Below are 69,853 nucleotides of genomic sequence, written 5' to 3'. Positions count from 1 at the left end.
TCATTATAATTTATATTTTCTTTAATACTATTATTTATGTTATTAAATAATAACTTTGATCATAAAGATTATGAAATAATTTATTAAAAATGACAATTTGAAATTAGTATGTTAGTGTATAATAAGTTACAAAATGGGAAAAATTTTGAAAAACTCAAGTTTTTAAAATTGAAGATCTCACATCTACCTTAACAAAATAATCGACATGTTTGGTCTTTAACATTGTCAATGTTTGTATGGTATTATATAGTATTAATAACTGAGCTTAGGAATAAACTTCAATTAATTAATGTTGAGTTAGGAATAAAGGAATTTAATTATGGAATTTGCACACAAAAAATTATAGATCGATCAATATATAAATATGGCAGAATTAATATATATATATAGTTTCACCCAAAAGAAATTAACATATATATTTATATATATATATATGTTTGTATATGTATATGTAGCCGCATGCAAGTCAAAGAGATGCAAGTTTATTAAATGGTAATTTTGAAATATGAGATGTTAAGCCATGCTATGCTAAGATCAGATTAACATGGAATGAAAATAATTTTAAAAGAATTCCACCAAATATGAACCGTGATTCTCGTGCATAGGAGACGTACCTATGATTTTCTTGTACCTATGATTTTCTTGTAAGTTTTGCAGGTCAATGAAAATTGCAGTGACTTAAGCCGACCTGATCAAGTACTGCGATAATTGTCGCATATCTTCAGTGTATTTACCGCAAGGTCATCTTTTGATCATGTCAAGATTCTGTTGGGACGTTTTAGGACATAGATCTTTGATCTCATCTCCCCTTTCTCATCCTTCTGATTGAATGTTCTTCGTGTATACATGTGAATGCCGTGGCAGCGTAAACAGAATTTCACTTATTTACCATTCCCGTAAACAGGGTAGATCAAAAACCTGCGAAATGATGCATTATCAATGGACTTTCTGAGTAGCACTTCTCAACTACTTCTGGACCCGAAGATTGTGTCCGGACCAACTGATACATCCCTACGAACCAACTGATACATCCATACGAACCAACTGATACATCCCTACGAACCAACTGATACATCCATACGATTGAACTATGAATGCATCGAACAGCTCTGATCTCACGACACATATTTGTCAAAGAATTGGAAAAGTAAGAAAAGACCAGGTGACTGAGACAGAGCTCTTTCCATTCACTTTGTCGCATAAGTCGGCAATAAACGCTAAAAATGCTCATTACATTGAATTCCATCAGAAATTCTCTCCACTTCCTACTGAACTTTTATCCAGTAAGATTGAATTCTTATCCACGAATGAAACTTACACCGAGTTCACTAAAGGTGCTACCAAGAGCAGCAATGATCTTCACTTTGAAATCGGAATGACAATGTAAAGAACACGAATGTCCCTTCCTATTCATTCAAAAATGAAATATCAAAACAACCGAAGACTACAAATCTCATCTCACCCCTCCCAGCGCCCTCGAATTTTCCCAATTTCAAAAACTGTAGTGGGCATTAATCAGACTCCTCCACAATTTACCTTGTCCAGACATGTATAGGTTTGGCTATATATCTGGAGCCGGTTAAACATGGAAGATGATCCGCTGTCTTTTACGGATATCATTCACCATGGCCTTTCTTATCATTCAAGGGTACCAAAGAAGACAACCACTTCTTCCACGGAGCATCCTCTTGTTGCTCAATCCACGACAAGAAACAGCTATCTAACAAGCAGAAGGTGTTCACATACAAGAGTTGGTACCTGACAGGTATGTATCGGAAATTTGCAACTTGGACGATTGGCCATATGGCTCCTTCGAAAATGAAGGCAGGAATAAAGTCTCTCTTCACATCTTCTTTAATTTGCGGAACACTCTTTCCGGTGGAAAAGCCCATATAAGTGAAAAATACAAGTAAATCCAATGGCCCAAATATGAACCCATCAATTGCTACTTTGGAGGCAACAAACCGCGAGGAGTTTGGGTGCATTTGAAACCGCAACCGTATTAACCGGTCCAAACCTTCATACCTGTTTTCAGACAGAAATATATAAGTGAGCCTGTACAAAATATCAAGTAAATTTTTTAACTATTAGAGATTACATTTAAGGAGGCAATGCAGGGAAACGTAATGAGGGAAAGAACTTATTCACTAATGATGAGAAATTATTATAACAGATGCAGCAAATTCTTTTGTTGGCAAAAGATAGCAATTGAAGCAAAGAGAGGCAAATACCAATAATGGCCCACGGGTCCAACAAATCCAAACCCAAACAAGCTGGTAGTAGCCACTCTTCTCCAATTGATCTTTAATTCCTTATTTTCGTCCTAAAAGGAATGATCATCACTCTGTCAATAGGTTATATCCAGAAATTGACAAGGATGTAAACAGGCAGATAATGAGCATGATAAAACCAATAAGCTTAAAACAGTAGCACGCAAAGGTGAGGAGGAACCGCTGCTCAAAATCATGAATCTGACAAAAGAAATGGTCATCTCATGCAAAGGCAGCTCCAGCATGCAGATTTATCACAGCTTGAACTGGTAAAAAATTGGAAATGCAGCACATCATTCATCAACTACTACAAGTACACAAGAAAAGCATGTATACATATGAAGTATTTGAATTGACAAATTAGTAGAGTGTTTCTGTTGGAGTTTCTCATAGTCTCAGGTTCCATATCCAAAATGAAGATGGAACCGGTTCCCGAGCGATTTTGCAACAAGTCATAGATAAAGGCAATATCCCAAAGCACAAAAACAATCCACAACCAAACTCAGAAAGAACTTATTGGCAATATAGCAATCAGGTCACACCCTTCTCACCCATAAGACGATAATGCCTCCTACGAACTCCACATTTAGTCCCCCAGAAAAAGGGTTCTTTAAGGCTCAATCTACCAATTCCTATCAGTAAAGGAACTACGGGTTGTAATCTCATTCCAACAGCCGAAGACATGCCATGCCATGCCATACCATGAAGACTCCAACCCTCCATGAAACCTTCTTTTCTATCGCACTTCCGGCATCCGGCATTCGCAGTAGAGAGTCATACCATTAGAATAACTCAGATGATGCCCTCAGCAATGTGCCAAAATTGGCGCAGAAGTCAATGATTTCACAGAACTGCGCTAAGCTGCTCAAACGTAACCCGAAAGTCTATTCGCAATGTGCAAGAAATCTCATGCTTCGAGGATCAATTGCAATCAACAGGGTGCCAGAAAAACAGAGGGCAATCAGAAAATTAGGGCAGCTTTCTTTTCTATTCTCGAGGATCAGGACGACAATTACCTCGAGCTTGTGCCGCTTGGCAGTGGTGTGGGTAACGGTCTGGGCGGCCACGTCGCCGACAGCCCAAATCAGGCCGGAGCTGACAACCTGCGTCTTCACGGGGTGATCCCTCAGGCAGTTCTGGTACCATTTCCACAGCCTCGACATTTCCCTTCCGGAAAAAGAAGCTTCGGAGCGAGAGAACTGAGGGATTCGATTGGAAGACAGAGACAGCAAGGGGCAAGAAAGATTCTATCTACGGAGAGAACGGGATTGTTGATTGCCGCAGTTGAATCTTCCGATTCGCCATTGCTTCGAATCTGCGACGGTGATGATTGATGGAAATGGAGGAATGACGTAGTGAATTTGGTTTTGGCGAGGATGAAAGAATTTGAGGGGAGAGGGGGAGAGAGAGAGAGAGGGAGAGCTTTTTTTTTTTTGACCTTTTGGGGGTAAGAATTTTTGGATTTTATTTTATTTCCTATTTTTTCATCCGAAACATAAAGTATTATTTCCCTACAAATCGATCTCATTATCTCAATTAAATCGGGCTTTTTTTACCCATTTATCCACAGAAAAACATTTTATTTATTTTTTTTGAAGTGTTTAATTTGTGTTTTCTATTCTGTTGGCAGACATTCTTTTATATATATATATATATATAAACATAGCACCTGCCATAATTAGTTCAGCTAATTTAATAGTAAAAGATAAACATACTCATATTATCTTACAAGCAATATGAGATAAAAAATAATAAAATAATAAAAAAAAACAACAACAACAACAAGATTCGGTACAGTGACAAAATTTTACGCCTGGTTATAATCATTTGGTTTTTCACGTGAATGATAGTCCTTAGTCCCACCACCATCTCTATATTCCTTTTATATGTGAAAAAAAACAATAGCGAAAATATATTGTGTTTAAAACTAAGATAAAAAAAAAAGATTAACTATTCGAAGAAAGGAAAAATTCGATTCATTCCTTGCATTTACTCCTTTCCTTTTCCTCAATAACAAGGAAAATACTTTTTTCTAAATGGCAAAAACATATTTTTATTTTGTTTTCAGCAATTTTTGCAAAAGTGAAGACAACTGAATTTTCCATCTTATTATCAGTATTTATTTATAAGAACGTATAAATTTGTTTATTTTCAAAAGTGACCTTCTATCTATCTACAATAGGCATGATTTCAGGGATGAGGGGCGTTATGGTCTTTGCAAATTGGCCAGGGGATATTAGATGAGGTTCCATTTGACTTTTGACAACAACTTGACTTGACAATTGAGGAAGGGGGATCGCAGGCCAAAATTGAAGAATAAACTTCTTTTTATAATTAATTAGTTGGGTATAGAATAGACTTTTGGAAATGGATATATCTTATCCGGTGAAGTTAATCATCAAAATTGAAAATTCCCTTTTCAAATTAAGGATGCATATATTCATGGAGAATTTTTCATAAAATTAAAAAGAGCAGTGCTATTTCCTCCGAATTTCGAACGTCTCGTTGGGGGCAAGGCTGTAACTAGAGACGAGATGAGAGGCATTCCTTACATGTAAGACATTTGCAGGATTCGGAGTTCTTCACTTTCGGAGGAAACGTCATTTTTCAATTGAAAAACTTCGCTAAAAAGGACAAAATTTAAAAATAATATGGAATAAAAGTTACCAACAAGAATTTCTTCACCACTTGTCTTATACTAAAATTACATTCATGCTACAGAAGGATTTTAATAAATTAATAGAAGCATAATCATCTGCCTGAAACAAAACATATATATAGAAAAAAAGAAAAAACTCGTAAGTGGGGTTTACGAAGTCATTTTATGTATGTTAATTCTATGCACCCTTTTTATAATGAAAATTAATGAACTTTATATATTATGGTTAAAATTTTTTATAATAAGTTCTTTTAGAAAAGTCCTTCGAACAATATTATTGATTTACGGTGGTAGAGGAGAAGAGAAAGAAAGAGAAGTAGAGAAGAGAGGAAAAGGGGAGAGAAAAATGAGGAGGGTGTAGTTAGTTTCTTAAATTACGAACACACTCTCGATCTAACGGTGTTAACGGATTAAATTTATGACGAAATTGAAATGGATACATAATTAAAGCTAGAAGAGGAAGAAAGTGACAAAAGATTGTTTCTATCTTTATAATTATTTGGGTATTTCACCCGCGACATGCCGCGGATTTGAAAATTTTTTCTTCAATTTTTTAGTTTATCATATTAGTTTGTGTGATAATCATTATATAATATAATTGAAACTAATGATAAAACTATTTAAATAATAAATTACGAACTCTTGATAGTCTAAATTTTTCAAAATATTGTACTCCTTAATATTTCAAATGATATAAAAACTAACATTTATTTCCACAAATGTGAATTTGAACTTTCAATATTTTTACTTAGAATTCCATGATAGGCCTTAAGTGGTCCAAGTCTACATATATGTTAGTCTAATATTGCATTTCATCGAAAAATGAGAACATTTCTAATGTCACAAATAAAAAGAAATTACTTAAATTAGTGATGAATTGAAATAGATTTTTTTTTTTCAATGTGAGTCGGTCTTAGATGGGTCGATGATTGTTATCCTTATGTAAGGCCTTGGGTGCAAGTATTGTGATTGAAAAAAATTCACGATTTGAAGAGTTTTGTCCCTTAGTAATTTGACTTCGCTCGAATAGATTAATCAAACTCACTGCACTTCCGAATATCAAGTCTTACACATCGGATTTGAAAACACTAAAAAAAGGATAAAACTTTTAAAAATAAAAATGTAAAAAAGAAAATGAAGAGGAAACGAGTGAAGTTTTACATATTTTATGAAAGAATTTTATCTCTTAGTGATTTGACATTGTTGGTGGAATACTTACATAGATAGTCCAGTGAGCCTAATGCAAAATTTGAACTCCTACATGGAAAAGAAAAGGACACTCATGTAATACAAGATTGAACGAAGTCCGAGAACCGAGCTGCTGTCGTCCAGTAGCGACCCAATGCGACATCGTTTCTTCTACTCGCTTAGACCTTCTATTATCTTCCTCCATATATATATCAGTCAAGGAATACAAACAGATGGTTGTGAGTTCGTCTCAAAATTACCCTCATATCTTTTACTGGCAATGATGCCATGCAGTATGTTGTCGAGAACCGAAGAAATCACCAGAATTTTCACAGCTCTTTATTTGCTCTCCGTATTCCACTTCTAGTCCGTGCCTCACTCTTCCAAATCCTCGGCATTTGAATTATCTCTCGTTTGGTTTCTACTTTGCAGTGCTTCTGTTCGAACAGTTTTACTTTTACAAGTGAATCTACTAAGGACATAACTTTAGGGCAATCTCTAAAAGGTTTCACAGTTTTTGTTTTTCCCTTTTCCTTTGGCCAAAGAACACTGTTAAGGGTGAATTTTGGCATCTATACATGAGATATTCACGTGTGGAGTAATAATTTTTTTTAAAAAAAATTGACTTTTAATGATTTATTTATTTCTTATGGGCCCTCGAGTTTTGATACCCATAGCAAGAGAAGGAAGCCCAAATTGGCCCTATAGCTAGTAGGCCCAATGGTCTACTGGCCCACGCTCCCTCATATTTTTTTTTAATTGATTAATTTCTTAAAAATTAATAACCCAAGTCCAAGAAATTTCTTTTTCAAAGGAAAAAAAAACAAGAAATAATAAAAGGAATGAGTTTTGAGGAGATAGCAATATTTCCTGACATTTTTTGCCTCACTTTATTTTCTCCGTTATCCCCTTTTCTCTGTCTTTTTCAGCCCCTCCCCACAATTTGTGCGGATAATGTTTTTCCCCATAATTATTTTTTGAATTATTATTATTACTAGTTTTTTTTTCTTCATTTAAATTCATCACGGAACCGTATAACTTGACAACAAGAACCATTCCGACCATTCATGGATGGAGCTGCTCATGGAGCCTTGAGCTGTGCTCTTCTCCCCCAACACTTGCAGAAAGCTCAAGAAGGTAAAGCGCAAGCCCTTCCTTCTCCTTTGTTCAAGTTTCGTTCCTGGGGGTTGTATTGCTTGAAATGTCGCTGCTTTTGATCTCTCTGAAAGTACATTCGTTTTGCAGTTTCTATGTCTTTTTCCCCCCATTTACATGGGGACTCCATGATTCTCTTCTTGACGCGCAGATTCTTATAGAAGTGATTATTCATGGAAGTTTCTTGATCATCTTGTTGTATGGACGACAGACAGACCTGTTTGAGTTCTTGGGAAATGCTTTCCCTGTATTCCTTTCAGTTTTCCAGGAAGCAACAGAGATGAATGAAGCTGTTCTGTTGATGTTGAATTTCCTTTTTATACTGTGTGGAAGTGGTTTCTGATTTGTGTCTGAGATTGGAAAGTTTGGCGCTTTTTTTACCTCTCACAGACATTGTTGGGGGGCGAAATCTTATCCGAGTTCGTGTCCCCTGACTCGCCGCTGCTACATACTTTGATGAAGATGATATGACCCCGCACCCTTTTCGAACTTCACTTGATTTCTGGCTTGTATGTTAGAGTTTGGATTTAGAGAGTCCATTGTCGAGATCCTTTTTCCCCCTTTTACATATATTCAGATAAGTTGGGTGGAATGGATACACGGGATGAACAATTTCTAACTAACAGGACCCGCTTGCTATCTCAAGTGTCCAAAGTTCATGTTGGAAATAGTAAGAAACAATGCTCATTAAAAAATTTACCCCTTTGTCCCCTCTAATGTGGGATTACGGCCTATTACTAATGCATTGTCTAGACTTGGCTTATATTTGGGGTATGCTCCAATTAAATATCGAACTTTGCCTATCAACTTTCTGCTTAAATTGTCTCGAGTGCTTTTGCATCAGTATTGTGTCCTGGTTCGGTTTTCATCGAACAGTCATATTCGACCATTTTTGTGTACTTATCAGTATGGCAGTCGTCTAGCGGGGTAAATCATCAAAGCTAATGTGTGAGAATTGAGGAGCGTCATTTCTGGGCCTCAGTCTGTATTCCATGTATGTAAGATCAAGCCCCTTTAACATTTGCAATCGCAAGTCTGAAATTCCTCATGGAAGAATCTTCAAGCTTGAAGACGGGCCATGTTCCAGAACCATACTCTGAGGTACTATCTCGAAACACGTCGGGACAGAGTCTTCCTGCCTCCTTGATTTCTTCAAAGTTCCATTTTATCTTTTGTCTGTCTGAGGACGCATGAGAAAAGGTTGCTTTTCCTGTTTGTTGATTACACTTGATAGGACTAATGGTCCAAAGCAGTCTTACATGCACGAGGAAGTTCGTTTTTTACTTTAATGATATCACATCCCTGGAGCTCTTTGACAACTTTGAAGCTCTACTATTCTGTTTTAGTTATATTGAGTTTGATTCTGTATCTCAGTTCAGTTATTCTATGAATATTTTAAGAATCCTGATTAGCATTAGATTTTGCGAATTCACAGGGAAGGTACTGTGCTGATAACAATGAAGCTTCAGAGTCTAACTGCTCCCAAAACAGAATCACTTGCATTCACTGCGGCACTGAAACCAGCTGTAGAATTGTCAGATCGAAAACCAAAATGATGAACATCCTCATTGAGAGAGGGAAACCACAGGAAGCTCAATCGATATTTGAGAGCATAATTGAGGGGGGACACAGACCCTCCCTAATATCCTACACCACCCTACTCGCCTCATTGACCATGCAAAAGCGTCACGATTCCATCCACTCAATCATTGAAGAGGTCAAAAGGAATGGAATGAAGCCTGACTCAATATTCTTCAACGCAGTTATAAATGCGTTCTCTGAATCGGGTAATATTGAGGAAGCTATGCAGACCTTTTGGAAGATGAAGGAGAGTGGGATAAAGTCCACAACTAGCACTTATAACACATTGATTAAAGGGTATGGAATCGCAGGGAAGCCTGAGGAGTCAATGAAGCTTCTCGAGTTGATGTCCCGAGAGGGAAATGTGAGGCCCAACCTGAGGTCTTACAACGTTCTTGTGAGGGCATGGTGCAATAAGAGAAATGTTGCAGAGGCATGGAAGGTCGTGCACAATATGGTGGCTTCAGGCATAAATCCCGATGTTGTTACTTTCAACACGATTGCAACCAGCTATTGCCAGGGTGGACAGACAGAGAAGGCTGAGGGTTTGATCTCTGAGATGAGAAAGCACAATGTGCAGCCAAACGATCGGACATGCGGGATCATAGCAAGTGGGTATTGCAAAGAAAGGAAGATAAGGGATGCCCTGCGATTTGTGCATGGAATGAAGGGTCTTGGTGTGCGTCCGAGTTTAGTTATTATGAACTCCCTCATCAAAGGGTTTGTGGAGATCATGGACCGAGATGGGGTTGATGAGGTGAGTGTTTTACTCTTCTATCTCTTGCAATAAGGAAAATGTATGCGATGGCTAGTTGTTAGTTCATCTGAAAGCTTAGACTCCTCATTAATTGTTACCTTGAGATTGATTTCACTTTTTTCGGTAATTAAATGAGAGTTAAGATCCTGAAAAGTAATTATATATTTCAGGTGTTAACACTGATGGGCGAAATTGGGGTTAAGCCCGATGTCATAACTTTTAGCACCATAATGAATGCGTGGAGTTCTGCCGGCTTCATGGACAAGTGCCAAGAGATCTTCGACGACATGGTGAGGGCCGGCATCAAACCTGACCCCCACGCATACAGCATCCTTGCCAAGGGCTATGTTCGGGCTCAGGAGCCTGAGAAGGCCGAAGAGCTCTTAGATTCCATGATAGCCTCAGGTTTTCACCCGAATGTGGTGATCTTCACCACGGTCATCAGCGGGTGGTGCAGTTCAAGGAGGATGGAACCTGCAATCAAGGTTTTCAATCAGATGTGTGAGCTCGGGATTGAGCCTAACCTCAAGACCTTCGAGACCCTAATATGGGGGTTTCTAGAGGCGAAGCTGCCTTGGAAAGCTGAGGAAATACTCCAAATCATGGAGGAGTTCGAAGTTAAGCCCGAGAAGTCCACTTTCTCACTTGTTGCAGAGGCCTGGCGCTTATCAGGTTTGTCCAGGGAGGCGAACAGAATCATGGGTAATTTCCAGAATGCAACTAAATCGAGCCCCAAGAGAGACACGGAGGAAAAGGGGAGTGCAATGGAGAGCTTGGAGAGGATTTATGAGAGGCAACAAAGCAACTCTTTCTCAACTCTCTTGCAGATACCAGGTGAGGCTGCAGCATCTGCGAAGAGAAGCCGAATGGTGTCGTGGTTTGTGGCAAAAGCTGCATACGCTATTCCTCAGACTTGCAAGTTCGGGACGAGGCTGCCAACTATCTGGCAAAAGCAGCAGCCTCAGGGGTTCTCAGGTCTCGGCCAACCTTGTACAGCAGTCTTCTTGAACTGATCTGATAATGCTTTTTGTGCATTGCAGTGGAAGCGAAAAATCGGTAATTTGCCTCGTATAAATATATGGATGTGTAGATACAAGAGGTATCTTACCAATGGATCTTTGATTCTTTTCTTAACTTCTGTATCGTTTCATGATCTACTACTCTTCCAAATATCGGGTAAAGTTGAAATTATTACATGAAAAATTTGTTACATCAATATCTCTTTCAGGAAATGTAATGTGTAATTGACTATCGACATGTTATCTGCGCTTGAACCGTTTTAAAGCTATTTGCAGGGGCAAAATCTGGTGACTCGAATGGCTCAGATGTCGAGATTTGGCCGGAGCTCAATCGAGTCTCTTTTTCTTCAGGGGTCAAGCTCCTCTCAGAATCATATGCGATGTGCCACGGAATTTGGGATTTGAAAAGTTTGACAGTTAATGATAGTGAGGAAGTTTGGTTGTCCTTGTGAGTCCACCGATACTTAGCTCACGCTCACGGTCAGTGAAAAGTAAACTCGAACCCTTATAGCCATCTTCATAAAGCCCAAAGGGCTTGTGAGCAGTTCTATCCGGTCGGGTTTAGGCTTGCTGCCTTGCGAACATGCCTATATAGAATTTTCATGGGGTTTCTTGGGCTCAATCCACACCCTAATCAGTAATCAGGAACATCCATTCCCATTGTGCGATGAAGTTCAACCGAATGACGTGGTACATGAAATCTCTAGAGCGAGGATGAGCATCGAAAACTCGAAGTCCGTGTTCAGTACGATGGGATGCATGAAAATCATTATGCAATTGATCCAAATATATATGAAGGTTATGTGTTGCAGTATTCATATTTCTGTAAACTTTTTATTATGAAGTCTTATATGTAGTTTGCATAATCCTTTTTGATTCGACAATGACATTTTCTAATTACAGTACCTAGAAAATACTACTAAAATTAGTCGTCCAATTATATAAATTAAGAAATTATCAGTTCAAATGTATAAGAAGCAAATCGAATTAAGAAAAGCATGAACTGTTTACATAGAGGGGACAGGCTAAAGTGAGAGAGACGAAAAAATGGAGTTTTACTAGAGAAATGCGAAGGAGAGTCCGTCGTCATTAAAGGAATAAATTGAAATATCATGTCCAAAATCTCTCTAATCAGATGGATCTAAAGGAATAAAAAGTTATTCAGCGAAAAGGAATAAAAAGTATTTTAAAAACATTGAGAACGATTAATTTCGTGAAGAAAATGTTAAAAAAAGCTTTTCTTCTCTTTTTTTAATAGTATATAAGTACATACATATTACAATTAATATATATTGTAGTGGTCAAATATTTTATTGCTATAAGATAAAGATAAATTATCTACTCAAAAAGAAAAGATAAATTATAATAATGATTGCCCAAAAGGTTCGCGTCTTCCTGAAACATCTTCCACTATCTTCCACTATATATATATATATATATATATATATACACGTTTCCTCTTTTAAATTTCAGTGTATAGTTTAAACTCTAACTGGATTTTTCAAATTAGTCTAAGCCCGTGATCCTTAAGTTGTATTTATGTACACTTACAATTAAACATTTTAAATTTCATGTGCAGTTTAAACTCTAATTGGATTTTTCAAATTAGTCTAAGCCCGTGATCCTTAAGTTGTGTTTATTTACACTTACAATTAAACACTTAAAATTATATATATATTAATATTTCCTCTTTTAAATTTCGTGCGCAGTTTAAACTCCAGCTGGATTTCTCAAATAAGTCTAAGCCCGTGATCCTTAAGTTGTGTTTATTTGCACTTAAAATTAAACACTTAGAGTTAAGATGCTAGAAATTTAATCATTTAAGAGAATAAGCGCTTAATAGTTAATTCAAAATTATATGGTAAAGTTAAATGTTGAAAATTTGTAATTTTTTTGGGTTATATTTATATTCTTGCCCAATATTTACTTCTCTTACAGTTTGACCTCATATTTTTTTAATTTGATTGCTGAAAATAATAAATGAAAATAAAAAAAGGAGTAGACAGTGAGACCGGAGAAGGAAGGGCAGTGGTGGCCCCGATCGTTGCCACCACCGCCCGTTCCACTGAATCATTGTTCTTCCCCCGCCTGCCTTCTCTCTGTCTCTCTTTAGCTTTCCAAGCTAAAATCCGAAAATGGGATAAATTGCAATTATGACAAAAGTTGGGGGTACCACTGCAAAGTTTTAAAAATCACTCCTTAACTGAGCGAATCTATTGAAAATAGGGCAAATTACAAAAAAAAACCCAAATGTTGTAAAATATCTCAGTTTTGTCCTAAATTTTGTTTTGTAACAAAAAAACCATAAGTTTTCTAAAATGTCTCAAAAATGACCTCCGTTATAACTTCCGTCAATTTTTGCCTACGTGTAACCTACGTGGACTGTTAAAGGGACCCACTAGCCTACGTGTGACCTACGTGGACTGTTAAAGGGACCCACCATCAGCAGCAAAAATTGACGGAAGTTATAACGGAGGTCATTTTTGAGACAATTTAGAAAACTTATGGTTTTTTTTGTTACAAAACAAATTTAGGACAAAATTGAGACATTTTACAAAACTTGAGTTTTTTTTTGTAATTTACCCTTGAAAATAATGAGGAGGTTTTTTCAACTTAATTAATAATTAAGTACTTTTTTACTTAAATCTATTAAGTCAAGTCACTTTTTTTTTCTTATCAAACACATTGAATTCTAGTAAGTGCTAAAATTTTAATTTCAACACTTAGTTAGTGCTATTAAATAATTTAATTTCAACATTTAATTAGTGCTATTAAATAATTTACTTGAGCTTGTGCTTGATTTCTATACAACATAATCTGTTTGGGATTACTCCTTTTTTAGGCAATCAATATTCTGTTCTTAGTCGTACAATATTTTCTCGTAATTTGGTTGTTAGTTGAGAAAATCTCTCTCGTAATAGATTGGCCGGATATGATCTCGGGCCATCTTTTTCTTATATATGATGATTTGATGCGTACTGCCCATCGCGTTGAAAATGAGTAGAGAAAATTTTGTCCCTATTTTGAAACTCTTTTCCCCCTATAATCCATGTTGTTTCAATTGGAATGTTTCAAATCTACAATGGCAATATTTGAGGTTACAACGAATCCAAGGAGAATTCCAAATAAGACGTGCCTTTTTCTTTCTTTTTTTCCCCCTTTTATTTAAGCATGTTAATCTATATTTAGTTGAGATTAATTCCCTTTGATCGAGCATCGGTTTAGTAGTTCCAAAAGGATTTTCTTTTTCTAACAACATAACACTTAATTCCAAATATCTTTGAACTTGTTATTTTGTCATCAATTTTATCATATTTTTTAGAATAAGATTGTTGATTAGACCGTAACTCGTCTAGTTAAAGTAAATGATGGAAAAGATTAACAAGAATTAATTTAAATTGTGTGACATTTATTTCTCTTAAATAATCTGATATTCATGAACTATTTTTGAATACGAGAGTTTTATTTTTTAATGGATCGATCTGGCTCAAGCTAGATTAATCATGATTCATTAAACTTGTGGATATCGGGATCGATAAACACCGGAAAAATGACAGAGACAAGCATTATAGATGGCGAAGTGCTCGAAAAGCCATCTATCTATTTCAAGGAGAATCTAGAAGAATATATTAAGTCGATGGTCTTTCCTTCTTTAGGCTCCGCTGGATTCCAGCACTAAAGGGCGTCTGCCAAAAGGAAAACCCACCAAACATTTGGTCCCTTCTTTTTTTATTTATTATTTATTATTTTTATATAAAATGGCATACATAATATTTTAAAATTTTTCCCCGCAAAAAATTGGAACAAAATTTGAGACCAATAAAAATAATTTTTTTCCCCAGTTATTCTACAACTAATTTTTAACAAAGTAATATAGATAGAAGATTTATGAGCATATAATTAACATACCGTAGTTCCTCGTATAAAACCGAGAAATTGATTTAGAAATGAAGTATAATTTATAAAGAAAAAAAAAGTATATTCATTAATTTTTAGGACTTAATTTGATCATTGTGCTTTATCATAACATAGACTGATCTTATCAGCTTCTGTCATTATCCTCTTTATTTTTAGCCAGCAGATTCACGGGACCTGCCCCTCCTTTGATCTTTTATATTCCTTGGGCCCAAATTATAAGTATATTATTAATCATACGAAAAGCTTGGACTCTCAGAATTATTCAATCAATCACAAAGGCCTTTTTTTGAGTACATAGCACCCGGTAACCGAAACGAATAGGTCCCGCCTAATTTAAGCTTAAATTTTATCGGTTCATTAAGAAATAAAATTCTCAAAATGATGAATTTTCTTAATATACAAAATTCAAATAGGATTACTTATTTAAAGAAAATAAGTGTCAAAATACTTGAACCAATTCACATTGGTCAATCACGAAGTCGTTGTTGTTTAGGAAATTTTACAAATTTGACAAACTCGTAGCAATCAAAAGAATGACATTTTCCACACGTTGGACTGCATCCAATAATATGTTAATGTTCATCTAAGGAATTAGCTAGTTAGGGTCCATAATTGAGTCATTTATATTTAAATTTTATTTGTATTTATTATCAATTATCATGTTGCTTGTAATCGCTAATTATGCTGACATCTTTCTTTTTTTAGATAAATAATTATGCTGACATCCTTAGCCCACGCCTATCAATTAAAAAAGAAGAAGACATCTTTAGCCCACAAATCAAAATTTTTGGCGGAAGGGAAACAGAGAAAGTTGACATTAAAAAAAAATCATTTTGCTGAAAATAATGATAAAACTTTTTATTCACCGGGACAATTCATCGCCAACAAATTAAAAAGCTTAAGAAATTTGTGTCTTTGGTCTCTCTTTTCTTTCCTTTATATTTTTGCTTTCGGCTCGAAAGTTACGTTCAAGTAATGGCCAAAGCTTAATTAGGTAGATTTGACATGGATTTCAACAAGCTTATTTTCGATTGGAAAAAGACACTTTTTTATTATTATTCTCTTCGTAGTACATTAGGCGAATGATCATTCTGACGTCGATGACTAGCTGATGTCTAGACATCCATGCTTACATTGCCGTCACTTGACTTGCATGCGTGAAGAAAAACATATACATTTTCAACGCTACTATATGTATCTATTTTCATGATATAATTGTCCCAGAGGGAGAATTTAAAGAAAAGGAAGGAATTTTTTAATTATTATATAGGTGACACATGGTTTAATGATTAAATACAATTAAATAAAAATTCTAAAATTAATTAAATTGAAACTAGAAGCGAGTACGAGTTTCTTTGATATCATATAAAACTATGGATGATTCTAGAATATAACGTTAACTTGTGTTTTATGGTGGAACATAAACCTCAATCATTTGATCTCATCAACTTTTAACCTCATTTGTTCATTATTTACATATTTTATCCCAAGTATTTTTAGCCCAGTATACTTTCTTTTTACCCACAATACTATACTCATATTTTTTAATCTACCTTCCACTTATACCAATCACATTCCACCACCGTCACCCTTCATCACCACGTCACTAACTCGGCCATATCACATGAACATCTCATCCATGTAATCTCCACATCAGTAGCACCAATTGGAGAACCGATTCAAGCCGATTTACTAGTATTATTCGGTTTACAAATATAAATGGTATACAATTTTGATTGGTATAAACCGAAATTGATTTTTGACTAGTTACAAGCAGCCGACAATGGCTTCCGATAATGAGGCTTTGAACGATGATATCTAACTCCCGGAGCATGTCAATGTTTGATCGGTGATTGTTTCCGTGGGCTGTTTAAAAGCAGCCGACAATGGCTTCCGATGATGATGTTTTGAACGATGATATCCAACTCGAGCAACATATCAACATTTGATCGATTCTTGTTTCCGACGATTTTGAACAATCATGTCAATCTCGATAACTTTTTATTTTCTATTTTTATTCCATTGATGACTTTATCATCTGCTCCATTAATTTCCAAGGTAGCAGCCAACTACAGTCGACGATGGTTGGCCATGACCACTTATGGTCACCGGGGCAATTTTTTTTTTTAATTCCGATTACACTTTCATCGATATTTTTTTCCCATAACATGCTTTCCTAATTTTTCCCCCTAAAATGAAGAAAACCTAATATTTGCAAAGCATATTACATGGGTTCCATAATTATCATCAGTTAATAACTAAATAAATGCCTAATTTGCCTAATTTGTTTGGAAATTGGCGGGATTTCTAATTCCCTCCATCCAATAACAATATATATGATTTTTTGTAAATTCTCTGAGATTAATTTATCAGTATTGTTCCCCATAATCACAGCCATCTCGCGACAACTTTCCTTCCCACGTTTGAAACTGGGCAAGATTTGATTTATAATTCGCTCAGACGAATTATCATATTGAGATGAACCAATATATGTGTTTTTTGAGAAATGCTCCAAGATTTATTTACCAATATTTGTTTCCTAAAATCACAGCTATTTCACGATAACTTCCCCTCCCATGTGGGAGAATAGCTTCAGCACCAATGACCAATGAATTCAAATAATGGTAACTAGTGCGATATTTTTAGATGGAAGAACCGAATCTAATATTTCTTAAAATCCCAAATCTAGACCCATTTAGTTTTGCCCAACATGAATGTTGGGTCAAACCAATTAATAAAATGAGAGATTATTTCTATACATTAGATTGCTTTGAACCAATATATATTCTAAGTCAGACCAGCACAAATAAATGTCTACCACGTTACATACTTGTTTCAAATCTTGTAATGGTTTAAAATTTATAGGATGTTCATTTTAGAGATTACAAACTGATGTATTAGAGCTAATATGTCCCATTGCAGTATCTATCATTCACCTTTAACTTTATAATTGTAATGTAAAATAACACATAGCATTCCAGGACAATAATGTCGATTTACATGTGACAACTCACCTTTAAAACCATTTTCATTGGTTATAAGTTAATATTCTGTTTCATCGTTGGTTCGAGCCAACTCACTAACTGGGTCGAGCTAACATGGTTTGAACCCGTTCATTGTTAAGACCAAGCCAACATCATCATCTTAAATATTACTGTCAATTTTTCATAAATGGAAATCAGAATAACTGATTACATAATTATAGGGAGGTCAATTTCTAGTTTAATTATGGGAAGTTAAAATCACTTAATTTACTGAAATTTATTATGGGGAAGTTATCATCCGACCTAAAAAAATTTTGCAGTTTACTTAGGGGAAGTTAAAATCTCTTAATTTACAGAAATTTATTATGGAAATTAACATCCGACCAAAAAAAAAAATCGCAGGCACTGAGAAGGATGGAAGGACGACTGGGGTAGTAGGCGGAGTAAGGTTTTCGTCACCTTAGTGGTCGAACTTCAACGAAACCCATTGGCTTTGGATAGCCATAGGGGTGGTCTTACATTGAAAACGATTAAACTAGTTACATAAACGCATCGATTAATGCATAAATCAAAATGAAAACCGAATATTGCAAAAGTTTGTCAAACAATCTATGGTAAAAACAGAGTGACCGCCTCGCCGCTAGCCTTGGCGGCGGACTTACCTTGAAAACGATTAAACCGGTCATACGAACCAATCAATTAAATCGTAAATCGAGATTAATGTTGCAAAGGTAAACCAAATGATCTATAGGCGAAAACCAGTGGCCGTCGCCGCCGCTAGCCTTGCCGACGGTCCTTGAAAACGATTAAACCGGTTCTATGAACCATTCTATTAAATCATAAACCGGTTCTATTAAACCAAATGTTGCAAAAGTAAATCGACCCGTATAAACTGGTTTTTTCATCTAAACCCGTCCACTATAATACGGCCACATCATTGACACGCCATCCACATGTCCACGTCATCAACATTTCTTTTAACACCAAAGCGGCCCTTCAAATTTATTTTACTATATATGTGGCTCCGATGGATTTGAGACGAAATTGAAAGTTACACGGGTGAAACTATTACCTTACAAAATAGATTGAGTGAAAAAAAATAGTGTACCACCATGGAATATAAATTAGCGTTCCATCGTAGAATTTGCCATAAAACTAGTTAAAAGTCGAATATTTTTCAAATGAATTTACTTTTTCAGAAGTTGAAAAGCTATTTTGTATATATATATATATATTAGTTGTGTTCTCCTATAAATGTAAGGCTTAATTTGGGAGTGTTATTACTGAAACAAAAATGTTGAAATATAATTGCTGAAAAATAAGTGTTGATTTTGGAATAAACAAAAGCGTTTGGGATATCAAAAGATGACATAAAGCAGTAGCGCACGCTCTCGCCTAACAACCAAAAGGTTACAGGTTTGATATCCAATGAAACTATCTATGTCCCTTTATTAGCTATTAGTATTTTTCTTTTATTATACTAAACCAATGTCCCTCCCTTGTAAAAAAAAAGATATAACAATTTGAAACTGATAAAATTAAAATAAATGCTTAAAATAGAGAATAAGGAAAAACAGTTTTTATAAAGAGCCTATTAACCTACTAGATAAAATCAACGGCATAAATTAATCAAACCATAATTTTGAAAGAATTTTCCAAACATTCATTCCGTTTAAAATTCAATAATATAAGAACTTATTTAATCGCCACCACACTTCTAAACGAAATTTGAGTCTTTTTTACTTTCATAAGTTTTTTTTTTCCAAACTTCCATAAGCATTTGGCAGCATGATATAACATAATTTTTACATGTTTTTTCGTGATAGTTCAAAAGGTCACTCAACAATGAATTTTTTCCATTATAAAGGAGACTCAACGCCTAGTACAATTAATGAAAAATCCTAAATAACTAACGAAAATGCACGACTAATCCATTATATATCGAATCTGCGACCTTTAGATCAACATGTAAGGATGCACGCCATTGCGCTGTACCCTCTTTTGATCATTAATTCATGAATTTATATTATGTTAGGTGGGGCATTCTATATATATGTTTTGTTTCGGGGTTTATATGGTGTGTGTGTATATATATATATTGATTTATTTATTGGGTTAGGTAATCAAAGCGTTATGTCCCATCCAAAGAGTAAGCAGATAGTGAGACTATCCATTCACTGAAAAAATATATATTATGACATATGGATGCACATATGCGTTCAATTTATATATATATTGTCAATGAGAATCAAACCAATCTGATTTATTAAATAAGGTGACGGGCGTAGTTTATGCAAATTATTCTATTTGTCGTTTTAGTCATTAAACTTTAGTATTCTGACTTTTTAGTTTTCTAAGGTCTCTCTTCTAAGTCCAAATTCTCGGTCTGTCCTTAGGTAGCAAAGAGGACACCAAGGATATGTTATAATTACAATCATTATGCATAAATAATTAGTGTTAGTTAAAAGAAAACGTAATCCTTTTTCTTTACCTAAATATAATGAAAAATAAAACCAGTTAGAAATATAGCTCTACTTTCAAAATAATTTTATTGACAGCCAAATTAACGAAATTTGACTTCTACCTTAAGACCTTTTATTTTGAATTCCTAATAATGAATACTAATTTTAGAAAATAAAATTGATAAAATAAAAAAGAAGAACAATGAAGAAAGGAGGACAAAGGGGCAATAGGTGCCATCGCATCTGACCACCGCTGTCCTATTCGAGGTTGCTCATGATGTCAGAGGGAGCTGAATGCTAATCTCACCTTGGGAGCCATGCTCGTTAACCGTCTCAATTCCCTGTTACCTAAAAAAAATCGTTTATTATAAAAACTATTTTTATTTTCTGATATGAAAATATAGACAACTGTGGAAAACTTAAAGAAAAGTTGAAGTCGAGCATAAATAAAATTATTTGGAACGTCCATGCCTTGGATTTCTTTTTTATTTTTATTATATTTTTAAAAAGAATTAAAATTCTTATTTTAAGAAAATGTTGTTCCCAAAAACATTACAGTTGCGGCCATATTCATGCATTTATCTAGCACATTGTTTCAAAATTCCTAATTGCCCAAGGCGATTTTTTAAAAGCTTGAAGAAGAATAAGAGCGTCTAGTCTGGTTTATATTTTTTAAAATAGGACCACATGCAACAAATCTATATATATAAAGTTGTACCCCTCCTTATTAAATGGTAGAATCGTAAATGATTAATAAATTAATATGTGATATAGAAATTGAATAGTATTATTTAATCGTAATAAAAGAAAATATATTCAAAAAATTGAAGAAGAATTCTTTATTGTAATCACTTATTACTATTTTATAAGCATTTTTTATTTTATTAAATATACATAATCTTAAGAGAAAATTATATGACATAACACAACATTTTGCTTTTGTGTCAATTTTATCACAACCTCTTAAAATTATACTATATAGCACATTGTTTTGGGTATAGTGTCAATTATAACCTGTAGAGAAATTTGGAGCTACAGTGAGACAACTGAAGTTTAAAGAGGCTGGAATAGGATTCGAGTATTGATGGTGGGGGAGTCAGGTGGGTAAAAGGACACTGGGCGAGTTGGGATATGGGTTATTTTACATGTGACAAGAGCGTGAACTCACTATTCATCTACACATGAGCAACGTCAGCCTTTCATTTACTTTTAATGAAAATTTTGATGTCAGGCCATAATTGACACTACACCCTAAACATTGTGCTATATAATGTAATTTTGAAAGATTGTGATAACATTGACGCAAAAGCAAAAGATTGTGTTATGATATATATTTTTCCCTAATTTTAAAGACATTAAAAATTATTAAACTTTTCTTAATTAATTTTAATAATAGTTATTAACGTTATATAAATTAAGTAAGTTTATTTCAAATTATTCAAATTTACAAAACTTAATATATGAAATATGAGTGAGACAATTGTGAATACTTAATGTTAAAATTTTTTAAAGACTCTATAATTATTAATCTTTCGTTGATAATAAAACTAGCTAGGATTTTTTTTTTCTTTTGCATTTTATAATTATCTTCTCATAAATTGAATTGATAATTGAGGTCATTTCTATGAAATATTTATTTATGAGCTTTTTAATTAATATTATTTAGCGTTGGTGTGAAATTTATTGTATTGAAGTTTTTATAGTATAAGAATAATTTTTCTATTTTCTATATATTAATATAAATTATAAATCAATATCAATAATTGTCTTAATATCTAAACATAATAAATTTTCCTTATGAAATCTGTGCAACGCACGGGTTCAATAGCCTAATGTATAGTGAAGGGGTTTAAGCATATGATGGCCAAAAAAAAAAAGAAGAAGAATAAGAATAAAAGGGTTTAAGCATTTAGTATCAAGAGGTTATTTATTCAATTTGCACTATCTGATTTTCAGCAGTTTTATAAACCCAAACTGATACAAACTAGTTTTCAATCCATGTGTTTCACGGGTTTATTTACATATAATAACTATTCAAAATTTATAAAGATGAATTTTCTTGTTATGAATAATAAGAATTTTCAATCATTAATTTCTAATTCTGAACAATAATTGCTAATACTTTAGATTTTAGATTGATTTTAAACAGTTGTGTCAATTTTACAACTAATTATCTTATTTAATGTTCATTAAAAATTTATTTAATTGTATATTATGCAAAATCTAGTTTCTCAATTTTTAAAATTAATGTTTCCTAATTGTATTTTGATAATTTAAATTACTTAATGTAAATATTTTGATAACTTTTTATTAAAAATGACTATTATATACCTTATATTTTTATTTTTGTGATGCAAAAATGTGACTCCTCGGTTTATGATAAAAATTTATTATCTCCTCTTAATTTTTCATTGAATGGAAGTCTATATATATCTTCTTGTGATGGCAAAAGTTACTTCCATTTTCAAGATAATAATTGAACGTCATTAGTTTTTAAGATTAAAATAATAAAAAAATCAAAAAAATTTAGAGAACTGACGGTTAGTGTAGAAATCAAGAAAATTTAGAGAGCTGAGAGTTATCGAATAAAACTCTCACAACTTTGCATTTCAGCTTTTATATAGAGTAAATTACACAAAAAAATCTAAGTTTTATCATAAATTTTGTTTTGTAACAGAAAACCATGTGTTTGGATTGAGAGTTGAGTTGAGCTGAGTTTTAGTTTTAATTGATTTGTAATGATTGTATTGTTGAATTATGAGAAAAAGTGTGAAAAAGTAATAAATAATTGAGAGAAAATAATGATTAAGTAATGATTGTGTTGTTAAATTGTGAAAAAGTAATAAATAGTTGAGAAAATTTAATATTAAAAATTGAATTGAATGGTTAAAAAAAATTAAAAATAAAAAAAGTAATGATTGTGATGTTGAATTGAAGATAAGTGGAGTTGAGTTGAGTTGAGTTGAGTTGAACATTGTTGGGAAAACAAACACACCCATATGTTTTGAGAATCGTCTCAGATTTGACCTTCCATTACCATTTTGTTAAGTTTGCCGTCTATTTGCCTATGTGGACTTCATAAGACCCACAAAATTTACACATCATCTGATCATCTTCTCTTTTCTTTACAAAAATAACCTAAATTTTCAAAAAAGTCTCAGTTTTGTTTCAAATTTTGATTTGTAATTTAAAAAATACATATTTTAAAAATTTCTCAGAAATGGTCCATGAGAGAAGATGCTAGCCGGGGCTGACTTTATGAACAAAAACATATGATTTTTTTCATTACAAACCAAATTTATGATGAAATTGAGACTTTTTTGAAAATTTAAATTTTTTTATTTAACCTATCTTATTTTTTTATTAATTTATGTCTGAAATTAACAGTCCACGTATGCAAAATTGACGGAATTTTTAACGGAGGTCATTTATTAGACAATTTAGAAAACTTATGGTTTATTTTGTTACAAAACAAAATTTAGGACAAAACTGAAACGTTTTACAAAATTTAAGTTTTTTTGTGTAATTTGCCCTTTTATATATTGTATATTGATTCGAGCCGGTCTGCACAACCTGCTTAACATGTTATTTGATCCTTGCATTGCAGGGCTGAAGATTGGATCTGGTAAAACCGCACTACATGCATTATTTAACTTATATCAAGATAATAGTCAACAGGACTAGCTCTAGCATAGAACTCCCAACTTTTCAATTATCACAACTAAGGATTAACTTTTTTTATCTTCATTAATTAATCGAAATTTGATTGTAGAGCAATTTATACATGGAATTTATTATCTTCGGGATAACCTTTTAACCTCAAGTTGTTTAGCCTGGGGTAGTCTGTGGCACGTCATCTAACTTTTTTCCGGCAAGTCTATATATATATATCGCCAATGGCCAAAATATATACATAAAATTAATTATATGAGAGTTTATTATTTAAGAAAAAAATTATTTAGTGGTGTATATGTGTTTGACCAATCGGGGCAACAAAGAGTCATATTTATTTGCAAAGTCGGAGGCAAAAGCGCAGTAAGCTGAGCTCCATTGCATTGAGGAGCTAGTGACTGATGGCAGCGTGGTAATTTGACACAACTACAGGGGCATTTTAAGAAAGCCATTTTCTTTTTTAATTTCTTAGCTGAAAAAAATAAAGGTTTTGGTGGACTAGAAGCAGTCACATCCTTTTAGGACCCAGTAGTTTTGGTTAACGTTATTGTCCTCACAGAGAGCGACCCGCCGATAAGGTGCGAGGGGTCGATCAGCTCCCATGAACTCCCTCGAGTCAAGTAGATCCTCCTATTACTACTAGAGATATTATTTGGTTTATGTAAGACATAAAATATATTTCAAAATATGATCGTATTGATTAGTCACGCAATATTTACATTCTCAAAATTTCCTAGATCAATTTTAGTTATATATTATTATGCACCTATCGATATTTATTTGTAAATTTTCTGTATGTTATTTAACGAGTGAAACATAATGATATATCTTTTACTCGTGTTTTGATGTATGACCGCTCCACGTATTCATAATGGATTATGAATCCATTTTTCTTCTTATATTTAAATTTCTTCGCCTCCTATTATAGTGTTATATGTTTTTGCATGGAGAGCGACTCGAATATAGAACGTCAAGACAGTACTGTGATTTGACACGACAATTGGAGCATTTTAAGAATCCATGTGGTTGCATGTTTCCCGCAAGTCACGGATCAGTTGGACCCGTTGATATATAACTTGTTCTGCTGATCATGAGATCTTGTCCCGTACGTGGAGGATCTTGGTGGGGGACCAAAAATTGAATGGTCTTATCAATACACAAATATATAACTACCCTGAAAATTCAATTGCGCATATATTCATCACTGTAGGAACTGGGTTCAAGCTTTACCCAGCCCCTTCTCATTAATGGACCCCTAACGTATGCGCATTTTGCTTAGAAAAATTGGTATAATTGGGGGGAAAATTGATTAATATATGTATTTCGTAAGTAAGAAATCCACAAAGACACCACGTACAAACGAGAATTTTAAAAAATGATTTTACTCAAAAAAGGATCGATTATAATATATAGGGACACGAAAAAACTATAAAAATCATCTAATCTTAATCTTAATTATAAAAGTAAAACAATGTTTGAGTCTTCTTAAGCTATAAATATGATACATGTCAAATACTTTTATTAGAGAAAGATCTAATTTCAGTCCTCAACCTTCTTTTGCTATTTTTTTTCATTTGTTTGTTTAATTTTATTCTTAATATTAAATGTATTATTTATTTTCTTCATGGCTTAGTTTTTCGTAAAAATGCCCAGATGGAATTTAATAAAAATATTTAATCTTAAAAATAATACGAACTAACGTGAAAATAAGAAAATGAAACTCGTGAACTAAGAGAATGGCAAGGAAATCTTGGTGAGAAATGGCGGTCTACATTGGGAGTAGGGAGCAATATAGGCAATCTTGGTGAAAATGGTTGTCTACATTGAAGTTCCATCAACAAGACTGCGAACAAAGAAATGGAAAAAATCTAGAAAAAATGGAGGCAATTATGGCTTGATACTAGCCACTAATGAAGTTTGTGAGTTTGAGTATGACACATTAAGTAAGATCGTAATTACGCTAATCGTTATTTAATGTATTTTTATAATTTAAAAATAAATTTCATTTCAAAATATGTTGGTATTCTTTACGAAAATTGAACTTTAGAACAATGAGAAATGAGACAGTTAATGTTGAGGCAAAACTGAATGGAAAAAGAATTAGGATTAAAGAAATAACAACAAAAGATAAGACCACAAATTTCTCTAATTAAAATTTAATAAAAGTATGTAAACAGAAAATATTCAGAGAGACTGGACAAAAACAAATCAAGAATTAGAAGGACTATAATATGAAAGCACTAAAATGTTTTAGCTCTTCTGCAAGTTTTAGCTGCCCATGGATGGCCTTATGGAAGCTCGGTTGATATCAATCCCATACGAGATTATAGTCAAGGGCTCAAGAATCCCATCGTGGAGTCGTACTATAGACCAAACTCCATTTTTTGACGCTAGACTTGCTATCGTAGTTGGGATGATCCTCATGAAGCAATCAATAAATTGTTAGTACCGTTTGTTGACACTTGTTCTTTTTAGTGGTTCGACTTCACAATTTTAATTGTCAATCTTATATTGTTAAATTGATATTTAGATTTTTATAGGATGCTTTTGACATGACTTTTCGATTTTAAACTCGACAATATACTCCTTACTTTTACCAAGGAAAGGGAATTTTCATCATTCAATGATGTAACTGACATTTAAAGAGGAATCTTTATGGCCTAGGAAAATCTAGGAAATGGCTTGCCATCTTGAAAGTTTGCTCATATATAGGGCCCCAGAGCTTTTTTGGAAAGAATGAGAAGTCCTTCTTTCTAGCAGAAAGAGTTGTATTTTTCCAGCAAAAAAAAAGAGTAGTATTTTTTTTTTAAGCGTGTCACGACTGTCTAGTTCCAGTGCAAGTATAAACTTATCTATTACTATGAAATGCACATGAAGTATAATTTGTCAATTACATTATATTTCGTAATTGCTCTTCAAGAGATTGAGACATATTGAATTGGATTGAGACGAGATAACAGTTAAATAACACATGTTGATAAACCGGATGGGGACATCGCGATGGAAGGATGCAAACAACCGTGCCCGAACAAGATCTGCCCCTGCACGTCAGCCGACCTTTTCCTCTCCCTTGTTTATTAGCATTGAGAAAGACAGTAGCAATAAAATCTGATCAAAAGAAAAAAAGATATTTAATTTATTTTAAGTGATTTGACACTTAATTTGCTTAAATAAAATTTTTAATTATTCAAAAATTCATGTTTAAAATGTTTTATTCCTTAATGATTCACCCGGCTCGAATTGGATTGTTGCGGTCTTTAGACTTCTGATTGTACTCCATAAAAAATGAAAAAGGAAAGAAAGGAGAAACAAAAAAAAAAAGTAAAAGGAAAAAAGAAAACTGTTGTGTCCTATTCCTATAATTGTTGTGTCCTATTATTAGAACGACAAAACAATCGTTTTCCTCTTTATTAATGTGAAAACAAGAATTGACCAAACCAACCCCCTCTAATGCGGAAATAGTGGAGAGCGAGAGAGGAGCCTTTCTTCTTCTCCTTTGTATCCGCCTTTCAGAGTTCAGAGTTCAAACGACGTGACCCCTCCTCCTTTCCATCGTTCTCCTTACTCCCTTCTCCTTTTTGCTTTTCTGCCAAACCACTCACCCTCGTTCATTTTCTCACTCTTTTATCTGAAAAAAAATTTGGGATTTTACCTTCCCCATTCGCCCCCACAGCCACCCTCCTTCTTCCACCCGCATTCTCGAAGCTTGCAGCAGATATCCATCACCTGCCCTTCATTCCATACTCCCCCTGCAGCCGATTTCTTCGCTAAAGGCCTTAGCTTGGTGAGTTGGGTCACAGGATTCGAGCTGTTCTTAGGTTCTTGTTGTCGGGTTGAAGTGTGTATGGCCCTATTTGGAGCGAAATTGCGGTTCTTGAGATCGTTCTCGCCAGTTCTGTTGAACCTCCTGTTTGCTCTCTTTTTCGTCTCTGCTGAGAGGGGCTTGAAGCATGAGAGAGGGAGCTCGGGGTCTGATGGATCAGAGGGGCCCTTCTCCAATTATCTCCTCAAGGCTGCAAATTTCTTGTGGCAGTCTGATCAGACGGGTTATCAGCATGTTTGGCCGGTAATCACATGGTTCCACTGCTTTCACTTTTTTTTCAGGGTTTTTGTTGCTTGTTGATTTGATACATGGGCCGGTTGAGGTTATATGTTGGTAAAAAAATTTGAGCATGGTTTGTCATGAATTTGTGTACTTTCTGTCACCCATTAGGAAATTCTTGCACTCATTTCTTTTCTCTAGTAATTTAGGTAACCTCAGCTTAGAAGTTTTCATTTTTGTTTTCTTTTAGTATATGGTGGTTGATTGAATAGATATCTGGCGAGCGTGACATGCTAGTAAAAAACTTACCATTACTTTTTAATGGGCTTAATAACAAATAAAAGCACAAAACTTCCACATTTTAATAATTCTAGCACGAACTTTTATCCGGGGATGGTGGCATCGATTCCGCCCACCACCCCCGATTGGGGTCGCCGGTGCCCTCCTCCCGATTGGGGGCCTCGATTCTGTCCGAATTAACGAAAAATTTTACGCGGTGCTAGAATTGTTATCAAATTGAAAGTTTGTGCATTTTTAGGTTAAGGAAAAAAGTTCGTGCTAGAATTATTAAAATTAAAGAGTTTGTGCCTTTTTTTTTTTGTTATTAAGCCTTTCTGATAATACCGTTTAGGTGGTAATGGGGGGAGTAAGTTACTTGTTTCTGCATTTTGTTGTTTGGTAGCGTTATGTATGTGGGATCCAAAGTTTTGAACTCGTCCTCAATGTCTGAAGGATTAGCTGAAATTATTAATATGATAATGGGTCTGTTTCTTGTTTTTATTTTTTATTTTTTGATAACCGGCTCAGTTTTTTGTTTCTGGCATCTCATTGCTCTGTTCTGCTCTTTATTCGTTTTTTAAATAAATTCAGTCTGCTATACATTGAAAGAGATTAGAACTATTAAATATAGGATGTCATATTTATATTTTTTAATTCTTCTCCACAGGAAATGAAATTTGGATGGCAAATTGTTGTTGGCACCACAGTTGGGTTCTTCGGGGCTGCATTCGGGAGTGTAGGTGGTGTTGGTGGTGGGGGAATTTTTGTCCCAATGCTTAGCCTAATCATTGGATTCGACGCAAAGTCAGCGACAGCTATATCAAAATGTTTGTCACCGGCCCATAAAATTTTGAGACTTCTTCATTGAATATCTGAGAAACAGAATACCTTACTGCTTTTATCAAATGGAACATGAGAACCGATGCTTCATTACTTATTACCTGTAGTTTAGTCCTATGTGGAACCTTCTATAATAGGTAGTACATGAGTCAAGGGAGTAAAGAGGAAGTCTCAATCCTTACCTGTAAGGCTAAGTTTGTCGGTGCCTCTGAGTTACCGTTACCGTGAAGAATGTGTTTTTGAGAAGTAAACCTCGATTTTTTAAGCGATCAACACAGCACTGCTTAACCAAGATTTACCCCATAGGATAGGAGACTGGTTTGCTCCCTTATCAGGAGAGCCCATTTGGACAAGTTCAATCACCCGTTGGAAATAGCCTTTTTCAAATCACTGAATTCCAGTTTAGATAGAGTGGATTTACCTAAATGGCGTAGGTAAAACAAAATGACATAAGAAGGGAATGGAATGACACAAAAATTGTAATAACTCTAGTTTGTTTCCTCTCCCCTGCCCCTTCTGGGCCATGCAATTTTGTTTCCGCTCAACCTAAATCACTTACACTGGACGCCACTCTACTGTTAACGTCCTTAATTATGTTCTGCTTGTGTTCAGGCATGATCATGGGGGCTGCTGGGTCGACCGTTTACTATAACCTCAAGTTAAGGCATCCCACCTTGGAAATGCCCATCATTGACTATGACTTGGCACTTCTCATTCAACCGATGTTAATGCTCGGAATCAGCATTGGAGTTGCCTTTAATGTGATTTTTGCAGATTGGATGGTCACGGTTTTGCTAATTGTTCTCTTTATTGGTAATAAATGTTGAAATTGCGTCTATTGATGATATTCAATTATGTTAGTAAATAAATGATGATAGAGAATAATTTGGCTGTGATATTATTGCTTTTTTGCAGGAACATCGACTAAGGCATTCATCAAGGGGGTGGAAACGTGGAAGAAAGAGACCATAATGAAAAGGGTACATTTTCTTGGGTACAGAAGATGAATCTCCTTAGTTGAATTCTCAATTCATCATCAAGAGTAATTTAGAATATGTGCTATTTAACTGACCTTTTCTCGGATCCAAAATACCAAATATAATGTATCAATGGTTGCAAAGTCTTTTTGAACTTGTTATTATTGAAATGCTTTCATCTTTAGATGCCAAAATAAGTGTTCTCCTATATTTGAGACTGGGACATAGAAAGTAACTCTTCGTGCTGGGATGCTACATTCTTGAACTATTGCAATATAAGGTAACGTAGTTAAGATGAGGAGATCTTGTCAAGTTCATCGTCTCTCGTTCAGCAAATTAAAATTGTTCTTGCTTGACAAAGATTGTGATAGGAATTCACAGTGCTGCTTATTGCATGAGTTTATCAAGAAAATTTTGGTTGTCACTTACTGAGGGGATGTCATTTTCAGGAGGCTGTGAGGCTTTTAGAGGCTACCGGTTAGTTTGAATTCTGCTCATTTTTTTGTAAAACGAGGTTCATTTACTTAGAATCTCTTTCTCTCACATCAGGCATTCATCATTTGACAGGCAATGAGAGCACAAACGTTGAGTACAGGCCCCTCCCAAGCGGTCCAGGAAATCCCACAAAGAAAACTGAGGTGACTTTCTGTTTTCAACCAGTTTTCAGAAATTTCTCGTTTCCCTCCTCCAACCTGTTTTTATTATGTGCGTCCATTACGTGGCACACATATACTGTTCCTATCTTTTTTTGCTTCTGTGATTTTCTCCTGATTTAAATATAAAAATGAGGAAATCCAATTGTTCCTTAATGAAAATTTGTTTTTCATCGTTCTGTTAAGAGAAGTGGCTTCTATAAAATTTTCAATTCTCAAGCTTCAAGAGAGTGCAAAACTTGAATAAGGACTAGGCATCAAAAAATGGAAAAAGAAATCCCAAACCTCTCCACAGTTATAGAGTGAATATTGTACGATTGACACAGGTTCCTTGTTGCAGGTGTCCATTATCGAGAATGTTTACTGGATGGAGCTGGGACTCCTCGTGTTTGTCTGGGTTGCATTTCTTGGGCTTCAGATAGCAAAGGTTTTCCTACTGTTCCCAAACTTCTTGCTTTTCTGCAAATTTCCTAGGATATCATTAACACATTTGTTCATAGTAATCTAACCCAGAGGCTTTGCCAACAACTGAAATCTCCTCGTTTGGTGACAGAATCAGACAAGTACCTGCTCGGTGGGATATTGGGTGCTCAATTTGTTGCAGGTATTTATAAATTCTCAAAAGATCTTTTCATTTTGTTAAATTCATCTGTCGGAAGAAAGGCTCAGCTGTGTATCTTTCATTAATCATATCAATACTTATTGCAAGTTTGGTACTAATAAATTTCTCTGTCATTTGCCCTGAAGCATTTTCTTTTTCGCCCTCTTTTTTTTTTTTTGGGTGTATTCTTTTTCGCCCTTTAATTCTGTTGCAGATACCAGTTTCTGTTTCAGTTTCTCTTTACGAAGCAATCAGCCTGTACAAGGGCAGGAGAGTGATTTCATCGAAAGGTGAACAAACCACTGATTTTCGGGCCCACCAACTTGTGCTTTACTGTGCCTGTGGTGTTCTTGCTGGAATAGTTGGTGGACTTCTGGGGCTTGGTGGCGGTTTTATAATGGGGCCTCTGTTTCTTGAGCTCGGGGTTCCCCCTCAGGTTAGTTTTCTTCATCTCTTAGAAAAAGTTAGGTCGTGAATAACCCGCGAATTTTGTCAACTTCGAGTTGAAAGTCGTCATGCTGAGTCAGGCAAGGGTTACTCTCAGTGACTTCATGTCGAGTTCGGGTGTCGTTATCTTGTCTTGAGCTTACTTCATAAGAAGAAAGTACAGTACAGGAATGGGTAATCCAAAACTCAGGAAAATGGAAATAGAAGCTACAGCTGCCTGCCGTTGTTCTTAGCCCATAGTGCGAATGTTACGTGACATCTTTGTTTTATGTTTGCTTTGCTGCACAGGTCTCTAGTGCCACTGCAACCTTTGCAATGACCTTCTCTTCATCCATGTCTGTCGTGGAATACTATCTTCTGAAACGATTTCCCGTTCCATACGGTATACGATGTTTCTAGGAACTTCTCAGTCACTTCTTATGTCATGCTTGGTACCGAGGAATGGAAAAATCCAGGGCATTTTGCAACTTTTTCCCTTTTCCGTTCTTTTATACCAAACATTCCCCTGTTGTTTATGCATTTTACTGTTAAATCCAAATACATAGAACTCAGTAACCTATTAGTGTTTATGTTCATTTTGTTTTTGGCAGCTATGTACTTTGTCGTTGTGGCTACTATTGCTGCTTTGGTCGGGCAACACATTGTGAGGAGGCTTATTATTCTGTTCGGAAGGGCATCTCTCATCATCTTCATCTTAGCCTTCACGATCTTTGTCAGTGCAATCTCTCTAGGTGAGGCTAATTGGATCTCTTTTTTCTCTCCCTTTCCGTATTAATATACTTGCCCAACATTCTTCGTGGTGAAAATTCTGTGATCTGTGAAAAAATTGAGTCTTAAAGCCTTTGACAAAGGAAAATAGAAAATACAGCTTTGATAGCATTTCGTTTCACCTGCAACTGCGACTCATCTAAAAGATTCACGGCTTCGGAAAATTATTTGATCTTGAAATGATTGGAGATTATGCGTAGAGTAGATGACCCTCTGTCAAACTTTGGGATGACAGGTGGAGTTGGGATATCGAACATGATCGGGAAGATAGAGCAGCACGAGTACATGGGATTCGAGAACCTTTGCAAGTACGACGGATGATGATGGCCTCTCTCTGCATCACACTTCCATTCTCAGTATTTCTGTAACTATTGTAACACTTTCCGAGAATTTTTGGGCCTGATCGGGGAAAAATATGTTATAGCTCTTTGTTGATCACTTGTTTAATGTATGACCTCCAGCATTTGTATTATTTACAATTAGGAGAGAGTGCCGAAGAAAGAAACTGCTCTTAAACTTTCTTCAAAAGCTTCAACTGCAGATGCAAAGCCCCATTTGTTTTCAAAGAATTTGATTTTAATTTTAACTTTAACTCAACACACTACACAATAAAAATACACGTTTTCCAAGTCAAATTTATAACTACATCTCATTTGTCATTTTTCAAAATTAAAATCAAAATCAAAATAATTTTAACTCTGAATCCAAACGGCCCCTTAATTTTACCTTCTTGTAAAGACAAGGTCACAGTCCTGTGAAGACAATGTTGCAGTCGTGTATTGGTCAGAAATAGAAGTCTTATGGTGCTACGAGACTCATGAACGCGATAGAGTCGCTGAGACCACGAAGACGAACTTAGGATAACTCCTTACCATGAGTTCATCGGGAGAAATGGTTGCAGTATTTCATTGCGGTTTGCATAACAAGGATGCGTTCATATCTTGGGTCGGAGTTGGAACCCTTATCATGTGCAAAGAATGATGCCACCACTGGTTATCGGACAAGCAACGATTGCTTCTGCATCATGCTTTCATGTTAGCCTACTTCGATACCTCGATGCCGGAGGACTTAACCAAATAACCGATTCTCTTTGCGACGCTTCTGGCCGTTTCCACCAGTAAAAAGTAATCAAGTCAGAGGAGGGGGAGGAATTCCTGCTTAGTTACAAAAATGGGGGCAAAATTATGTAATTTGAAAGTTGAGGGGCTTATTTGAAAAACGTATAATTTTTGGATATGAAAAGGAGAGAGAAAATCCATGGAGGGCTCTTTAGCGTTATCGTCGACGAGCCGAGTAAAAGCTAACGGGCTCAGGGGCGGCCTTCTCCTTCTCCTTCTCCTTCTCATCAAAACCCTAACCCTAGCCATTTCTGGTGCTTTCCGTCGGATCCTCCTAAGCATTTCCAGATTGATTAACAATGGTGTTCTACTTCAAGGCTCGACCGGAAGCCGGTGACTACACCATCTTCATGGGCCTCGACAAGTACGAGAACGAGGAGCTCATCAAGTACGGATTCCCTGAGGACATCTGGTACGATCTTTTCCTATTATGTCCTTTTCAATATCTGATCTTGCGGATGAAATCGTAGTTGTGACGAGATTATCAGTTGCGCTTGCCGTAAAGGGGGAAAATTGGACGATGGCTGAGCTGCCTGCGCATGGTCGGTAGGATTTCTTGGTTTCAATTCGGTCTTCAGCTTGTTGCTATATCGTAAAATCTATCAGATGCTGCTGCAAATGATGATCTTTATTGAGTAATTAGGTTTTTGGAATTACAGTGCTTGAATGATCTTTTGGCGTTGTATCATATCAATCCTGTCAAAGTTGACTTATCGGAAAATTGACTTCTTTTCTGAAGGTTTCATGTGGATAAGATGTCGTCGGCTCATGTTTATGTTAGAATGCACAAAGGACAGACTATCGACGATATAAGTGAAGGTTTACTGGAGGATTGTGTGCAGCTCGTCAAAGCGAATTCCATCCAAGGCAAGCCACTCTTCCCCTTTATTAACATACATATTTTTCGATAAATCACCTTTCCCCTGTAGCTAGCCAGAACGGAATGGACATATGAGCGATCATAGAATCAAAGTCCCCTTATATACATGGCCTCAGGTTGTCTTTCAGAAAATTTTCATGGAAAACTAGTATGCAAGAATCCTTTATAACCGACCAAACATTGTTCAAAATAATGAAATTCTAATATAGTCTGCTAGTTCTGCTTTTCATGGATGGGTATATCCATTAACTCATTTGAATTATCTGGATGTTGCAGGAAACAAAGTGAACAGTGTTGATGTTGTCTACACTCCCTGGTCCAATCTCAAGAAAACTGCTTCCATGGATGTCGGCCAAGTTGGCTTCCACAATCCGAAGATGGTGAGCTTTCTAACACCTCATCATGTGCCCACTTGATTCTTTACGATGGAGTTTAATTCTTCGCTTGCCTTATCCATTTTACATGTTGTTGTTAGGTTCGGACTGTGAAGGTGGAGAAGCGGATAAATGAGGTTGTTAACAGATTAAACAAGACAAAAGTGGAAAGGAAGCCTGACTTGAGAGGTATGATTGTCTTCTTTCCCTCTGAATGTATGTTAGACTCAGGCAGCTGCATGGACTTGAGATATATGTCCTCCAGAGGACAATCTCTCACGTGAGATTTATAGTTAAAATTCTCGCCCTTTTGAATTTGGAATATAATCTGAGGTTCTTTTTGCCTTTGGCATGGTAGCCAGTTACGAGTAGTGGGATCATTCCAATATTTAATTCTTATAAGTACAAGGATGGATAGTCTTAATTTTGGTTATTTGATGTATTCTAATGCTCAGCCGAACGGGAAGCTGTCAATGCAGCAGAGAGGGCGGAAAGGAAGCTCCAGCTGAGAGAAAAAGTGAGTAACGGAGTCTTGTCTTTCTTATTAAGTTGTTTCTATTGTCTTTATCAGATTTTGGAAAGCACGAAGGAAGCATGCAATTCATGTGGTATAGAGTAAAAATCAATAGATCTCCAGTTCACTTTATGCTACTGTTGATGTCAGTCGATTTTTTGCCCATGCTTACTAGCGTTCATTAGGTTGGTTGTGTATGAAGTCATTACTTACCATATTTTATCCGCTTTTTTCTCTGGTTGGCCATGCAGAAGCGAAAAGAGGAGATGGAAAGACTCGAGAAAGAGAGACAGGCTGAGCTACGAAGCTACAAAGGTCTGATGGTGGCTGAAAATATGACCTCGAACAAAGACATTGGATCGTCGAACAAGTCCTTGCAGGAACTTGAGGAGGACTTCATGTGATAATTGTGGTGCTGAGATTGCATATATAAGAGGAGCAAGCTCTTTATCAGTTCTACTTGAAAAAGCAAGGGGAATCTGTGTGTGATTACTGCAAGTTAAATGACACCTAGCAATTGATAATGACGAGAAGTTCGATTACTATCACTATTGTTAGTATAATTATTTTTGGGTTACAGGAGTACTGTCCTGGTTTCTCAACCATTAGGAGCGAGTAATGTTGAGCCCAATTTTAAGAGAGAAAACCAGATAATTACTTGCTATATTATATGTTCAAGGTGTTAATCGTCCATACAGAAGTAGGTCAGATAAAATAGTGCGGTGTTAGACAACATTAGCTACTGCTGTTACGTTGATCACGACAGTGGAAGCTGTTGATCCGAAACCTGACACATTCGAGGTGAAAATTTTCCTTCGATTTGTCGATTTTGATACTTAATTCATGGGTTAGAAATTGATGAATTATATTGTCGATTCAGATCATTTATGGATGGAGAACTGATGAATTATAGAAGCATTACGAGTAGTTCAATGACGCTCCCGATGCTTTGCCCGATCCGAGGCTCGTTTTTTAATAACTTTGCTTATAAGACTGGCATGAAGGTTAATAGAGGCACATTGAATGGATAGGGAAAGGGAAATAAAGCGATACGAGATATTTTTATTTGCAACAATCGAATTCCAAAATATGTGGGAGGCTGGTGGTTGGGATGGAGGTTGATGCACGGAGAGCTAAAATAGAGACGAGATGTTGCCATGGGTACTTTTCTTAGCTTTCACTCAAGCAAATACGTATTTTGAGAGAGGGAGGCCTATGTTTTCTTAGTGCGATTGCAGATCTTTTATTTCTTCCCTTTTCTCTAAAGATCATGAGCACCTTTGCCTTGAATCATCTCATAATTTAAATTTTAATCTTCTGAAGAAAACCTTTTATGTAAATTTTCCTGAAGACTAGATGAAAGGTCGGCTCATATGCACGGAATATAAGCATAGTGCGTATCGAACGGACTTGTGACACCTTTGTAATAGACGGATAGGTAACATACAATGTTCGTGGCCACCTTAGAAGAGCTTCATCCTTGACCACCGTCGCAAAAGATTCATACTTAGGGGGTTATTTATTTATTTTCTTGTGACAACATGTTTGGTTGAAGTTTCATTTATAAATCATAGATTATTTTTTGACTTCCATAATATACTATTGAGGTTTTTTTTAAACTATATATATATATATATATGATTTTTTAACTTCCATAACCGAAGGATCTTTATAATTTCATGAATGGTGTAACTTGGTAACAATATACTATCTGTCGTAGTGTGATTTGTAAAAATTTCAAAAGTCATTGACGGAGTACTTGCGTCCTACGTGACACTATATGAGGCATCGCTTTAACTTTTATGATTGTATGTGGATGAAAATCATTAATTAATTAATTAATTAATTCTAAAAAAATTCTTTTTCAAAAAGACATTTAATTGTTGAATTCATGTATCAAGCGAGTGAGTCGTGGAGTTTTGACACAGGCAAGGGCATTTAATTGCTAAATTAGGCTGCCCCAGGCTTGCATGGCCTCATGGATCCAACGTTAGCCTATTGCTTAATGATCAATCTGTATAAGTACTACACGATAGATAGCCTATACATAGCATAGATTTATTTTTATCATTTCAAAAACTTTATTTTATGGTTTAAATATCCATTTTATACTCTTTCTTAATAAATTATAGGGTAAATTACACTGGTGGTCCAAAAAGTTTCACTAATGTATCAAGTTGGTCCAAAAAGTTTTTTTTGCTACTTGATGGTACAAAATGTTTCAAAGTTGTAACATGATGTACAAACCGTTATCTCGCCATTGACGTCGCCATCTCGCCATTGACATGGGTGGACCTTTAAGTTAATTAAAGAAATATTTTGTACCGTTATGTTACATCTGTAAAACATTTTGGACCATTAAGTGACAACTTCAAAAGAGTTTGAACTATTATGTAACGTTCCACCAACTCCTAAAAACATATCAGAGCCACGTGTCGGCCACATTTCGGCCACGTCAGCTTCGCTTGACAGTGTCAATGGTGAGATAACGGTTTGTACTATCATGTTACACTTTTGAAACATTTTGTACCATCAAATAGCAAAAAAAACTTTTTGGACCAACTTGATACATTAGCGAAACTTTTTGGATCACCAGTGTAATTACCCCTAAATTATATATATATATATAGTGTTAAATAGCCATTTTATGCAAAAGGAATCTTTCCTAATAAAATAATAATAATATACGTTTCTAATAAGCAAATGCTTCATTTTTTGCTAAATTTAAAAAAGAGAGAAAAAATGCTGCTGCTTCTTTCTTTTTTTTTGATAAGTAGAGAAAAACTGCTTCATTTAGTTTTTATGACCACTCTTTTTAAATTTGTTTCGTAATTGTGCTATCCAGAGATTTTCATGTAGGTATCAATTTTACTTCCAATTGAAAAAAGAAAAAAATTAATTTCCAATAAGCATTTAAAACCTTAAAAAAACTCGAAAAAAATTGATAAGTACTTTTTAAAAAAGGAAAAGGCTTCATTTATCTTACATGAAAACTCCAATTGAATTTGTTTTGTAATTCTGCTATTTAATTTTTTTTTTGTAAGTATGGACTTTACTTCCAATTGAAAAAGAATATAAATAAGTACTGAATATACACACAAAAAAGTAAACAAATGACAAATATTAAAAAAAAAAATTGCTTCATTTTACTTATATGGCAACTGAAGTTGAATTTGTGTCTTAATTGTGTTATTCAATGTTTTTCATGTCGGTACAAATTTTACTTCATTGGACAAAAAGTTAATTCCAATAAGCATCGAATACCTTAAGAAATCTCGGAAATAATGACAAATAATTTTGAAAGAGGAAAATGCTTCATTAACTTATATGAAACTCTAATGGAACTAGGCGATACTCGTGCTTTGTGCGGTAATATTTATCAATTCTTATATAACTAAATATGAATAATCAATATATATGACGTGAACAACATATATATGCATATATTAAATACTTTTAAGAATGTGAACAACATATATATGTACATAATAAATATACTTTAAAGAAATATCATGTTAGAGTAAAGGTCTAAAAAACAAAAGTAAAAAAAAGAACTTTAAAGTCTATTATTTATACGATTTTCGGAACATTGAATTTGAAAAAGTATATTGTATTTTAATGAGTTATTTTAATAATTGAGAAGACTTTTAATTTTTCAAAAAGACTCATAAATATATATCAACACATACAAATAATATGGACATAATCCAAAATTCGTTGAATATGTTATATCAAATAAAATATATAAAAAGTCCATTGATCAAGAATTTGAAAAGGCAAATACATGAGCCTTCCTATTTGGAATTAAATTATTCAAGCAGTCCAAAAGGCGATTAATCAGGAATTGAGGAATTTAAAATAGTGACCTCTCACAAGTGTTTGTCGAATCTTATATATGATAATATATTTGTTTCGTAACTATGCTATTCAATGTTTTTCAGGTAGGTGCCAATTTACTTCCAATCAAATATATATGTACGCACACAATAGTATTGAATACCATAAAAAAATCGGAAACAAATGACAAAATTTTTAGAAAAGAAAGTGCTTCATTTAGCTTATATGGCAACTCGAGTTTGTTTTGTGATTGTGCTATTTAATGTTTATCCAAAAAAAATGTTTTTCATATAGATATAGATAACAATTTTACTTCCAATTGGGAAAAAAAGAGCATGTAATTCCAATAAGCATTGAATACCCTACAAATTTGGGAACCACAAATGGCAACTAATTTTGAAAAAGGCTTCATTTAGCTTATATAACTCCAGTTGAATTTAGTTTGTACTTGTTCTAGCCAATGTGTTTCATATAGGTACCAATATTTGAAAAAACAATGTAAATTTTCAATAAGCACTGAATATCTTAAAAAACTTGGAAACAAATGACAAACATTTTCAAAAGAAAAGGAAAATGTATCATTTAGCTTATACGGCAACTGTAATTGAATTTGTTTCGTAATTTTGCTATTCAACGTTTTTATTGTAGGTACCAATTATTCCGAATGAAGAAAAGTGTACACACACACACACACACACACACAAACACATATATCCAATTAGCATTGAATACCCCCCAAAAAAAAGGGAATAACAAATGACAAATATTTTAGCAAAAGGAAAATGCGTCATTTAGTTTACATGGCAACTCTAGTTGAATTTGTTTCGTAACTGTGCTATTCAATGTTTTTCATGTAGGTATTAATTTTACTTCCTATTGGAAAAAATATACTTCCATTAAACATTGAATACCCTAAAAAAATCAAATACGAATGACAGAATTTTTGAAACAAGAAAATGCTTCATCTAGCTTATATGGCAGCTCTAATTGAATCTGTTTCATAATTGTGTTATTCAATATGTAGGTATCAATTGAACTTTAAATTGAAAAGAAAATGCTTATGAATCGGAAACAAATGACAATTATCTTTGAAAATGCAAAATCCTTCATTTAGCATTTAAAATGTTATTGAAATGCATATGGAAATTCTAATGAATTTGTTTCGTAAGTTTTCTATTAAAATGTTCCCTTTTATGTAGGTACTAATTTCACTTCCAATTGAAAAAAAATGTGTAAATTTCCAATAAGGATTGAATATCCTGAAAGACGGAAGCAAATGAAAAATATTTTTGAAAAAGGAAAATGCTCCATTTAGCTTATATGACAACTCTAGTTGAATTTAATTCATAATTGTGCTATTCAATATTTTTCAGGTAAGGTGCCACTTTTATTTCTAAATGAAATATATGACAAATATTTTTTGAAAAAAGAAAATTCTTCATTTCGCTTATATAGCAACTCTAGTTGAATTTGTTTCATAATTGTGCTATTCATTTTTTTCTTTTTTCATGTAGATACCAATTTTACTTCCAATTGAAGAAAAAAGTATGTTTCCAATTAGCATTGAGCATCTTAAAAATCTCAGAAACAAATGACAAATATTTTTGAAAATAAAATATGCATTATTAAGCTTATATTATATGACAACTCTAGTTGAATTTATCTCGTAATTGTGCTATTTCATGTTTTTCGTGTAGTTACCAATTGTGCTTTCATTTTTTATAATTATTTTCAAGAAATTTATATTTGAAAATTTTGTAAAATTGACCTTTTCTTAGAGTATAGCAAATCTAGTCAACAATATTAAATTTAATAAATAAGGCCGAAGTATAAAAGAAAACAGGTAGAGCAACAATACTAATCAGTTAATGGATGAAGGAAAAAAAAAGTATCATGGGGATATTTGGTTGTGTGTAATCTAGGGGGAACTCGAGATTCCTACGTTTGGCAAGAAACTCGGCCCGGGAATCTCAAATTGATATTCTCGGGCCTTACCAGATTACGGTGTAATTTGAGATTGGTATTTTGAGGGTGTAATCTTATATATATATTTTATTTTTATAATAAATATATATTTTATATTTATATTAAATATATATTAAATATAAATATTTACATAAATATTAATATTGACATAAATATTAATATTGACATAAATCAAATAATTATGTATAAACATATTTAAAATAAAAAATAAAAATAAACTTTTGGCATTATAACCATAAGAATAGGGGGTGTATTTGTAAAATTACTTATTTTCTCGTTGAACCCTCAAAATGATTGGCTGGGATGCTCGCATGTGGAATTTGATTCGTAATTTTGCTATTCAATGTTTTTTTTCATGCATGTATGAGTTTTACTCGCAATTGAAATATATATATATATATATGTAGAAATATATATTTTCAATTAAATATTACATATATAACCCTAAAAAAATGGGAAACAAATGACAAATATTTAAAGGAAAAAAATCATTTTTTGTTCTCAACCTTTATCTATTTTTCCGTTTTCGTCCCAAACCATCCTAAATTCTACATAATATGTTCGTTTTAATCCTACTGTTAATTTTTCCATTCAAAATATTTCTAAAATACATTATTTAATTAAAAACAAATTTCCAAAATACAAAAAGTAAGGAAAAACTGGTTCTAGGGATAGAGAGTCTCGCAGCGATGACTTGGGACCTTTCTATTTTGGGAGAAGGGAGCTGCGCCGGTGGCCACCCCTCCCCTGGAATCGGGAGATCCCAATCGGACTAGGATCTCCCGATCCTTAGAAAAATATTATTATTTTTTATTTTCAAAATTAATTTGTAATTAAATTATATTTTAAATTATTTTGGATGGAAAAGTAATTTTTTGATGGAAAAATTAACTGTAGGACTGAAGCAAACAAATTATGTAACATTTTACGGATAAATAGGTTTAGAACAAAAACAAAAATGTAAGTATTTTAAAATTAAGTATTTAGCTTATTTGACAACTCTAGTTGAATTTGTTTCGTAATTTGATGTTTTTCATGTGGCCATCAGTTGTCCTTTCATTTTTATAATTATTTTCAGCAACCTTATATTTGGAAAATTTGTAAAAATAACCTTATCCTAGAATATATCTATAACTAATCTTGCCATTAATATTAATTAATAAAAAAGGACAAAATATAAAAGAGAAGTGGTAGATAGAGCAACAATAATAATTAATTAATTGAGGGAGAAAAAAATGCATTATATATATATATATTCCCGTTGAACCCTGAAAATGACTGGAAACTCGCCTCAAAATGGACGGCTGCGATGCTCGGCGTGACTAATCAGGACCGTCCATCACCTCTAAGGAGCTCGACCTTTACCGCCCCTCTTCGTTTGAATGCGCAGAGAGAGCTCTTCGCCTCTCGTCTTCCTCTGGACCGTTTCGCTCACTCTCTCCCACAATTCAAAAACTCTCTCTCTTTCTCTCTCTCTCTCTCTAAAATTGAGCTTCGGAGATCTTCTCTCTCCCTCTCTCTGGATGTTCAAGTAGATACCGGGTTGATTCGTCCGCTCTTTCCAGCATTCTTTCCTCTACGGCGGAGTGGTGTTAGGGTTCAGCATCACTTGAACTAGGATTTGTTGCTCCGGAGGTTGTCGGGATTGCTCGAGTTGTCCATTACTGGACTTCGCGAAGCTCAATGTGGTAAGTTCTCATTCCTAGGTCGAGTCTGAAGTGCTGAAATCTTCGATTTAAAGTCGGGTGTAGATTGGATTGAATTTGCCGAGGAATTGACTTCTCTTGTGTTTGTTGGATGTCTGTCGAATTTGGATCATCAGGCTGTCGGTGGGCAGCTTAAAATATGCTTAAAGTTGATCGCCCTTCCTGTGATTTGACTAGGGATTTACATGACTTGCTTGAATTGTTGTGTTTCCCGATACAACAGCTCCAAAATCCATTTGGGTACTGAGGGGAAGTTGGGAAATTGGGTGGTCTCCCATTTGATTTTGATATTCGGGAAACTGGGTGCCTCTCTTATAGGTAGTTATCGTCAAATTTCATCCCTTTATGCTCACGTGTTTTAGATTTATTGCGTGATGTATGCAGGCCTAACCATCTTGTAGGAAAATTATAATGATTGGTATTGGGGTATGCGTTACTTCACGCTTATTGAAGAACAATGGAGAGTGAAAGTGCATCCACTCCTTCAGATGGGTTCATCGGCGTGAGTCAGAAACCACGTCCTCTGCATGGGTATTGCTTCTGAAATCATGTTATTTGTTAAGTAGATTTCTCCACTCTCTTCCAACTGGTGTAGCTATTAAGTCATTCATTGTGTGCTATTGGAGCACCATGCTTGATCATGGGGGGAGCTCAGCTCGATTCTTCAGCTAGTAGTAGATTGATTGCCATTCTTATAAATAACGATTGAAGTAGCAGTTTATTTATGTGTTTCATGGCGCAAGTCTTTGCAGGAGGACTAGTGGCCCTACAAGGCGTTCGACAAAGGGGCAGTGGACAGCAGAAGAGGTGAGTTGCCATTTTCAGGTTTAAAATACTTATTTGGTTATCTGGTTGTGGATGCAAAAGACATGTATTTCCAGTAAATTCTTTAATAGTATGAGAATGTATTTCAACTGTTGGATGAAAGTCAATAATTTTGTAACTTTAACCTTGTAATCACGTGCCATGTTTTTGTCCATGACCTTTGAAAAAGTTTGGGCCTGTAAAACAGACAAAAAATTGAACACTAGTTTTGCTTTTTTTAGAATACCCAATTTTTTGTCAATAATATTGAAAAATGCACTTTCCATTTCCTCAAACAGTTATCTCTTATTCTTTGTCTAAACGAGCTTCAACATAAGTGCAAATGTTTCTTCTTACAGTTTCCCCCTGAATTATATTTAGTTATTAGTTTGCTCGCTGAATGTTAATATAACAGATTCTTTTGGCTTTGGCTTTAACTAATTCTAATTTTTCTGTAATCTTCACTTGTTGGCATAATGCATGGTCAGGATGAAATTTTGCGGAAGGCAGTTGAGCGTTTCAAAGGGAAGAACTGGAAAAAAATAGGTATGCATTCTGATACATATTCTTGTTTCTAGCAACACCTGTTCTATCATATGTTCTGGCATGTTGGGCATTCCTTGTAAATATGCTTAGTTCCTTTGACAGGCAAGTGCTTGAGCATTACTTTTTATCGATTGAATCTCTTCAGCAAGAGCCGTAGCTCATCTGTTGGAAATTATAATTGTGATGATCCACTGTGCATCTCTTCTGATGGTTACATTGTTAGAATTGTGTCTGTTATTTTGCTTTTGTTTACCCATGGTCCAACATGCCTTGCTTTAGGCTCACTTTCAGATTTCCAGTATATTTGCTACTGAATGAGTAATTTGTTTTTCTTACTAGAATCTAATGATGAAATTCCACAATTTAGTATTATCATGCTTGTTTTTTATTGGGGACATTGTTCTTGCAGCTGAATGTTTCAAGGATCGGACTGACGTGCAATGCCTACATAGGTGGCAAAAGGTCTTGAATCCTGAACTGGTGAAAGGTCCATGGTCTAAAGAGGTGATAACAAACAAGCTAATATTATACTCTATCGATGGTTAGCATGTCATATGTTTCACTGTATGAATTCTTACTTGAATTATCTGAAACAGGAGGATAGTATAATCATTGAATTGGTCAACAAGTACGGGCCAAAAAAATGGTCTACCATTGCACAGCATTTACCTGGACGAATTGGAAAGCAATGTAGAGAAAGGTATTAAAAAATTTATTGATGCTTAGGATGCAGTATATATTTTTCAGAATCAAATCTTGCATACATGGAGTAGTTTGTGCTGAGTTACACTAAACTACTTTTAGGTGGCATAATCATCTCAATCCTGCCATAAATAAGGAGGCATGGACTCAGGAAGAGGAGTTGGCCTTGATCCGTGCTCATCAAATATATGGCAACAGATGGGCCGAGCTAACCAAATTCCTGCCTGGAAGGTTGTCCTTTTGTATTGCTTTGGCTGTTTTCACTTGTGCAGTTTCGTTCTATGCCAAAATTTGATATATGTTGTTGTTTTCACAGGACGGACAATGCCATAAAAAACCATTGGAACAGTTCTGTGAAGAAGAAACTGGATTCATACATTGCATCAGGTTTACTTTCACAATTCCCGGCTTTGCCACATCCTGCTGGATATCAAAACCAGCTTGCCCCTTCCTCGTCAAGGATGCAAAGCAGTGGTGATGACACTGCTCCAAAGGGTGCAACAGAAGCTGAAGAAATCTCAGAGTGCAGTCAAGGTTCGACTATGGTTGTCTGTTCTCAATCTGCATCTGACATGGTTTTGCATGGGAGAGAAGACCTCCAGTATTTGGAAGAGCCTGCTTTAGGAAATGAGCCAAACTCCAGTCCTGCATCCTCTTCCGGTAGATATTATTCGATAGAAGACGTGACTCTTTCCATCCCAGATATATGCCCTGAAACAGCTCACTCTTCTGATCTGCACATACAATTTCCCCAAGGAATTGAAACTTGCGCAGATCAAACTTACCAATTTAATTCGGACAATCTGCCCAACATTTCTTTACTGGAATTAGGTCGAGAATCGTCAGCATTTCAATCTCAGAGTCTTGGTGCAGATGGAGATCATGATAGGCTTAATGCTGCATTTCAACCTTCTACGAGTCATATGGTCGCTTCTTCACTTGGAGCTCTGGGTATTGATTCAGACCAGCTACATCATATTTTGACATCTGATGAAGAATGTTGCAGGATTTTATTCTCAGAAGCAGTAGGTGACGGGTGTTTTGGGTCCAACCCTAAAGGATCAGATAGCTCTGGTTGTGGACGTCCAGATATATCATCAAACCAAGCATTGGATAGTCAGATATCAGTAGATTCTAGAGCTTTATCACAGCAATATGACTGTCCAAGATCAGATCTTTGGGTTACTTCAAGCGGGCAATCTTTCAAACCTGTTCCCCCCTTATCTAATGATGATGGGAATATAAATTTTGATAAAAAACATAACCAGTTACCGGATGTACCTGGTGCTGCACAAGAAGATTTCGTGCCACATGATGGCTTTATCTATACAAATAACTCTGCAAATTCTCCTTGTGATGATGCTACTGAGCTTGGAAGTGCAGAGCTGTTAGATCTGCCGAAGGATCAGTCAAAATTGGTTCCTGTCGATACTTTTGGCTCTACATCAAATGCCCCACAAACTTTGAAAGAGGATAGTAATATAAAGACAGAGAAAGAAGAGCCCGGGTCCCTTTGCTATGAGCCTCCTCGATTCCCTAGCTTGGATATTCCTTTCCTCAGCTGTGACCTTGTACAGTCAAGTAATGATATGCAGATGGATTATAGTCCACTGGGAATTCGTCAGTTGATGATGTCTTCTATGAACTGCATCTCTCCATTTAGGTTGTGGGATTCTCCAACTCGCGACAGTAGCCCGGATGCTGTGCTGAAAAGTGCTGCTAAAACTTTCACAAATACGCCATCCATATTGAGGAAACGTCATCGTGATCTCTTGTCTCCACTGTCAGATAGAAGGATTGACAAAAAACTGGAAACTGAGATTACAGCAAACTTGAGCAGAGAATTTTCACGTTTGGATGTCATATTTGATGAGAAGACCACAGAAAAGGCATGCCCATCATCTCCCTCATCCAGCCAAAAGATGAACTCAGGATTCTTGAACGATGATGACAAAGAAAATTTGGGCATTGATGTTCAAATGAGTGAGAACAAAGGGGATCAAACTGCAATTTCCGGGGAATGTGATCAGATAAAAGATAATGAAAGAAGCACTTTTGAGGACGAGAAACAACAGGTTGTTGATCCCCTTTCTGAGTGCAAGCACAAAGCTGAAGCTGATGCCTCTCCCAAACCTGTGAGTTGCTGCTCTAATTTGCCAGCATCATATTTTCAAGGGCATGCATCGATTCTCTTATAGCTAGCTAAATCATCTATGGGGAACATAGATAGATTTGCTTAAACATTGAAGATTGACTCTTCATTTCTCAGCTTCTAGATCTCTCTTTGCTGTTATCTGACTCTTGATTGCCTATCCTTTACAGATGCAACTGCCTGAGGTTCTCAGTGAACGTGATCTGAATGATCTGTTGTTGTTTTCCCCTGATCCAACTAGTCAGAAAACTGATAAAGCATCTGCACCAACTGCTGGATGTCCCAGAAAGCCATGCTATGAGGTCACGCCAACTTGTTTGGAACCTATAGATTCCTCTTCTGGGAATTCATGCCTACCAATCACCTCTCCTCCCGTTTTGAAAACTAGTGGAAGCAGTCAGAAGGTCACATCCACATCTAAGCTATGTCTTCATACATCGACTCCTCTGCAGGTTGTGGTCAATAATTCTTCAAATGAAAGCTTGAGCATGTAAGATACTGGTAACTTTTGTTTTCGCTATATATATGGTGTTTCACCTGACATGCAACGCCATTATTGCTCAATAGTTATGCGTTTTATTGTGGAAGCAAAAGACAATGGACTGAATCATCCTGTTCCGATACCTATTGTCTTCTTGGATATGTGGTGTTGGTTCTGATTCATTTTCCTGTTTTCAACTTGACTTGTGATCGTTGTCATTATAATGAAATGCTGCCTTAAGTTTAACTGGGATGGTTCTGTTATACAGATTCGGGGGAACTCCATTTAGAAGAAGCATTGAATCCCCTTCTGCATGGAAGTCACCTTGGTTTATGAACTCCTTTTTGCCGGGTCCACGGATCGAGACTGAAATAACTATCGAGGTATTTCATGTCCTTCACAATAGTATTATCATTTAAACCTCATAAAGTTGGTACTGAGGTTTATGCTTCCTTTCAGGACATTGGCTACTTCATGAGCCCCGGAGACAGAAGTTATGATGCTCTTGGGCTGATGAAACATGTGAGCGAGCACAGTGCTTCTGTCTTTGCCAATGCTGAGGAGGTCTTGGGCAATGATACTCCAAAACAGAAGAGCATAGATGTTGGGAATCCCGATCAGGAAAATCAAAATGCTGACCAGCCGACTGAGACCAGTTCCAATATGGCTTCAAATGTTTTGGTATGTTATACTCATCTATCTCATCAGGAATTTTGGTTCTTTGTCTTCCTATAGTGTCACATATTGATATACACCAGAAATTATAGTATTTTTATCTAATAGTGACAGTAATGGATATGTTTGGGTAACAAAATGTCGAAAATTGGTCTCAAGAGGGCCTTTCGTATCTCATAGCCATGATTCATATCTTACTTGAAGAAATTGTATAGAGAGTTTTCTAAAACTCTGAGCGAAGGATACATTTGCATATTATAGAGATGAACTTCAAGAAGAAGCTTCAGATTCATACTCTTTAACGATACTGCATGCGTAAGACTCAAATTAGTGGATTCCGGTGAAGGAACCTCCAAGATTTACTGTTGACTTATTCTATTTATCGGATTAATAAGTTGCGAAAATCTTATGCAGATTGAGAGACGCACCCTCGACTTCAGTGAATGCGGAACTCCAGGGAAATCGAAAGAGAAGGGGAAATCGTCAACTGCCATGATGAGCTTCTCGAGTCCATCATCCTATCTGCTAAAAGGTTGCAGATGAAGAGAGGTTTCACCTTCCCCTGCTCTGATATCGATCGGATCCTACCTAGCGGCTTAGTAAATACATATAGATATGTCTGGTGTGAAACCTTATAGCATTCCTTAAAAACAACAGTGTTCTATGCAGCCTTGCATTCTTTGGAGTCTGATAATTTATTCCGGAACAAGAATACATGCCCAATTGTTGAGCATGTCGAGAGTTTTTGTATGTTTCCTTTTCTTTTTGCCCGTAATTATTGCAATATTCCACAAAGGTATAGTCGGAGTTCACAATGTGGTCCTTAGAAGTTTGAATTTTGGCAATTTGCACCCCCAAAAGTTTAGGCTCTGGATTAAGACAATGGGGTTGCAGAGTAGCGGACTTCACCAACATTGCCATCATGACCTTCGGTGAGTAATCCGGATACCACTCGTTTTACCAAATAACAGGGCCTTTAGATTGCCAACAGTGTGAGGTCATAGAGGAGATGGTCCTTGGGGATTGAGTTTCCCAAGGGCATCCTTACAGTAGAAACCAAACCTTCTCGTTCGAATGATTTGATGCCAATAGAAATTTGTTTCCGATTTCCTTAAATAAAACATTTATGTCAGACCTCTGTCCACGCTGAGGTGGTAATTATTACAAAACAAATGACCTGAAACCAGATGCTACAAGTGCATAGACAAGGTGAACCTCTCAGACGACGCGAGTGACGGCTGCATGAATGGCGTCAGCAAGGTGAGGGACTGTCCTTGAACTCAGTCCTGCCATGCTAATCCTCCTGCATGATCAATTAATCAATCGGAAGAGTATGAGAAGATACCTTCTTCCATCAGCATTGCCTAGCATGGAAATATCTATCAGGTGGAAAAAAAGAGGACGAGGGATTCAGTACCCATCAGCAGTCATGTAGATGTGATACTCCTTGGTCATGAAAGCAACTTGCTTGGCATTGAGACCCGTGAAAGTGAACATCCCAATCTGCTTGATAATGTGGCTCCAGTCGCCTGGTGTACCTGCCAAAACAAACACAGATGATAAAAATAGAAACAATGATCCATCTCCCCGGCAATCAAAATCTTCAAACTCAAGCGTCCAAGTGAATGCATTTCAGGAAACAGTGCAGTTAAGAAACTGCAGAGAGATTCCAAGATTCTATACCTCTAGCCCGCAAAGCGTCGGAAAGTTGATGGCGCATGCTAATGATTCGGTCAGCCATAGCCTTCAACTCAATAGTCCATTCATTATACAAGTTCCTGTTAGAGGCATAGAATTTCAGACAGGAGTGATTGTAATGATCTGTTGGACATAGTAAGGCTCGAATTCAGCAGCAGATTCAAAGATGTTTTCTGGTCATAGGAACAATTAAACCTTTTAGGCAGTACAAGAATGTGAGACAAGATACAAAATCCAAAAGTACGAGTAGAGCCTCCAGTCCAGATTCTTGAAATCTTACCTGTCCCTGAGGATGGCAGCTACAATAGATGCCCCATGAATTGGTGGATTGGAATACATAGGCCTAATTACAAGTTTCAATTGACTCTCTACTTTGCCAGCCACATCAGCTGTCTTGCATACCTTGCAAAATCAAAGCGAGAAAAGCTTGGTCAAAGCAAGAAAGCTAATCCACCAAACTTTCTACTTGCCTACAGACTAGAAAAGCACGGTAAAATGTGTACTGGAAAGCTAAACAATTACTATCGCCTCCGAATAGGTCCATTCCATCTTATGCACTGAAACAAGCCTAATTGACTTTCTATCTATACTCGAGGAAAGATCGATGGTAGTAATACTTACTATGCTCAGGGCTCCAACTCGTTCTCCATAAAGCCCCATGTTTTTTGCATAACTCTGTGCAACAAGGCACTCACCGCCATCGGCTACAAATATTCGAACAGACTGAGCATCTTTATCCAAACTTCCACTGGCGAAACCCTGGAAAAATACATAACATAATTCAGAAAGGCCCTTTTGTTATACTTCTGCAGTTTTTTTTTTGAATAAAAAGACATGGTAAATTCATTCTGGTGTATTCATTGGTTGCTTGTGATGACTTACCTGATAAGCACTGTCAAAGAAGGGCAACAGCTTTTTTGATCTCATCAACTGCCTAATCTGCTCCCACTGCTGAAGGCTTGGATCAACGCCAGTTGGATTATGAGCGCATGCATGAAGAAGAACAACAGCTCCAGATGGAGCAGAACCAAGGTCTTCCATAAGTCCTGTAAACCACGGAAAGGAAGATGATATAGAATTTGCCTGTGAGAGGAGAACAGCATCAGAGACTTCATCGTATGATAATCAGTATTCAGTAGTTCATGTGAGTGATACGTGCTTGCAACTCCCTATGGATCACGTTTGGGTTGGGTAGACTGAGAGCAAAATTAGATGGACATGAAGCACATATAGAACAGAAAAGAATAGGCTGAAGATGGAACAGAATATTCAATTGAGAAACATATCACAGAAGAAAGAGAACGAAACTAGTGGGATGTTTGGTTAGGCAGATTCGGAATTGAATTTCCCCTCAAGTCCGCTTGAATAGGAGTAAATGGCATGCCAATCAGAACTTTATTAAATGGCATTCAACTACAGGATAAATAAATTAACGGGCAATCCGTAGCATTCTTCCATAGCTTACCAGAAAAACAGCTAGAGGAAATATATACACACACAAGACAATACAAAGGCATGCACCTGCTGAATTTGATAAGAAAAAGCAATCCTTGATGACAAATCTACAATGACATATGGACTTATAGTGACAGGGTTGGTTATTTCAAACCTTTAAAATCCAAACCGCGTGTGGCTGGATCATAGTACCGATAGGTCTTCACGGACAAACCAGCGAGAGTGAAAACTTTGGGGTGATTTCCCCAAGTTGGCAGAGGAATATATATAATTTGCTGCAAGACATGAATTTCCAAAAATTATCATCCACAAGAATATGTGGCCCCAAAAGAAAAAATCATACACAAAAATTATCTAAGGACTGGTCACTCACAGTTCTAATACAGAAAATGAAAATCTACGCACTAATCACTCAATTTTAATATAAGAAAATCAGAACTAGACTAGAGAATCACCTGGTGATAATGCCTTGCCAAGAACTCACCCCCGACTCTCAATGAGCCAGTACCCGATAAACATTGAACAGTGGTGACCCTGTTACTCTGGATAGCGGGGCTATTTTCATGCGAATTAAAAAGAAAATAAAAATCAGAGGTAAGAATATAGCGTGACGTCTCAATTGAGACAAAGTGTTAGCATGAAACTTTCTCCAATTAAGTTTCCCACCTGTCTGCACCAAAAATGAGCTTTGCACTCAATTTGTTAAATTCAGCCAAACCAACAATTGGAAGATACTCCTTAACACGAGACCTGAACATTTAACAAAACACAAATTAATTAAATGAAACTTACAAACCCAAGATTAAATTGGAAGCAGAAATATATTAACCTGTCATTGACAAGCTGCTGCTCTGCTTTCCTCACTACATTCAGAACAAGAGGCTTCCCTTCCTGCGAAGGCAGGGAGTTCATAAAAGAGAATTACATATGAATTTTCAACAAACAATAAGCTATTAGCAGCAGTTTACATACGGATTTTCAACAAACAGTAGGCTAATACCAGAAGTTTACATATGGCTGCATTAAAATTGAAAATAACTGAGCTAAATTTGATGCCAATAATTTTTCCTCCTATTGATGACAAGCAAGTATATATGTCACCTTGCATTGCTCTATGACAACATGAATGCAATTGGAAGGACATGTAATCTACTGCTGCTGGATACAACAAGCTCGTATACATGAACTTGGAGTTTCCATAAGTAATACATAATCAACACAAGAGCATGTAGATATAGATAGACTAATTAAAAGGTTTGTTCACCTCGGTACGGTAAGCACCGACTCCCAAGTTCAACTTCACGGGACTCGGATCTTTGTTATATGCCACAGTCACCTATTTTTGTTGCGCAATGCAGGAAGTTAGTAACAGTTTAATATAAGACAAGGAGCAGAGAGAGAAAGAGAGAGGGGCAAGCAAGTAGACAAAATAAATAGAAACACGGAACTCTACCGGAATCATCAAAAAGGCTACCTGGGTTTGAACATTTTCTCGCCGGCGAAAGACAGATTACTCTCTATAGCTACAGACGTCAATCAAAATAATATGAACAGTCACGGTAGATGCATGATCTAATGAAGCCATAAACAACACAGGAGCTAATAAGATTTAAATTGACATATATGACTACGCAGATGCACGGATGCCGAAATACGCCTATCCGCTCGATGGAAGCCGACTGCATGACAGTCGACCAGCAGACAGCTCTAGTGAGACCATCATCAGAGCCACCGAAAGCAAAATCCAGCTGACACTCCACCATTTCTCGACCTCACCTCAACTTCTCTCAGCAAGAACGAGAACTAACCATCAATCTGAAAAGAGGAAGAGAGAGAGAGAGAGAGAGAGAGAGAGAGGGAGAGAGAGAGGGAGAGAGGGATTACGCCGAGAATAGGATCCTCGGGAGCGCGGACGACGTGGCTGAAGACGGAGCCGACATCAGATGACGTGATCGAGGCGGAGACGCCGGCGACAGGAGATTCCGCCGGAGAGCTGAGGTGCCGAGCGAGTGCGCTCAGCCTCCGATCGCTTGGAGACGAAGAAGAGCTCATTTACTCTTTTAGATCACGTCTCTGTTTGCCGAACTGTTGAACTTTGACCGGACGGAATTGAGCGGGAATGGCGGGTTGGGCCTTTTATAGTGCGGTGTGGACCTCGGGATTCGTCTCCTTTACGAGGCGGGGGATGGAATCGGGTGATTGCTGACGTCGGACGATCATGTGGGCCCGTCCCACGTGGCAGATCAATCATGCATGGACGTGTCCTAGAGCGTTCTTCTGGATTTATTTATGGAGAAAGCTGACTGCTCGCTTTGTTTGGTTTTAATATGGTAATTTTACTCAATTTAATTATATTTTTATCAAATTTAATAATATAATAATTATTATTTTTATCTTTTTTGTAATTTAATAATAAATTACCTTAAATATTTTTTCCAATCATTTTTATAATGAATTTTTTAATAAAAAATTTCACATTTACTTTCACATATCAATTTTTAATAATAAATTTTTATCTATTTTCATATATATATATATATATTATATCAATATATTTATCAATATTTACAATCATTGTGCAAAATCAAATTAATCCAACTCGATAACCAAATACAAGATTAACGACTTAATTTGAATTTATGGTCCCTCTTGATCATTTCTAATTTGTGATTGATTGATTCATTTTCTGAGTCTCCTACTTATAATGCATCTTGGAGCAGCACTCGGCATCTTAGAGCTCGATTGCGCCGTATGTTCGGAGGAGGCGAACTTGTTGCGCGCCACTTCACGGACGGGAATGTCAATAGTTCTCTCCCTACACGAGGAATTAATGTGAATTGTGAGCGGATGAAAACCAACGTAAGAAACCTTGGAATTTGGAGAGTTGAATGGCCGACGATCTTATGTAGCAACTAATTTAGCCGAAAAGAGAGGAACAACTAGATGTTACAATTTTCTTTGAGACCTTATTGATAATAATTGAATAGCGAAAAGATATATGTTCTAATAATGACTGTTTATTGTGTCATCGGTAAACACGGTCTATTTATATATATATTGTAATTAGATATCACTGCACCAAGGTGGTACATCACTATAAGTGGTAAGTAATAGGTGCTTCACTTATCCTTTTAAAATACTAAATCGACTTCCTACAATCATTAGATCAGCCCTTTTTTTTTTTGTATAAACTTCGGTATTCGGAAGCCCAATGGATTCCCGATTAATCCAATCGAGCCGAATCAATTCATTAAGAGATAAAGCTCTCGCAGTGTTAACTTTCTTCATTCACAAGACTTGAACTTGAAATCTTATTTGAGGGGAACAATCTATAAAAGGAAGTTAATCTTTGGCAGTAAATATGAAAACTCGTCTCGTTAATAAGATATCTTACCGATTGTGGCATTTTCAAAAAGCAAAATTTTTCCAATTTAATCATGTGATAACTAAAAAGATAATAAATGATTTTATCTCTTAATAATGAGGTGAGGATAAATTAATTAAATTGATATAATTAAGATAATTATGAAAATTATTAAAGGGATTAGCACAAATTCATCCGTACTCTGCCATTTGATTAAATGCTTTTTTAGGTCCTCTGATATGATCTGATGAAATAGGCTCATTGAAGATAATTAAGATAATGAAATGATTTTTAATAATCTCGTTACGTGAGTGTCAAACATGAAAATATTACAAAAACACAACTAGGAAACTTCAAAACAAAAAAAATGGGGACCTGCAATGAGGACAAGAGGAGATAAACTTTCCAAATGGATCAAAGATTGATTGAACGGCACGTACTTCTAGGTGGAGCTACATAAACATTAATGGCTGGCCGTGGCCCATACTTAACGAATTTTATATTTAGATAATAATTTTATTACGTTTCTAATCTCCTTTATAATCGAAAAATTAGTCAAATAATAATAATGATAATAATAATGTAAAATTTTCTTTGGGAGTGGAGGAACTATGATGCAAGAGGAGCAAAAGAAGATGGTCTTGTCTTCTTTTTCAGAAAGTTGGATTATTGTGGATAGCTTGGGTGAGGCCTTACGTTAGTAAACTTCGGGAATTTTTGGGACCTTATTCCCAAGTAGAGATGAAAGTTCTCAACTCATGTTTTATTCCTCGAGAAAGATTCTACAGTTGCGGGAGACACTGCAGGAAAGTAGCCAAATATAGATGAAAATTCGAGACAAGCATTGTCTTCATCTCAAATTGAGATAGAATTTGAGACGAAAAATTCTGTCATAGTTATATAGAGGAAATTTTTCATCTCATAACTCGTCTAAAATTGTGAAACGAACACGGGGACAACCGCTTCCGTCTCAAACTATGAAGAGACGAAAGTATTTGTCTCAATTGCGCCTCACCCCACTTGAGGATGAAAAAACCCATTTGCTTTCTCATCTCTAGTTTAAAATGGATGGAGAGACGGATTTGTCTATCTTATTACTCGGTGAGATGAGTCCTTCCGTGTCAATATACGTTGCAACTTTGAGACGGAAAACAAGACTTAAAATTTTATATCTTTTTAGACAGATCAGGAGATAGAAAACTTCGTCTCTTAATTTGATGAGACGGAATTTTCTCTCTTTCCCTTATGCGAGACGGACAATACCATCTCCTTTTCCATCTGTACCTTGAGACAAAACACACAACAGAAAATTCCGTCTCAAGGGGAATGAGACAAAAAAAATATGTATCAAATTCTCGTTTCTATCCACATGAGATGAAAATTTATGTCTCAAATTTTTGTTTCCATGATCTAGATACTACTTATAAATCCCAATAATTATTTTTATTTTTTTTCTCCTTTTTCCATTTCGGATCTTGTTCCTCTCCTTCTCTAAAACCCGAAAGTTTTTTAGGATTTCACACTTGAAAAAAAATTAATCACTCGCATAGTAAATGCATCAAACAAGTTATTAATTGCTCATAGTAGTTTTAATGTTGAGTGTAAATGAGATCACAAATAGCAAGGTATACTAATACTCTAATTATTAGAAAAGTATATCAAAGTTTAAAATATTATCAAAATAAAAGTGATGAATATTAATTGTGCATTATAAGTTTTGTAGATAAAATAATAAATAAATGATAAACAAGGGATAAATATTATTAGGAAAAAAGGTACAAACTACAATAAGAGTGGAGATATAAAATTAATCGGAGGTATTTAACAAATAAACAATAGAAAAATAAATATTAGTTTTAAAATGAAAACTTGTAGATGTATAATAAATATAATGAAATGTTAAAAGGTAACAATAAATTAGAGTAGTTTAGGTGGTAACATGCACACGCGTCAAAATAAAGATCTTAATTTTGAGTTTCCGTGAGTGCAAAACGTAGAAAATGAAAGAGATGGGGTGCATTGCATCCCTTATGTAGGTGGTGGCCGCAAAAAAGCCCGTGGTCCGTCCAGGCTTGGCCGACCCCAAATTTTGTTCAAACACACCATTGTTTTGTTCAAATAGCCATGGAGTATGGTTTCCAGATATGGAAGACCACCTCGAGCACAGGGAGAACATGCTGGTTTCCAATGGACCTACTTCTCTGAGGTTTAGAGGACTTTTACCATAGACATCCTATAATCTCGACGATCGATATCGAGAATTTCAAAGGATGGTCTGTGAAAAGAATAAAGTAATCCCCCAGGTCATCTGGTCACCTGCTATCGTCCAAGAACTATCTAGGAGACTACCTACTGACCAGGCCCATAATCCAATGGGCCCTTGAAGACTACAATAGGGACAACCCAATCCCTCCGTTAGACTTCCGAGATCCAAACTCCCCAGATCCAGTAGCCTTCGTGCTACTGGACTTGAATCCACCAGCTGACACGATGAATCAACCACCAGCTCCAGTTGGAGACCAAGTGATCCTGCAAACTAACCCCAACTTACAATGTCTGAAGAAAACTGGTGGAGCAAAGTGACTAAACAGGATCTAAACGTGATTCTTGAAGAACAGTGGTCATGGAAAAAGTCGTGGTGGTATTCTTTTGACAGCGACTCTGGCTCCAACATGTCACCGTCTTATGAGCCATTTCGAAAATGATGGAGATTATATTTTATCTCCACAAACTATTAAAGTTTTGGTTTATTAGGTTGTCACTGTATTATTAAGCTGCAATAATTGTCGGCCATTATATCATGCCTTTAATTTCATTGTAATACGAGTCATGTAAGGTCGGCCTCAGTCATTATGACAGGCCATAGGTGTCGGCCACACTTATCGGCCAAGTCGAAATATCTTGTTGTCTCTTTTTCGAGCTTGGCCTATATAACGGTAGCTCTGCTTTGCAATCAATCAGGCACGGAAATAACAAGAAAATTTTCAATACACTCTCCTCAATATGATCTTCTAAATTCTCTCGTTCTGGGCTAGGTGTTTGGAATTCCAAGTAATTCTTTATACCAGGAGCTGGCCTAAGTATGCTCTGTACTTGCCTCTAATGAGGATCCTACACATCAGAAAATAGAGTGCTCATATGCATTCCTAGATAATTCTAGGGAATCAGTAGTATTAATGGTCCACCGAGCTCGTGGTTGAGCATTTGCCGATGGGTGGCGTTGAAGCTCGCTAAAGAGCATGGTATCGACTTCTTCGAGTTTTAGGTTGTTCGTCCTATTGTACTTCCCTAACATCATCTGGAATTGGTATCAGAAGCCGAAATGACATATAGAAAAGCACCTCGCGGGACCAAGGAGGGTTCTCCTCCCATGACCTTTCATTTGATCGTTAATAGCAATGTGACAAGTGGCGTAATGTTGTGAGGCCACCTCAATTTTCGAAACCGAAATGATTTGCATTAGAAGATAAAAAAGACAAATTTATTATTAATCTATTTAATTGCCACATTGAGTCTTCCAAAATGTAAAATGGTTCTTGATATTTTATTTGAGACACTAGCCACTTTTTCATATTGTTATGTTGAGAGTAGGATTCTTTCACATCGGGTTCGCACTATAATTTTAACTTGAAAGTGGGAGAAACTTTTCACGATCATGTGAAGAATTATGTCGTTCGTCGGTTGAGCACATTCTCGATTTTGGAGGTATGAGTAATGTTCATTCATTGAATCGACTGTTCTATGAGATTGTACATTAAAAGTAAAGCTTTTATTATTTTTGTAAAGAGTTGGTCACAAATCTTAGTTACTGGCGAAATTATTTTTACCTATAAATCCGTTTCAATAGCGCTTATTGATTTTTTTTCCTATATGTCCAATCATTCTAACTTGTGTATACGCACGGCCGTTCATCTAGTTTCATTAATTGAGGTGACAAAGTAAAACTATACCAACAATGCTTGGATTCACTCTAGTAGTTTCTGAGAAGGATTTATCTATAAGATTTTTCTTTTTCCCCCTTTAATGGGGAGATCCACCTATGGCCAAAAATATATGATGAGATCCACCTAACATGGGCTGATTCATGTGATGAGCAATAAATTTTCCCATCGTATCTAATCAGTATTAATATCTTATCTTAACCCTAAACATGCAAACGTTCGGACAATTGACTGGCAGAAAAATGCCTCCATCATCATTGCGAGATCGAACTAGAGGTCGACCCAATCGATCGCATCCGACACCCACCCTAAATATCCTTGACGAGTCAATAGAAAATGGTCATAATTCTTTCACTTTTAAAAGTTCTCTCCGCAGGTTACAATCTACAAACTCATCGAAACCCAAGATCATGCATCGAGGTGCAATTGTGCCGATCTCATTTCACCGGGAGTGAAAGCACTTATCTGATCTCAGTTTCAATAGGGTTCAGTGCAAGTCGGTGTGGTCGTGTCTCCGAGTGTTGTCGACAACACTCGGATTTTACAGCTGCACCCAAACTGCAGGGAGATCCTAATTGCAGATGAATGCCAATCCATTCAGCGAGGGCAGCATTCCATGAGATAATTATACCATGGAGCTGCCTCTAAGCACAAAGAAATAATCAAAGACTAGGCAGCTAAAAATGGATCTTTACACGGTTACCCGCAAATAGATTGACTGCATAATCAGGAAAAACAATTTAACTCACTCGACAATTGTCCTCCGGAATCTGGTAAAGATTACACCCTTAACATAGGATAAGAGGCTCTCCCGCGTATTTCTGCCGCAGAAATTCCCGCATCTTGAGCACAATTGTGTAGGAAGAGCCGGATCATTCTGAACCAGAATGTACTCTTCGGAAGAAGCAGGTGTCGGCCCTACCAGGAAGGATTGCTTGAAGTCCGGCACAGATGATAGTGGATGCCGGGTGGTAGGCGCTGTTCCAATAATCCACAGCATGATTGCAAACACAGCAACGATTACCTGCGAAAGACAGACAACTGAAAGCTAGGTCTCAAACATATAACAAATAAAAAGAATCTCCATACATTTTGCCTGGAATTTCTCTATATCCACTCCCCGAGTGAAGACAGTACTCTCGATATTGCCAGACTCGGATGTGATTTTCATAACGACATACAAGCTCTTAGAAAGATGGAAAAGAAATGCAATTGATATTTGTTCCAAGGTTTTAACAGCTATAAAACAGGAGACCTTTGCTGAGAGATGCACATCACTAACTAGAAGATAAAGGGAATTATTACCTGTAGAGTCAAAACCGTGAACATGATCACACGGATCATGATAAGATGGAACTTCACAAAACTCCCGAACTTCGCGTGGTCCTCATCAATATATTTAGCAATTAGCTGTCAGAAGCAGATAAAAACCCTGAAATTAGCATTCTCAAGGAAGTAACTGTTGATTTGGAAGATGAAGTAGATTGCATGTTCTCTGGAAACGGGCTGACCCATGTGGAGATTCAAATTCAGGACCAATTTAAGGAGCAATTCAGAGATGATGTTATGTGAAGTAAACCAAGAAGGTGTGTACCTTTGACCAGTCTATCTTGAAGAATATCATCACCAGCACAGCAGCTTCGAGGAACAGAAGCGACAACAGAGTCACAAGGTACTAAACAGTAAGCAGTTAAGGATAGATGCAACACGGTTCCATAAATTACTTTACCGTAATATGTACGATAGATCCCAAAAGCAAGTAGCTCAAGCCTTGCGTATGAAGACTTGAAAACTTAGAAGTCGGAATTCACAGAAAAAGAGGAGGGAGGTTTGGTTTGATCTCATTGTGAAGGATACTATGCAAAGAGAAGAATTGCTCATACAGGTTGCGATCATGTACCCAAAGAGTGTGCTCAAGCAAACAGCCATTCCGACCGCTAAACATGTAAATATAAACCTGTCAGGTGAAAGACCAGGAAACAGAGAATGTAAGTCTGGCATCTGAAATAGAACAGAGAGGAACACGGTTACAACCTATTTTGCCATTCATTTTTCTTCTGCTGCAAGGAAGCAACAATAGCAGCAGTAATTAAGGGGCTCCTGGTCTCTCGGTTTCACAAAAATGCTGTTTATAAAGGGGACACACATAAGAAGACCCAGCCCACGATTTATTCATGTTAAGAGGAAAAAACTCCTCATACTTTGATGACACATACAATCTTCTAAGTTTTATGTTCTTCCTTTCAAGGTCGTATTATGTTTGGAGAGCAAGCTAGAAAAACCAGATGGATGACAGCCCATTCTCCTCTGAGCAGTCGTATGCACGAAAAATGATCCTAAGTAATAACTCCGCTTTTGGAACAGCTAACCATAGGAACACAAAAAAGAGCCAAGAAACCAGATCATAGGGATACAACTAACAAAAACATGCCAATCTCTAGTTGACTGAATCAAACTCCTCAATGAAGTGTCTAATTTTTCGTCCGTTCCCAGCTTTCTGTATTTGGATTTACGATGAAAACGAAACAAGACAACAAAAAACCATTACTCTTTGTGGTTTGTCCCTATGTCTACCATTTTAGACATATCTCCGTGTGCTCACCCGAGCAAACCTATTTACAAGTTCGAACAGGGCTGAATGTGATCTTTACCCCATGTATTGATCAAGGATGACGGCCCTGCATTTCTCCTCTGTTGGCATCACCACACCAACCACTTTCTTGAGAACAAATTCATCACTGATCATTTTCTGGAAACGACTACATGAGCTGTTAGATAACTCCATAATACTACCAAAGAACCCTCTTTCCGTAACGTGTTGCGCTTCTGTAACTCGCCATTAAAATCCCGAGTGAAACTACTCAATTATCTCGATTCTGGTTTCTTTCTCGGGAACTTGCAGACCAGCAACCAAGGTGAAGATACCCCCCGTACATTTTTTGCAACGGGGGGTGATCCTAAGACGATTACTGTCAGTAAATTATATGCAAATTGCAGCCATTTGAACGCTCAGACTACTGGTAAGTGGCAGATTGCAGGCTTGCAGCTCAATCCACACATTGACTCAGAGAGAGAGAGAGAGAGAGAGAGAGAGAGAGAGAGAGAGAGGGTACCAGGGCTTGGGGAGGTTAGCGATGGAAGGGAGGTCGGAGACGCCGATTTCCCACATCTTCTGGAGCCAGAGGGAGTAGATGATCATGCCGACGCCGCAAAGAGTGACCACTATGTTCATCAGCCCCATGGCCTTCCGGAGGCAGCACCTCGCACACCTCACCATTTCCCCCACCAGTCCACTCCCTCTCTCTGTCGCGCTTCACCAGTCAGTGGAATCCGTATTCCGTACTCATTCGGGTGAAGTGAGAATCTCTCACTACTTGAGGAGAGAGAGAGAGAGAGAGAGAGAGAGAGAGAGAGAGAGAGAGAGGATATGGAGGAGAGCAATGAAGAAGAAGGGAGAATGGAATGTGGTAGGACGTTCGCCGCCGGTCGGTCTTGGCGGGTGGAAAGGGAATTGTGAGCTGGTAAGTGGACAGGTCCCGCGTGTCACCAATTCTTAGCACCCGTTTAGTAAGCGAGAGAGAATGAAATAAAATGAAAATAAATGGATTTTATATATAAAAAAAGTGATATTTAATGAAAATTTTTTAGTTTCTTTAATAAATATTATAAAATAAAAGAATATAATTATAATATTAAACTTTCTTATCAAGATATCATATTATATATATTTTTAAATATAAAAATTAAAAGAATATATATAATAACATGAAATAAGAGATTGACCATTCCCTCTTTTTTAAGGGAATGCTTATCATATTAAAATGAAAGAAAAAATGTGATAACGAGAAAATGTCATTTTCAACTAATACAAGTGACACTATATAAGAAAATGAAGTGAAATGAATAAATGACCATTCCTTTCCGCCTATCAAATTGGACGTTAAGCCCCAATCTTTGTTCATTCTTTGTCTTAAATTTGAGTCGCGGTGAGACATTTGATAAGTGTTCAAGTATTATTCAGCAAAAGAAAAAAAATATTCAAGTATTTAATATTTCTATTATTGGTTAATTTGATGGATAACGGGCTCTAGCAGCCGTAGTTCGATTCAGTAAAGTTTGGTTCGGGGCCTTCCGGGCTCCTTTTAGAATCAATCGATTGTTGGGACAAAACGATATCCAACCTTAGTATAAGAGACTCATAATTTAGTACAATAAAAAAATATATTAAATAACTAATAAATGGACATGACTAGTCATACTACGAGTATCAAACTTGAAGTCTTTTTATTGCCGAACGATAGTGTATGGCACAACATTACACCCTCTTTTTATTTGTTATTTGTTATTTATTCTTTTTTTTTGGTTTCGGCCATTTTCAACCAATGATTAGATTTGATGGCTCTCTCATATGGTTTTGTCATCTGAGCGCAGACAGATTTCCGTATGTAAACCAAATTCGCAATGAAACGAGATGGCATCTGGGAAGTTCAACCGTTGCTCAGATTCGTAGCTATTCAATTTTCCGATATAATGGCCCAAACCTGTGATAAGTTTTGACTTCTTTTGCGGATCATGCGAGCAACATGATATATATATATATATATATTTGTTTAGCACATGATGATATACACTTATCAACATGATATACTTTTAGTACTCCATGTTTTGATGGTTTTTGGAGACTTTATTGAATGATTTTGGCAGGAAACCGCAGCCAAAATACGTTTTGGATCGTTGAAAGGAATTTTTATCTTTTCAAAATTTTAAAAAAATTCGTTGTTTATTCCCCTTAAATAAGGTCTCGAGGTCGAATCTTGTAAGTAAAAAAATTCTTAATTGAGAGAACTTTACTCTTTAATGGACTGACATGACTTGACTGAATTAGTCAGACCCTATCGGGCTTTCGAAAACCATGATCCGCGTAAAAAAAGAGGAAAAGAAGGATTTTGACGCAAAACCTACCGGTCTTATGACATTCTCGGATTGATTAACTGAATCGTTTCAATTTTGGTAGCGTCTTTTAGGTGGACGAAAAAGTCCAGACGTTATGAATGTTCTTTTGGATGTGCATTGGCACCACAACGTCCTTTTCTGCTTCTGCCGACTAATAAAAAACATCATTTTCTTGTGTCCTTAGTGGAAATTCTACTATGCATCACTAAAATGATGGCACGTAAACTCGAGAATTTTACTAAAAGTTCAACTGAAATCTTTTTAAAATTCTTACAATTTACTAATGTTGTCAGTAATTTTTTTTTTCGAAATTCGTATAATTTACTGTAAATATAAGTGATCTACTAAAAACTTAAGTAATTTATCCAAAATTAATTTTTTAAAATACGTGTAATTTACTCGAAAAAAAGTATAATTTACTATAATTTTAAGTAATTTATTTATATGAATATTGCAATCACTTCTAGAATGATTGCACTTTAGATTGTCCTGTCTTTTTTTCCCAAGAAGCTATCATATGGCTGCAGGAGATAATTACAATTTTCTTTTGTTAGAAATTATTATTATTATTTTGTGCTGAAATTGTCTTTTTTTTCCCTACTTTCAAACATTAAAAGAAATTATATTATAGACATTTTCTTATTATTAGATACAAAATAAACACGAGGTATTCATAGCAAAAAGGTGGAGATTGATTTTCATTTGTGCATGACCTCGGCCTGACTGTGAAGTTCTTTCTTTCAATACATTTTGAACTATTATTCCTAAGGGATTTGACTTACTGGTTAAAGAGGAATTCATGATACGAGTTTGAAATTTTTTAGGGTCACTGGAGCGCTTTTGGCTTGATTACCTGCACCATGAGCCACCTGGGGTTCATGTAGTTCTGGGAATTAGCGAGCCCGGACATGCATGGTCAGCAAAAAAAAAAAAAAACATTTTGAATTGTTAAACTAAATTTACCCACATAGATGCAGTTCTGGCCTCGTGGGTGCATAAACTTTTTTTTTATAATCAAAGTGGGTACATAAACTTTGATATTGAAATCATCTTTCAGTGTTTGGCTAGACTTGTAGTAAATATTTGCAGGTAAAAAGAAAAAGAAGAAGGAAAAAACATTATAGAGTGTGGGAATCATTGGAATGAAAGGAAAATTATGCAACAATTGTGACCGTATGACATGCTTCCCAACCGGCCTCTCTCCCTTAACTTCATACTAATATTATGTCAGAAAAAAATTATACCTGTTGTTTTCTATTCATTTATTTATTATTAATATTAAAATAATAATTCCGAGCATCTCTATCCTCTTGGACTCCAAAAAGATATGCAATAATTGGCCCGAAATTAACCGGACCTGACATTTTCTTCATTTATTATTGGCGTAAATTATTTATATTGTTAATAATTAACAAAATTTGAAAAGGGCGAGAGAGCGAGAGAGAGAACAACATCCTATTGTCAATGCCCACAAAACTCCAAGGGAAGATAGAAAATAGGAGCATTTATTAGGGAAAGCTACCCACTTAAAATAGCGATGACTTAGACAACGTTTCAATGTTAAATTCCGATCCGTAATGGGTATATTGTGTAGCATATAGCACAAGTCAATAAGATTTTCTCAATTCAGTATAGGTTTTTACTAACAAAAATATAAATTTTCATGTCTTGTGACAAAATACCATGTAAAATATAAGTCATACACAATACCTTCTCGTTTGGTACGAGGTAATCTATGTACCGGCAGAGTGATTATCTAAATTAATCGTAAGTTTACCGGTAATCTATATCAATATATATATATATGTATAAATATATAATAAAAAGTGGAGTTGTGGTGGGCTTGGCCATATAGTTTCAGAATGCCGAGATTGCTTAACGGAATTTTCTCGAATTTTTGAATTTTCTTATTTTTTATATTAATCATTTAGTAAAAATGATTTTTTAAAATTTTAAAAGATATGGTATTATGAAATCCAATTTTCTCCTTTTCTCCTTTTTAAATTTTTATGATAATTTTTAATAAAAACTATTTAAAAATTTTTAAAGATATTTTTTGACAATTAGAGTAAACATAATGTTTTTTTAAAAAATTTTCAAGTACGATATTGTTGATTACACAATATTTAATTTGATAAATCGCGAATATTTGAATTTTAAAAATAAAAGGAATATTCTTTTATAAGATATCGACATAACAGAGTACGTTTGAAATTTAGAAGATTCTATTATCTATATAATACGTGATAATCTTGAACCTTTTGTTTAATATAAAAATTTAATATCTAATCACATAAACATTAGAATCAAAATAAGTATTTGTTAAGATATGTTTATATAATATAAATATATAGTTCTTCTGATAGTATATAATGCCGCGCAACTATCTCTCACATAGCTAATTTTTTAATTTATTGAACACCTCCAGGACAGCCCTTAAAGAATTAAGATCACCCTTGATAATAATCAAAAGATCATCAGCAAACCCAAGGTGGCTTAGCTGAATTTTTTTACAAAAAGGATGATATGCCAGGACACCTCTTGCATGCAGCACTATCAAGCAGTTTGGAAAGAACGTCAACAGCCATGACAAAAAGAATAGGGGACAGAGGGTCACCTTGCCTTAGACCCTTCGAGCCATTAAAATAACCTTCTAATCTTCCGTTTATGTGTACTGAGTAACGAGGACCTGTAATGCATTCAATGATCCAATTCTATTTTTGCTTCCGTGAAAGATAAAAGACAAGAAAGGCAAGATTGTTTTTGAACCCCATAATCTGTCCTACACCAGAAATGGAATGGGAACTGCACAGGGGGGATTAATCATGTAAACCCACTGAGAAAAGGTTTAAGAGAAAACACTTCGACGAAACTTACACCGAGCCGTCCAAGCCAACTTGATCTTCAACATCCCACATATCTGAAATTGATTAAACTTAATGTTTCAATCATCTAAAACAAAGTAAGTTGCAAACATTATCATCGCAGTGTTGTAATCTACAACTTTGCTAGTTGTAGGAAAAAAAGGTGGAATGTTCCCTGACATACTAGGCTATGAGTTATTTAAAGGGATTCAGTAATCAACTTACAAGCCCATGGACTACTTCCGGAGCCATGTTGTGGCTGAAGCATTCATCAATCACATTATCACACTCCTCTTGTATTAATCCCGTTTCGACAAAAAAAAAAAATTCAATGTATAAAGATGAGAGATTGCTTGTGAAGGATACTCCACCTGTAGGGATAAACAAATGTCATCTGACAAGGTCAGGAAATGAGGTAGAGATATCGAAGTAGCCAGAGTGCATATGAATAGTTAGTCGGCTTGGCCATTTCCATGAGGCCACACCATTATTCTATACAAGACCAATTTAGGTCATTTCCCGCACCTTGCATATTCTTTTCATGAGAGGACTCTCTGGAACTCACAGATATTAAGAAACATGAATTATCCTCGTCTGTGACAACACGGAGATCTATAAGGTAAACCAGGCCTGTCGGATGACAGAGCTTGGGATGAGACAGGCAGCTTGTTTCTTTGCCTTGTTGGGCTGCTTCAATAAAAATCAGAGAGAAGACAGCAGGTTCTCAAAGGTTCGAAAAGACACTGAAATCAACATGACACTGAGAGTTGCTGGGCGATGTTGCAAAGGCTAAATTTTGCGCGAACCCGCAAAGAAAAAAGAGAAAACTCCTTATGAACCCCAAACCATGCCCACCATGCCACTCTAAAACATCCCAAAATTAAGAGTTTAATCTAGGGGAACCTGCCACCGATCCCAAATGAATCTCCCTCTTACTGACCTGTTCAACCTCTATGAACCATCCCGTAATGCAGGCTTCATGCAGTGTCAGCCATGTGTTTTTAATTGAGCGTCCATTCATATCATTGCCTGCAACACCACTATCCCATTAATGATGACTAAATTATACAGTAGGATGAAATTTGAGTAGTAATGTTGTTACATGAAGGCACGTTTAGTCAAGACAGAACTGATGGGTGGATCGGCTGGTGCCTTGCCTTCACACTGGCTGCATTGACTAGGAACAATGAGTGCGAGCAAAATAAAGTGCAGAAAAGCATGGAAAGAATGTAGTTCGGGAAGTTACACTATTTTGCCCCGGAGAACATCTCTCCATGCATCCGGCCACCTAACGAGTGACAAAGCCTTTCGATCCGTCAGAAAATAAAGGACAAAAATTGATAAGATCATTTCTTTGTACTGACCATGTCAACATCGTCGAACAAGGAAAACATAATGGTAAGAAGTCAGAGACAGCAGAACAAGAAGAAGCTATCCCTGGAATGTAAATGATGATGTTTAAGATAAAACTTATCCAACCCTCTTCGCATATTCTAAAGTTCGGAAGCTGGCCCAACAAAATTAGCAAGTCACATGTCCCTCTTCCAGAAACTCGACTTGGGAAGATGAATTTGTGAGCTTGGGATAAAATGATCTGAACAGCTTACTGCAGGAAGTAATGTACGCCCTGTTTTAAATTTGGGTTAACTGAGATGAGATCAAACAGACCATGAGTCAGAAAACTTGCTATCTCGATTACTCTTTAACTATCAAATGTCTAAAAGTCTTTTAACTTCATATTCGCAAATGTATGATATATACCTGGACTGGAGTGGAGTAAGAACAAGCTTCATTGATCAAAGTAAATGAGACCCTTGTCCACTCTTGACAAAACTGAACCTCAACAGTGAAGATCACCCAGCAATTTAAGAGCTTGAGGTAAGTACTGTAAGTAGGTTGGAGTGGAGGCCCTTAATATATATCATCTGCAAATTGAGGTTTTCCCTGGAAAAAAAAATGAAAGGAAACTTAAATTCGGTAAAAGAACAGTGAACACAATGCAGACAGAGTATTGATGACAGCAGATTCTTTCCTGCATTTTCCTATCCGTGAAAATGTAAATGGGTACAGTCGAGGAACAATGCAAATGAGCTTTATCGATCCTTTCCTCATTCTTTTTAGCTATTGTAGTTAATGTTGGGAATTGGTGTATGCCCTAGAGGCAATCTATAATCAGTTCTGTAATATGATATCCATTTCATTATATTACGAGGCATATCTGTTATTGTGTAGATTGCGCTAAATATGATTTTACACAATAATGTCCTTGGAATAGTAGGTTCAATAGGCATCAAGTGTGACTTGATTGTGAGATCCTATAATTAATGAACATTATTCCTAAATGTCCATAGTCAAAGTATTATCGTTAATTAGGACAACGATAATACGGTTAGACTAGTGTGAGTGTTGATTGATGACCAAGTCTCATAGGTCATGGATATGGAGATATCAAATCACACCACATGTATACATTAAGAGTAATGTGTATTGGACTGACCCACCATGAGATTGCTACATGGGTTGTTACGTGACTGTCATTAGCATATCTCAAAGTGACTATAGTGTAATGGTCCTTTGACTTGAGGTCACCATAGATTCCTACATGTAATGTCATATACTTTGATACTGTCAAACGCCACTGTAACAGGATGGTTATAAAGACAGTTATTGGGTATACCACAGAGCATGGAGAGGAATGTGAGTGATCAAAATAGAATTTGTCCCTCCTACGAAACGGGAGCGATATCTCACGGCCACTTGGTGGTTAAGTCTAAAAGTGTATGCATACCCAAATGAGTCGATATAACGATATCGAGCTCATTTGTTCTGATAGACTTAACCGGTAAACCAAGAAAGAGAAATATTGAGCCATACAAGGATGTCATCGACCATGCCTTGGGCTCAATAGAGATATAGGGGACAATGGATTATATTACACGGTAATATAGGTCACGAGGTTCGTCGAGAAATTGACTTTCCGATTACTTGAGTAACGGTGATGCATTGCTAGATGCCGCTCACTGTTTGTAATATTGAAATAGAGATTTTGATATTACTATCAACGTAATTGGGAACCTACAGGGTCACACACTACGACTAAATTGACGAGATATTTTGAAACAAATAAAATTGTCTAATAGAGATTAGATGATTTAGGATGTGACTAATTAATCGGATATTTAATGAGATTAAATTTGTCGATTAATTAGACCCGATTTATTAGATTAAATGGACTAAATTGATGCACGATTAATGCGGTGACACATGGGCCAATGGTTTAATGACATTTACTTGGACACATGTCACTTGGAGCTTTGATTTTCCTTATCCCACATCGGCCAGGGATTTAAATTGCTTCCTCCCCTGTTGCTTATAAAAGGGGGGGCAGAGTACATAGAATAGATATATATGATATATATAATGTGTGTATATGCATATACTTTTTATATATAAAAGCAACACATATTTATATGTGCTGATATATGTGTGCGTGCATATATATGCATATAAAATATATATATAATTTGGGTT

General features: G+C 35.9%; 7 protein-coding genes and 1 long non-coding RNA gene across 19 annotated transcripts; 4 read left to right on the top strand and 4 right to left on the bottom strand.

Annotated features, from left to right (window-relative positions):
• Nucleotides 1-1,148: 1,148 nt before the first annotated feature.
• On the bottom strand, nt 1,149-3,707 carry LOC116189618 (protein Mpv17). The gene is made up of 3 exons (XM_031519348.1): nt 3,287-3,707; nt 2,232-2,323; nt 1,149-2,025 (listed from the first exon to the last, which is right to left on the bottom strand). The coding sequence occupies exons 1-3, from the start codon at nt 3,431-3,433 to the stop codon at nt 1,617-1,619; spliced, it is 648 nt and encodes a 215-aa protein (XP_031375208.1). The 5' UTR covers nt 3,434-3,707; the 3' UTR covers nt 1,149-1,616.
• Nucleotides 3,708-7,063: 3,356 nt separating this feature from the next.
• LOC116188256 (pentatricopeptide repeat-containing protein At5g25630-like) lies at nt 7,064-11,074 on the top strand. 3 transcript variants are annotated; one of them, XM_031517490.1, is made up of 4 exons: nt 7,064-7,254; nt 8,180-8,373; nt 8,691-9,610; nt 9,781-11,074. In XM_031517490.1, the coding sequence occupies exons 3-4, from the start codon at nt 8,825-8,827 to the stop codon at nt 10,621-10,623; spliced, it is 1,629 nt and encodes a 542-aa protein (XP_031373350.1). In that variant the 5' UTR covers nt 7,064-7,254; nt 8,180-8,373; nt 8,691-8,824; the 3' UTR covers nt 10,624-11,074. The 3 variants fall into 3 exon arrangements, with proteins under 3 accessions (XP_031373350.1, XP_031373348.1, XP_031373349.1); XM_031517488.1 differs by having other exon boundaries at nt 7,071-7,254; nt 8,708-9,610; XM_031517489.1 differs by having other exon boundaries at nt 7,071-7,254; nt 7,424-8,373; nt 8,708-9,610.
• Nucleotides 11,075-27,144: 16,070 nt separating this feature from the next.
• On the top strand, nt 27,145-32,807 carry LOC116187949 (sulfite exporter TauE/SafE family protein 3-like). Its single transcript, XM_031517002.1, has 12 exons — nt 27,145-27,731; nt 28,654-28,813; nt 29,439-29,639; nt 29,742-29,806; nt 30,253-30,280; nt 30,371-30,441; nt 30,797-30,883; nt 31,010-31,060; nt 31,272-31,493; nt 31,793-31,886; nt 32,095-32,235; nt 32,508-32,807. The coding sequence occupies exons 1-12, from the start codon at nt 27,510-27,512 to the stop codon at nt 32,591-32,593; spliced, it is 1,428 nt and encodes a 475-aa protein (XP_031372862.1). The 5' UTR covers nt 27,145-27,509; the 3' UTR covers nt 32,594-32,807.
• A 727-nt stretch (nt 32,808-33,534) lies between these two features.
• On the top strand, nt 33,535-35,849 carry LOC116187950 (coiled-coil domain-containing protein 25). Of its 2 annotated transcripts, none has more exons than XM_031517004.1 (6): nt 33,535-33,802; nt 34,130-34,257; nt 34,547-34,650; nt 34,746-34,833; nt 35,100-35,161; nt 35,410-35,849. In XM_031517004.1, the coding sequence occupies exons 1-6, from the start codon at nt 33,690-33,692 to the stop codon at nt 35,560-35,562; spliced, it is 648 nt and encodes a 215-aa protein (XP_031372864.1). In that variant the 5' UTR covers nt 33,535-33,689; the 3' UTR covers nt 35,563-35,849. The 2 variants fall into 2 exon arrangements, with proteins under 2 accessions (XP_031372864.1, XP_031372863.1); XM_031517003.1 differs by lacking the exon at nt 33,535-33,802 and adding an exon at nt 33,814-33,936.
• A 6,524-nt stretch (nt 35,850-42,373) lies between these two features.
• Nucleotides 42,374-48,857, top strand: LOC116187709 (transcription factor MYB3R-1). Of its 3 annotated transcripts, none has more exons than XM_031516614.1 (12): nt 42,374-42,669; nt 43,072-43,218; nt 43,431-43,494; nt 43,980-44,037; nt 44,447-44,541; nt 44,634-44,737; nt 44,842-44,970; nt 45,056-46,874; nt 47,062-47,381; nt 47,641-47,755; nt 47,832-48,053; nt 48,462-48,857. In XM_031516614.1, exons 2-12 carry the CDS (start codon nt 43,145-43,147, stop codon nt 48,588-48,590), a joined length of 3,129 nt encoding a protein of 1,042 aa, XP_031372474.1. In that variant the 5' UTR covers nt 42,374-42,669; nt 43,072-43,144; the 3' UTR covers nt 48,591-48,857. The 3 variants fall into 3 exon arrangements, with proteins under 3 accessions (XP_031372474.1, XP_031372476.1, XP_031372475.1); XM_031516616.1 differs by having other exon boundaries at nt 42,375-42,669; nt 43,440-43,494; XM_031516615.1 differs by lacking the exon at nt 42,374-42,669 and having other exon boundaries at nt 43,050-43,218.
• A 145-nt stretch (nt 48,858-49,002) lies between these two features.
• On the bottom strand, nt 49,003-53,325 carry LOC116187710 (aspartate aminotransferase, cytoplasmic). The gene is made up of 12 exons (XM_031516617.1): nt 53,085-53,325; nt 52,465-52,536; nt 52,030-52,091; nt 51,867-51,950; nt 51,656-51,755; nt 51,355-51,475; nt 50,628-50,791; nt 50,367-50,504; nt 50,026-50,147; nt 49,731-49,825; nt 49,465-49,585; nt 49,003-49,350 (listed from the first exon to the last, which is right to left on the bottom strand). Exons 1-12 carry the CDS (start codon nt 53,250-53,252, stop codon nt 49,266-49,268), a joined length of 1,332 nt encoding a protein of 443 aa, XP_031372477.1. The 5' UTR covers nt 53,253-53,325; the 3' UTR covers nt 49,003-49,265.
• A 5,755-nt stretch (nt 53,326-59,080) lies between these two features.
• Nucleotides 59,081-62,027, bottom strand: LOC116188993 (tetraspanin-18-like). The gene is made up of 5 exons (XM_031518473.1): nt 61,619-62,027; nt 60,363-60,462; nt 60,100-60,180; nt 59,811-59,915; nt 59,081-59,529 (listed from the first exon to the last, which is right to left on the bottom strand). The coding sequence occupies exons 1-5, from the start codon at nt 61,780-61,782 to the stop codon at nt 59,251-59,253; spliced, it is 729 nt and encodes a 242-aa protein (XP_031374333.1). The 5' UTR covers nt 61,783-62,027; the 3' UTR covers nt 59,081-59,250.
• A 3,936-nt stretch (nt 62,028-65,963) lies between these two features.
• LOC116187134 lies at nt 65,964-68,437 on the bottom strand. Of its 7 annotated transcripts, none has more exons than XR_004151993.1 (6): nt 68,084-68,437; nt 67,569-67,969; nt 67,425-67,490; nt 67,263-67,351; nt 66,548-67,009; nt 65,964-66,378 (listed from the first exon to the last, which is right to left on the bottom strand). It is a non-coding gene; the product is annotated as an uncharacterized LOC116187134 (long non-coding RNA). The 7 variants fall into 7 exon arrangements; XR_004151997.1 differs by having other exon boundaries at nt 66,548-67,351; nt 67,569-67,627; nt 67,802-67,969; XR_004151992.1 differs by having other exon boundaries at nt 65,964-66,147; nt 66,336-66,378; nt 66,548-67,351; nt 68,084-68,436.
• Between the last annotated feature and the right edge of the window lie 1,416 nt (nt 68,438-69,853).

This window comes from Punica granatum, chromosome 8, assembly GCF_007655135.1.
Source record: "Punica granatum isolate Tunisia-2019 chromosome 8, ASM765513v2, whole genome shotgun sequence".
NCBI classification, from domain to species: Eukaryota; Viridiplantae; Streptophyta; class Magnoliopsida; order Myrtales; family Lythraceae; genus Punica; species Punica granatum.
Note: the sequence above shows the minus strand (reverse complement) of the source record. Positions and strands in the feature narration are given on the sequence as shown.

Coding starts and splice junctions, on each gene's coding strand:
- LOC116189618 (XM_031519348.1), bottom strand. CDS start 3,433: ATGTCGAGGCTGTGGAAATGGTACCAGAACTGCCTGAGGGATCACCCC. Junction 2,324..3,286: donor CCAAGCGGCACAAGCTCGAG/GTAATTGTCGTC, acceptor CATTCCTTTTAG/GACGAAAATAAGGAATTAAA. Junction 2,026..2,231: donor GGACCCGTGGGCCATTATTG/GTATTTGCCTCT, acceptor GTCTGAAAACAG/GTATGAAGGTTTGGACCGGT.
- LOC116188256 (XM_031517488.1), top strand. CDS start 8,320: ATGGAAGAATCTTCAAGCTTGAAGACGGGCCATGTTCCAGAACCATAC. Junction 8,374..8,707: donor TTCCAGAACCATACTCTGAG/GTACTATCTCGA, acceptor GCGAATTCACAG/GGAAGGTACTGTGCTGATAA. Junction 9,611..9,780: donor ACCGAGATGGGGTTGATGAG/GTGAGTGTTTTA, acceptor TATATATTTCAG/GTGTTAACACTGATGGGCGA.
- LOC116187949 (XM_031517002.1), top strand. CDS start 27,510: ATGGCCCTATTTGGAGCGAAATTGCGGTTCTTGAGATCGTTCTCGCCA. Junction 30,884..31,009: donor TTGGGCTTCAGATAGCAAAG/GTTTTCCTACTG, acceptor GTTTGGTGACAG/AATCAGACAAGTACCTGCTC. Junction 31,494..31,792: donor AGCTCGGGGTTCCCCCTCAG/GTTAGTTTTCTT, acceptor TTTGCTGCACAG/GTCTCTAGTGCCACTGCAAC.
- LOC116187950 (XM_031517003.1), top strand. CDS start 33,821: ATGTCCTTTTCAATATCTGATCTTGCGGATGAAATCGTAGTTGTGACG. Junction 34,258..34,546: donor CAAAGCGAATTCCATCCAAG/GCAAGCCACTCT, acceptor TGGATGTTGCAG/GAAACAAAGTGAACAGTGTT. Junction 34,651..34,745: donor GCTTCCACAATCCGAAGATG/GTGAGCTTTCTA, acceptor TGTTGTTGTTAG/GTTCGGACTGTGAAGGTGGA.
- LOC116187709 (XM_031516614.1), top strand. CDS start 43,145: ATGGAGAGTGAAAGTGCATCCACTCCTTCAGATGGGTTCATCGGCGTG. Junction 44,542..44,633: donor AAGGTCCATGGTCTAAAGAG/GTGATAACAAAC, acceptor TATCTGAAACAG/GAGGATAGTATAATCATTGA. Junction 47,382..47,640: donor TCAAATGAAAGCTTGAGCAT/GTAAGATACTGG, acceptor TCTGTTATACAG/ATTCGGGGGAACTCCATTTA.
- LOC116187710 (XM_031516617.1), bottom strand. CDS start 53,252: ATGAGCTCTTCTTCGTCTCCAAGCGATCGGAGGCTGAGCGCACTCGCT. Junction 52,537..53,084: donor CCGAGGATCCTATTCTCGGC/GTAATCCCTCTC, acceptor CAACAAAAATAG/GTGACTGTGGCATATAACAA. Junction 51,951..52,029: donor CAGCAGCTTGTCAATGACAG/GTTAATATATTT, acceptor TTAAATGTTCAG/GTCTCGTGTTAAGGAGTATC.
- LOC116188993 (XM_031518473.1), bottom strand. CDS start 61,782: ATGGTGAGGTGTGCGAGGTGCTGCCTCCGGAAGGCCATGGGGCTGATG. Junction 60,181..60,362: donor GCAATTCTTCTCTTTGCATA/GTATCCTTCACA, acceptor CTTACTGTTTAG/TACCTTGTGACTCTGTTGTC. Junction 59,530..59,810: donor TCACGGTTTTGACTCTACAG/GTAATAATTCCC, acceptor TGTCTTTCGCAG/GTAATCGTTGCTGTGTTTGC.